The 70,872-nt window shown below is 43.0% G+C and overlaps 5 protein-coding genes across 10 annotated transcripts in view; 3 read left to right on the forward strand and 2 right to left on the reverse strand.

The window, feature by feature from the left end:
• The window catches only part of LOC124000776, a 12,238-nt gene extending 9,205 nt beyond the window's left edge, over positions 1–3,033 (reverse strand). The window contains exon 1 of the mRNA XM_046307379.1: positions 2,735–3,033. Within this exon, the coding sequence (XP_046163335.1) occupies positions 2,735–2,852 (118 nt within the window). The 5' untranslated portion in view covers positions 2,853–3,033. The remainder of the gene's footprint in view (positions 1–2,734) is intronic.
• A 229-nt stretch (positions 3,034–3,262) lies between these two features.
• Positions 3,263–9,724, reverse strand: LOC124000781 (ADP-ribose pyrophosphatase, mitochondrial-like). 2 transcript variants are annotated; one of them, XM_046307385.1, is made up of 8 exons: positions 9,357–9,724; positions 8,874–9,158; positions 8,661–8,750; positions 8,121–8,207; positions 6,068–6,179; positions 5,136–5,282; positions 4,728–4,812; positions 3,263–4,486 (listed from the first exon to the last, which is right to left on the reverse strand). In XM_046307385.1, the coding sequence occupies exons 1-8, from the start codon at positions 9,446–9,448 to the stop codon at positions 4,341–4,343; spliced, it is 1,044 nt and encodes a 347-aa protein (XP_046163341.1). In that variant the 5' UTR covers positions 9,449–9,724; the 3' UTR covers positions 3,263–4,340. The 2 variants fall into 2 exon arrangements, with proteins under 2 accessions (XP_046163341.1, XP_046163342.1); XM_046307386.1 differs by having other exon boundaries at positions 9,298–9,437.
• A 7,925-nt stretch (positions 9,725–17,649) lies between these two features.
• On the forward strand, positions 17,650–32,984 carry LOC124000779 (mitogen-activated protein kinase 1-like). Its single transcript, XM_046307383.1, has 9 exons — positions 17,650–18,048; positions 19,476–19,658; positions 20,977–21,166; positions 21,694–21,810; positions 21,938–22,052; positions 23,400–23,531; positions 24,335–24,444; positions 28,912–29,040; positions 29,177–32,984. Exons 1-8 carry the CDS (start codon positions 17,846–17,848, stop codon positions 29,029–29,031), a joined length of 1,170 nt encoding a protein of 389 aa, XP_046163339.1. The 5' UTR covers positions 17,650–17,845; the 3' UTR covers positions 29,032–29,040; positions 29,177–32,984.
• A 1,031-nt stretch (positions 32,985–34,015) lies between these two features.
• LOC124000786 (lysophospholipase D GDPD3-like) lies at positions 34,016–53,580 on the forward strand. The gene is made up of 10 exons (XM_046307392.1): positions 34,016–34,930; positions 35,247–35,289; positions 43,165–43,300; positions 43,569–43,614; positions 45,202–45,320; positions 47,033–47,122; positions 47,323–47,456; positions 47,880–47,939; positions 48,055–48,106; positions 52,857–53,580. Exons 1-10 carry the CDS (start codon positions 34,792–34,794, stop codon positions 52,983–52,985), a joined length of 948 nt encoding a protein of 315 aa, XP_046163348.1. The 5' UTR covers positions 34,016–34,791; the 3' UTR covers positions 52,986–53,580.
• Positions 53,581–62,372: 8,792 nt separating this feature from the next.
• Positions 62,373–70,872, forward strand: part of LOC124000797 (protein yippee-like 3) — a 9,371-nt gene continuing 871 nt past the window's right edge. The window contains exons 1-5 of one of the 5 annotated variants that reach the window (XM_046307415.1): positions 62,373–63,171; positions 63,834–63,930; positions 68,588–68,716; positions 69,725–69,843; positions 70,519–70,562. In XM_046307415.1, the coding sequence (XP_046163371.1) occupies positions 69,727–69,843; positions 70,519–70,562 (161 nt within the window). In that variant the 5' untranslated portion in view covers positions 62,373–63,171; positions 63,834–63,930; positions 68,588–68,716; positions 69,725–69,726. The remainder of the gene's footprint in view (positions 63,172–63,833; positions 63,931–68,587; positions 68,717–69,724; positions 69,844–70,518; positions 70,563–70,872) is intronic. The other 4 variants (XM_046307416.1, XM_046307417.1, XM_046307414.1 and 1 more) reach the window with 4 other exon arrangements.

Consider the following 70,872-nt stretch of genomic DNA (forward strand, 5'->3'; position numbering starts at 1 on the left):
TTTTACACATGGTCTGCCCCTGCGAGGATGATCAGCTGTCCATCCTGTCTCCCTGTAGCGATGTCTTAGGCGTCTCACAGTACAGAGATTGCAATTTATTGCCCTGGCCACATCTGCTGTCCTCATGCCTCCTTGCAGCATGCCTAAGGCACATTCACACAGATGAGCAGGGACTCTGGGCATCTTTCTTTTGGTGTTTTTCAGTAGTCAGTAGAAAGGCCTCTTTAGTGTCCCAAGTTTTCATAACTGTGACCTTAATTGCCTACCCCTCTGTAAGCTATTAGTGTCTTAATGACCGTTCCACAGGTTCATGTTCATTAATTGTTTATGGTTCATTGAACAAGCATGGGAAACTATGTTTAAACCCTTTACAATGAAGATCTGTGAAGTTATTTGGATTTTTACGAATTACCTTTGAAAGACAGGGTCCTGAAAAAGGGACATTTCATTTTTTGCTGAGTTTATAATATACTGCATATTCAAATATTACTGCCCACTACAAACATTACTGGAGTTTTTATCTCGGTAGGATGGCCAGAATTAGGGTGACAAACAATGGAGGTCAGGGGGGGGGAATGATTTTTTTTTAAAGTGGCAAAATAAAATACATTTAAATTTGTCTCACGAGCGCTCAACATTGTCATGTTGTAGCTGAGAGAATATTTGTTTTTAGTTTCCCCTGTCATTGCAAATCGTCCATTGGTTGTTTAAGGGAAGGGGGGGGGGGATTGCGCTCACTGTGGTTGCCACATTGAGACATTGCTATGGAGTTAAGTTGTTCAGCCCTCAGGGGAACCCTAACGGGCCTGGTGCCCCAAGCAGTTGCCTGCCGGGCCTGTTCACAAGCTGCACGTCTGGTTCTGTGGATCTGAATGTACAACGTGCGTGTAGTCTGCAGCACAATAATAAGCATGTTTTGGAAATGATAGGAAAATGACAGGCATATCCGAATTCCACAGTTCACGTGCGTATTGAACCGTAGGGGGGCGGACCGAACCATTTGACAACATACTGTGTACCGTTGCATCCCTTGTATGCATGGATAATAAAACAGAGTAGCAGCAGAGTAAAAATTTGGGTGGGAAATAGTCCGGATAGCCATTTGATTAGCTGTTCAGGAATCTGAGGACCCATGCCAAATCTTTTCAGTCTCCCGAGGGAAAATAGGCGTTGTTGTGCCCTCTTCACAACTGTCTTGGTGTGTTCCGACCATGATAGTTTGTTGGTGATGTGGACACCAAGGAACTTGAAGCTCAACCTGCTCCATTACAGCCCCGTCGATGAGAATGGGGGCGTGTTCGGCCCTCCTTTTCCTGTAGTCCACAATCATCTCCTTTGTCTTGATCAAGTTGAAGGAGAGGTTATCCTGGCACCACATGGCCAGGTCTCTGACCTCCTCCCTATAGGCTGTCTCATCGTTTTCGGTGACCACTGTTGTGTCGTCAGCAAACTTAATGATTGTGTTGGAGTCATGCTTGGCAATGCAATCATGGGTGAACAGGGAGTACGACATCGTTGATGCACTGATGAAATCAGTGAATGATGTAGTGTACTCCTCAATGCCAACTGAAGAATCCCAGAACATATTCCAGTCTGCGCTTGAAATGCAGTCTTGTAGCTAAGCATCTTCGTCATCTGACCACTTCCTTATTGAGAGAGTCACTGTTACTTCCTGTTTTTGATTGTAAGCAGGAGGATAGAGTTATGGTCAGATGGAGGGAGAACTTTGTACGTGTCTGTGGAGTAAAGGTGGTCTAGAGTTTTTTTCCCTCTGGTTGCACATTTAACATGCTGGTAGAAATGAGGTAAAACAGATTTACGTTTCCCTGCATCAAAGTCCTCGGCCACTATGAGCGCACGTTTTGGTTCATGTCAATGCAGAGCCCTCCACATAGTAAACCAATTTGAGAGGTACACAGCGAGCTCAATTTGGCCTCTGGAGGCTATGCAATTACGTCACACCATCCACACCGCTTTCTTATCAAGCATAAATTGTCTCTTGTCCATAGGATATAGTGTATTTGTCATTTTAGAGAACTATCGATTTAACAAAATGTGTGATTAACACAAATTAATATATTTGATGTGATTTAATTAATCCATTAAACACATGTAATTTTAACATTCTGTGCCAGATAGAACCTTATGGCTGAACCCAGATTAAAAACAATGAACACAATAACATATTTGGGGGCCAGGGCTAAACCAGAGTTTGGCTTTGGGGAAACCTTGCCTATAGCCACCGGTTATGTTGCTTATGCCTGGAGCCAGCTCTGCTCAGAACTATGCTTCGTGAAGATGGGCCCTTATAGTCCCAACGTCTGATTTGTCTTCGTAAGCATGCATTTTATGTATGCTTATGTATGCATTTTATAACAAACATTTGAACACTATATAGCTGACATGGTACAAATCTGTCGTTCTGCCCCTGAGCAAGACAGTTAGCCCACTGTTCCCCGGGCGCCGATGACGTGGATGTCGATTAAGGCAGCCCCCGCACCTTTCTGATTCAGATGGGTTAGGTTAAATGGGTGACACATTTCAGTTGTACAACTATGAATCCCTCTTCCCTTTCAACGTAATGCTAGCTAGCTACTAGCTAACGCGTTAGTCAGAATCAATGAGTCATACCAAATATAGCTAGCTAAACATACAGGCTGAATGACATTCCGACAGCAAATGTTGATATCTTCATTAAATCTTCATTTGATGAGACATTAGCTAGCTAACTCACCACTGTCGGCATCGATGTACAATTGATGACAGTCTCGTAAAATGCGCTCATCGCAAGACACACTTCCAGACAACGAGTCGGCATTTGCCGCGATTCGGCTCTTGATTTTCCCAGACATTGCAAAACGTTAATCTAAACGTATCAATGAAAATAACAAATGTTGCTTTAAACTATAAAGGTATTAACTAGCTACTCATGAAATTTCAGATTGATCTAAAAAAAATACCCCTCTTCTTACTCATTCTAAGTTTAAATCACCCCGGTCGGTAGTAAAGGAACGTAGGAGCCACGTAGTCAACTAGAATACGCAAAGCCTTTCGGGTACTGTAGTTCCTGGTTGTCCTTTTTCTTTGGTATCATGTCGTTTGCACATGCATCTACTGTGCAGTTGTATGTGGTCAGTCATGTTACGTTTTGTAATACAAAATCAAATGAAAGAATTGCACCACCAACTAACCCTACACACATATACCAAAATATATTTGTTTACATAACGCTTGGCTTCATCACAAACCAAATAGACTGATATTGTTTAAAATGCCTTTATTTTTTGATCACGGCATTTTTAATTGAAGCAAAAGCTAAACTCAGACGCGTTTTGGCATCATGGCCTTGGTCAAGGAGTAACAAAGAAACAATGAGAGCATCTTCTTCTTTTGAGCAAACCAGGTTCCCATCAGCCCTGATTACAGAGTGGTTACACATGAGTCATTGGTGGACACCACAAAGTAAACAGCAATAGGTAATACACATTCTAAATATATATATCAAAACACATATTAAGATTAGAAGCATTAGAGATCTAAGTGGTTCTTACCTTGAATATGGAAGGACACGTATTTCTCACCATTTCTGTAAGGGTCAATAGTTTGCTAAAACTACTTTGTGGTGTGTTTTTAGCCCTATTACCATTTTCTATGTTTTGTGGTTCATAGTTGTTGCGATCTAGTGAGCTTTGTAGTATGGCACTTCTCACTATATATGTTTCTGTCCTTCCATATTTAATTGTTCATTTGTTGTGGTTGTTGTTGATGCTGTTTTGCATCTCTACTTACACATCATCATCTGCACATCTATCACTCCAGTGTTAATGCTAAATTTGAATTACTTCGCCTCTATGTCCTATTTATCGCCTTACCTCCCTAACCTTACTACATTTGCACACACTGTACATAGACTTTTCTATTGTGTTATTGACTGTACGTTTGTTCATCCCGCGTGTAACTCTGTTGTTTTTGTCGTACTGCTTTGCTTTATCTTGGCCAGGTCGCCGTTGTAAATGAGAACTTGTTCTCAACTCGCCTACCTGGTTAAATAATGGTGAAATAAAAAGGCCATAACTACTTAAGACCTTTCTACTGCTTTGTGTATATATATATTTATACTGTATATTACCTATTGCTTTTCACTGTTTACTATATGGTATGTGGTTACTCTGTAACTACTCCCTCTAATCAGGGCTGATGGGAACATGATTTGTTCAAAAGAAGACATGCTCTCATTGTTTCGTTACTCCCTGACCAAGGCCACGATGCCAAAACATAGTGATAATGCTGCAGGGCTTTGCTCCGGCCAATCCTCTTGAACGTGAGGACAGTTTCCTTGGTTACCAGTGAGCATGCCTCTCCTTGGCGACCACCTCCAAAAACTGGGAGTGGCTTGCATAGAGGGATAGGACGGAGTCAAGGTCGATCCAGTGGACTTGCCCAGCATCATCGCCCGCTTGCAACGGGAGCTCGCTCACACTGTTACCTAGGTAACCAGAGCAAAAAAATCTACATTTCAGAGAACTGCAACGTGTGTACAAATAAAGAGCAGAATGGGGAAAAATGTACAGGATAAGGAAACATGTTGCATGCTATTCTGCTGTGAGAAGAGCCAAATCTTCATGGTTTTCATTGAATTTAGTCAACATTTTTCCTGCATAGATAAGACTGCCTTAATTTGTTGTTGATCAGGGTCTATAATATCATAAGACTAATCATTGATTTACCTGTATCATCATGGAAGTTGACAGCAACCGTTTCCATCCAAGAGTTGTCATTATTTCTTGGGTCATCTACATAGCCCTTATAAACCTGAGAAGTAGATGAAGTAGATGAGAGAGAGAGAGAGAGAGAGAGAGAGAGAGAGAGAGAGAGAGAGAGAGAGAGAGAGAGAGAGAGAGAGAGAGAGAGAGAGAGAGAGAGAGAGAGAGAGAGAGAGAGAGAGAGAGAGAGAGAGAGAGAGAGAGAGAGAGAGAGAGAGACAGAGAGAGAGAGAGAGAGAGAGAGAGAGAGAGAGAGAGAGAGAGAGAGAGAGAGAGAGAGAGAGAGAGAGAACAAGTGTTTTATGTCATCTACACAAACAAATACAAAATGAAAATAAATATATGAGGATAAATTATTTCAAGCCTGCTGACCTCCAGACCCGGCGAGTTGAACAGCTGAGTGATGCGCTCGTGGATCCGCTCTCTGTCCTGGGGGGAAGCTGCCAGGGAGTTCAGAGCCTCCTCAGAGAACTCACGCTGCAGGGTGAGGGACACCAGCTCCCCCGGGTCTACCATACCCTACACACTCAAACACACGTCATCGTCCATAAGAATACAGTGAGGTGTAGAGCCATGGTTGACGCCCTATGTTCCCATGAAGGCCAAGATGATACAGATGTTCAGAGCAGGTGAGGAAGAGGAGGGAGTAGCAGGTGAGAGAGGAGGAAATAGCTTTTTTTTGGTATTATTATGAATAATTATTTTTTACCTTTATTTCACTAGGCAAGTCGGTTAATAACAAATTATTATTTACAATGACGGCCTACCAAAAGGCCTCCTGCAGGGAAGGGCTGGGATTAAAATTACAATTAAATACTACAGGACAAAACACACATCAGGACAAGAGAGACACCACAACATAAAGATAGACCTAAGACAACAGAATACCATGGCAGCAAACATGACAACACAGCATGGTAGCAACACAACATGACAACAACATGGTAGCAACACAACATGGCAGCAGCACAAAACATAGTACAAACATTATGGCACAGACAACAGCACAAAGGGCAAGAAGGTGGAGACAACAATACATCACGCGAAGCAGCCACAACTGTCAGTAAGAGTGTCCATGATTGAGTCTTTGAATGAAGAGATGGAGATAAAACTGTCCAGTTTCAGTGTTTGTTGCAGCTCGTTCCAGTCGCTAGCTGCAGCGAACTGAAAAGACGAGTGACCCAGGGATGTGTGTGCTTTGGGGACCTATAACAGAATGTGACTGGCAGAACGGGTGTTGTATGTGGAGGATGAGGGTTAGACAGATGAGGGAGGAAGGAAGGAGTTTAAAGAATCCCACTGACCCCTGGGATGGCCCATTCCCCACAGTCTCTCCTCTTGATGGACACAAACTGCAAAACTGGCAGTTTGGACACTGGGTGTGACACTTGCTGTCCAGCTGAGTCTCTCTTCCACCTGTAGGGCGGTGACACATACAGTAACGACAGGTTAAACTACGGAAACTACAGTACCCAAATCTACCCCTAACTCCATAGGCCAGGGGTATTCAACTCTGACCCTACGAGGTCCGTAGTCTTGTTTTTTTTGTTCTACCTGATAATTAATTACACATCCGGTGTCCCTGGTCTAAATCATTAATTGCACACACATGATTAGAGGGGAACAATGAAAAAAATGCAGTGGCACGGGCTTCGAGGTCCAGAGTTGAGGGTCATAGGCGCTTCTGAGAGAGATGTACAGTTGAAGTCGGAAGTTTACATACACTTAGGTTGGAGTCATTAAAACTCATTTTTCAACCACTCCACAAATTTCTTGTTAACAAACTATAGTTTCAGCTAGGACATCTACTTTGTGCATGACACAAGTAACTTTTCCAAAAATGGTTTACAGACAGATTATTTAACTTACAATTCACTGTATCACAATTCAAGTGGGCCAGAAGTTTACATACACTATGTTGACTGTGCCTTTAAACAACTTGGAAAATTCCAGAAGATGATGTCATGGCTTTAGAAGCCTCTGATAGGCTAATTGACATCATTTGAGTCAATTGGAGGTGTACCTGTGGATGAATTTCAAGGCCTACCTTCAAACACAGTGCCTCTTTGCTTGACATCACGGGAAAATCAAAAGAAATCAGCCAAGAACTCAGAAAAAAAATTGTAGACCTCCACAAGTCTGGTTCATCCTTGGGAGCAATTTCCAAATGCCTGAAGGTACCACATTCATCTGTACGAACAATAGTACGCAAGTATAAACACCATGGGACCACGCAGCCGTCACACCGCTCAGGAAAGAGATGCGTTCTGTCTCCTAGAGATGAACGTATTTCGGTGTGAAAAGTGCAAATCAATCCCAGAACAACAGCAAAGGACCTTGTGAAGATGCTGGAGGAAACAGGTACAAAAGTATCTATATCCACAGTAAAACGAGTCCTATATCGACATAACCTGAAAGGCAGCTCAGCAAGGAAGAGGCCGCTCAGCAAGGAAGAAGCCACTGCTCCAAACCTCCATAAAAAAGGCAGACTACGTTTTGCAACTGCACATGGGGATAAAAGTCGTACACTTTGGAGAAATGTCATCTGGTCTGATGAAACAAAAACAGAACTGTTTGGCCATAATGACCATTGTTATGTTTGGAGGAAAAAGGGAGAGGCTTGCAAGCCGAAGAACACCATCCCAACCGTGAAGCATGGCGGTGGCAGCATCATGTTGTGGGGATGCTTTGATGCAGGAGGGACTGGTGCACTTCACAAAATAGATGACATCATGAGGGAGGAAAATTATGTGGATATATTGAAGCAACATCTCATTGTAGTGGCCATCACAAAGCCCTGACCTCAATCCCATAGAAAATTTGAGGGCAGCAGTGACAAAGTGTGTGTGAGCAAGGAGGTCTACAAACCTGACTCAGTTACACCAGCTCTGTCAGGAGGAATGGGCCAAAATTCACACAACTTTGTGGATGGCTACCCAAAACGTTTGACCCAAGTTAAACAATTTAAAGGCATTGCTACCAAATACTAATTGAGTGTATATAAACTTCTGACCCACTGGGAATGTGATGAAAGAAATAAAAGCTGAAATAAATTCTCTCTACTATTATTCTGACATTTCACATTCTTAAAATAAAGTGGTTATCCTAACTGACCTAAAACCGTTAATTATTACTAGGGTTAAATTCCAGGAATTGTGAAAAACTGAGTTTAAATGTATTTGGCTAAGGTGTATGTAAACTTCCGATTTCAAAAGTATATCTTTCCCTAGGGGGTAGGGGTGGCCAACATTGGGCACAGGAGTTGGTTTGACTTTAAAGAGAGTTTGTGGGAAGGTTAGGTTATCTGAAAAGTAGATGCATAGCTTAAGAGATGATGGAATAAAGTGGGAAAGTTACCTGGTAACAATGGGATCTGCTGCATGATTGGGTCCCCATCGTCCCAGTAAACCTCTCCCAGTCAAACCAGTGCGGCCGTGAGGATTTCTACAGGAGGACAAGAGTTAGCTTACGTATGATGAATTGCTACACATTCAATTATTTAAAATTGATATGAGGTCATATACATGTAGAACTCATGTATATGTACATGTACATGTAGCAAAACACTACTTAGTAACATGCTGCAGAATGGTAGCTTATCATTGGCTAGTCAATGCTTGAATAGGGTCACCCATTTGCCACAGTTGCTTCTGACAGCTCATGTCAAGTAGGCATTATGTTGGAGATTGTAAAGATACACTCAGCAAGATGACATCAGCTTCAACAGAATTCAAATCTATGAATGAATTTCTTGGAGATTTCCACAATTTGAGACAACAAATGGCATCCTTGGCATATTTGAATGCAGTTGACGTTGTCTGTAAGTAGGAAGATGTGTATTATGGTGTAATCTTGCTGAGGATCCCCATTGTAGAACTGTGTTGGATGAAGGCTCACAGTGGCATGCCTTGTTCCACTCTGTAGTCTCCCTCGTGACTCCGCCTGTCCACATTGCCATCCAGAGCGTTAAACCGCGGGGAGAAAGACCTGTGAAATAATACAACATTGTAAAAATACTTAATAATCATCAATAATGAACTAATCAGTTATAGCCACATTTCAGTAAAACAGATGAGAAATTTAATTTGAAACCCTCTCTCTCTCACTCACCTGATGTCCTGATCGGCCCATACAGGCTTGATGAGCACAGATGGGGCAGTGTAGCCCACTGGTTTGTACTGGGGCCAATCAGTATTCCAGTCAACTTTGTCATCAGGCACTGGGAACCGGTGTGTCTCTGAGCCGGGGTACTTTGGGCACCTGGCCTTGTTGTGAGGGGCCGAGCAGGGCATGGTGAAGACACTGGGCGGTAGCACACACAGACTACAGCCACTGGTACTGAGGCTTTTACTAACTTTGCCAATAAACTGGTCAGGAGAGAACGAGGTGAGAGGCCTGGGGAGGGAGAGAGAGATTTAACATCTAAAAGTAACATTTTAAGTAATCTTAGCATTCTATGACGATAGTAAACATAAAACAGGGAGTAGCTACAATGCAGAGAAAAAGGCAGAAGGTGAAAATAACAGATAACTACCTAATGATACGAATAGAATGATCATAGGTCTCCAAAATGACTCCAGTAAGATTCCATACCTGATTCCTGAGGTGCAGAGGCAAAATGGAAATCCTAAAAGGCTAAGTGCTATTCGAATCGGCCCAACCCAGTTCCGTCCCACTCGTATCATAACCAGTCAGTCAACACAGTACAGGCCTGTATACACATTTATAATGCTGCAGTAACCAGGAAATACAGAAAGTCCGCTGCTATGCTTTTTTTTTTTAAAGAGCGCACTGAATCGTATATGAATATTTCAGTGTTGTTGCGGACGGCGCAATCATAAATTATTTTGAAGCTGCCTTTGCTCATATGATTCGATGTTTAATTCAGTTTCAACACACTGTACCACAGATACACCACAGCCTTTCGTTTCCAATGTGACAGATGAGTCACAGTGGGCAGAACAAACAAGGGGGCGGGGGGCAGAGCCAAGCACAAGCTAGCGAGTTCCTATTGTCGCGTTCTAGCAGGTATTTGCATATTTCTGCTTAGGGAACTCCTACTCTGTGAAGTGCGCGTGTAAAATCAAACGTTTTATCGATGAGAAAATTAGCACAACGTCTGCCAAAATCCATCTCGTTCCATCTTCTCCCACTGCCGGACACTTGGCTGCCTATCATCACCATATGTGGTAGTGAGTGGATACCCGGATGCTTCACACCTAAAGGTCTGGTGAAATATCTTGCTCATTGTTCTATATGTGACTGTACTGTCTTTAGTTTCAACCCGTGTTTCTGCTTCCGCATGTCGTCATAACGTGATCGGCTAGTCTGCACTTTGATCACAAATAAAACAATTAAGCCAGATGTCTCACCGGATGTATGAATCTGAAGCATCCGGTTAGCATTTCCACTTGGTGGCGTAGACACGAGAGGGATCAGAGAGGAAGAGAGGCCCAACTCGGCGGAAAATCTGTCTCCCTCCAGCAGGTGGCGTTTTTCATTGTTTCGCACACCAAGCAGGTTTAGTATGGAGGTCAATGAGTGTCAAATTTGGTCCCCAAATAGTGTATGTCTTATTTGCTACATGAGGTTTATCTGATCAAATAGAAGTTTCGTAATGCTTAAGTTGTTACAAGTGTACTAATATAAGTAGGACATGTGACATCCCGGCAAATTTGAGGGAAAAAAAACACTTTATATTAGAGTTGTCTCAAGATGGCTATGCATATTCATGGCATGAGGCTAGTAACATAGAATCTCTCTCCATTGAATACAGGCGGTTCATGTCAACAACCCTCATCAAATATTTAAAAAAGGATTGCAATAATGAGACGTATCCACCAATCCAATGAAAGGACAGCTAGACAGCCCACCGCCTTGTTGTTAGGGTGGAGAAACATGTATCTTGTCAGTTTATCCATAATCTTCGGTGGGATACAGATTTGAGGAAAGAGAAGGAACACGAGACGGATTTGAGGGGAAAAAAGGAACACGAGACGGACGGAGGAGGTTCGATGACGTGAAAGCGTAAGAATGGCGCTGTTAAGATCAGAGATTCGTCTCCTGAGTTTACACCTTCGTTCAAGGTGTACATACCTACATCTCCTGTTTTCAAACGAAGTAATATGACTTATAGTGTTTGTGACGCTTGCCGTTTGGTGAGACGTAGACCCGGTGGCAATGGCAAGACTGAGAATACCTTGTTTGTCTTGTAGAGCTTTGATACAGAGTTACCTCCTGATAAGCTCAGGTAATGTTATATTTGCTATTCTGTGAGGGCCTATGTTTCGAACCCGCTTCGGGGCTTTAGGTGCCAAGGATTCGGACATGTTGCAGCAGTGTGTAGAAGGGAGATCCCACAATGTGAGAAATGTGCAGGAGGGTATAGTCAGAGGGAGTATACAGTTGGGATAGAGAAAGCACATTGTGTCAACTGTGGGGGTGCCCGTGCAGCTGGGAATCTGAAGTGAGAGAGAGACAGGTTGAGATTGCCAGAGTCCGATTGGGGAAGAAGGTTTCCTAAGCTGAGGCAGTGAAGAGAGTAGAGGATAGCCCAAGGGTGAGTGGGTCGACTGGGAGGCCCACAGTGAGTAGGCCTGAAGAGAGAGAGAGAGCCAGAGAGGATGAATTATAGTAAGGTTAAATGTCTTGCTTTTATAGCCATTGTGATCAACTGCACTGCACTGATGGAGCGGAAATCACAGAAGATAGATGTGGTAGTTGCAGCAGCAGAGAAATATTATGGTGTGAGACATTTTAGTGCAGAAGATCTACAGGAAGTTTTGAGAGAAGGGGTTCCATCCTCCCAGGCCGACTGCCTGGTGTAGGATCGTTTAGGGCCAAAGTAGTGGGATGGGGTGGTGGGTTTTTGGGGAAAGCGTATAGGTGCAGGGTAAGATGGCGTGGCAATTAAGTTCCTCCCATTCCCCTTAGCCCTGTATTTATTTAGTATTTTTTTGTCACAATGTGGAATGCACATTCTGAACTGAAAAAGGTCGGCAATATGCCAAAAAGCTTCTAGTCTTTCCCAGACATTCACAAGAAGAAGAAGGCATTTCCACTCACCACCGAATATGGTGATGAGAGGATGCCCAGTGACCGGCAGTGGGAGAAGATGGAGTGAGATGGATTTTGTCCGACATTCTGCTAATTTTCTCATCAATAAAACATTTGATCTCGATACAGTTTTTTGTTCCCAAAACTATAATCTGTTACAAACAGAGTGGACTACGTTTTGTAGATTTTACCCTTTGCAAAAGTAAAAAATAAAAAAAATAAAATGGTGTTCTGTAGGAGTTGCAAGGGTGAATTGAGTTATTGCACATGCATACTTCAAAGAGTAGGAGTTCCTTAACGGAAATATGCAAACACATGCTAGAACGCGCCAATAGGATTTTGCTAGTTCGTGCTTGGCTCTGCTCACCTCTTTTCTTGTTCTGCCCACTATGATTAATTTGCTCCCATTTGAAACAACCCAGTGGAAGCGACGGTTAATATTATACCTCAGTTTTCTATCTTTGCCTAGTTATAAAAATCTTTATTTTGATCCCAAATCATTGTCTGCTTAGTCCCCTACCCTCCCTCCCAGTCATGACTAGAAGGGATCCGGCTTTTGTCAAATGAATGTCAAAAGTTTTTTGTTGTTGTTGCATTTTAGCTAACCATAACCCTTTTCCTAACCTGAACATAACCCTCCTAACCTGCTATGTTAATTCTCCTAACCTGCTGCATAAATTCTCCTAACCTGCTACAAAATGTCAAATCTGATGTTAATTTGACAAAAGCTTCTAGCCATGACCCATCCTCCCAAGCACTTGTGACAGACATTCCTACCTAAGCAATAGGTTGCTTACAAAATTCCCTCTCGTTTTTTTCAGCACTGAGCAAATTTCAGGTCTGCTGCTGAAATTTTGTAAATTATATTACAAATTTTGAGGTAGGCTATATGATCACACCGATAGTAGATCTGTTGTTGTATTACTCGTGATTTTTTTTAATATCTTTTTTTATTGAACCTTTATTTAACTAGGCAAGTCAGTTAAGAACAAATTATTATTTACAATGACGGCCTACCAAAGGGCAAAAGGCCTCCTGCGGGTACGGGGCCCTGGGATTAAAAATAAATATAATATAAACATAGGACAAAACACACATCACAAGAAGAAAGACAACACAACTCTACAGAAAGAGAAACCTAAGACAACAGCACAGCATGGTAGCAACACAACGTAACAACAACATGGTAGCAACACAACATTGGAGCAGCACAAAAATGGCGCTGACAGAGATGTTCGCCTCGCTTCAGGTACTTAGAAAACTATGCAGTTATTTGTTTTTTTAATGTATTATTTCTTACATTGTTAGCCCAGAAAATCTCAAGTGTTATTTCATGCAGCCGGAAAGAACCTTAGGATATAAAAGCGATGTGAACTTACCATAATTACGACCAGGAATACGTCTTTCCCGAAGCGGATCCTTTGATCGGACCTCCACCCTGGACATGCGATCTTATCCCAGAGGCCGACCCATAAACAATGCGGTCGTCGCAGGAGAGGCAGACGGAGCGGCCTACTGGTCAGACTCAGAAGGCGAGCACACCATCCACCGCTTCCGAGCATATTACTAGCCAATGTCCAATCTCTAGATAACAAGGTAGATGAAATTAGGGCACAAGTTCCTGAGACAAGGCTGAGTATAACCCACAAAGATCTCCGCCACAGCACAACCCAAGGTGGGGGCGCCAACCCAGACAGATTGACAACATCAGTGAATCAACCCACTCAGGTGACGCACCGCCTCCAGGGATGGTATGAGAGAGCCCCAGTAGGCCAGTGGAATCCCCAGTGGAAAGAGGGGAACCGGCCAGGCAGAGACAGCAAGGGCGGTTCGTTGCTCCAGAGCCTTTCCGTTCACCTTCCCACTCCTGGGCCAGACTACACTCAATCATATGACCCACTGAAGAGATGAGTCTTCAGTAAGGACTTAAAGGTTGAGACCGAGTTTGCGTCTCTGACATGGGTAGGCAGACCGTTCCATAACAATTGAGCTCTATAGGAGAAAGCCCTACCTCCAACTGTTTGCTTAGAAATTCTAGGGACAATTAGGAGGCCTGCGTCTTGTGACCGTAGCGTACGTGTAGGTATGTACGGCAGGACCAAATCAGAGAGATAGGTAGGAGTAAGCCCATGTAATGCTTTGTAGGTAAGCAGTAAAACCTTGAAATCAGCCCTTGCGTTGACAGGAAGCCAGTGTAGGGAGGCTAGCACTGGAGTAATATGATCACATTTTTTGGTTCTAGTCAGGATTCTAGCAGCCGTATTTATCACTAACTGAAGTTTATTTAGTGCTTTATCCAGGTAGCCGGAAAGTAGAGCATTGTAGTAGTCTAACTTAGAAGTGACAAAAGCATGGATAAATTTTTCTGCATCATTTTTGGACAGAAAGTTTCTGATCTTTGCAATGTTACGTAGATGGAAAAAAGCGGTCCTTGAAATGGTCTCGATATGTTCTTCAAAAGAGAGATCAGGGTCCAGAGTAACTCCGAGGTCCTTCACAGTTTTATTTGAGACGACTGTACAACCATTAAGATTAATTGTCAGATTCAACAGAAGATCTCTTTGTTTCTTGGGACCTAGAACAAGCATCTCTGTTTTGTCCGAGTTTAAAAGTAGAAGGTTTGCAGCCATCCACTTCCTTATGTCTGAAACACATGCTTCTAGCGAGGGCAATTTTGGGGCTTCACCATGTTTCATTGAAATGTACAGCTGTGTGTCATCTGCATAGCAGTGAAAGTTAACATTATGTTTTCGAATGACATCCCCAAGAGGTAAAATATATAGTGAAAACAATAGTGGTCCTAAAACGTAACCTTGAGGAACACCAACATGTACAGTTGATTTGTCAGAGGACAAACCATTCACAGAGACAAACTGATATCTTTCCGACAGATAATATCTAAACCAGGCCAGAACTTGTCCGTGTAGACCAATTTGGGTTTCCAATCTCTCCAAAAGAATGTGGTGATCGATGGTATCAAAAGCAGCACTAAGGTCTAGGAGCACGAGGACAGATGCAGAGCCTCGGTCTGATGCCATTAAAAGGTCATGTACCACCTTCACAAGTGCAGTCTCAGTGTTATGATGGGGTCTAAAACCAGACTGAAGCATTTCGTATACATTGTTTGTCTTCAGGAAGGCAGTGAGTTGCTGCGCAACAGCCTTATCTAAAATTTTTGAGAGGAATGGAAGATTCGATATAGGCTGATAGTTTTTTAAATATTTTCTGGGTCAAGGTTTGGCTTTTTCAAGAGTGGCTTTATTACTGCCACTTTTAGTGAGTTTGGTACACACACATGCTCTAGACAGTTGAGTGAAATTAAATCTCTTGCTTCTCTCGGTGGGCTAATATTTCTGCGTGGCAGTCCCGTGCGAGCTGCGTCGCATTCTCTGAACAACTGCGTGCACGGGCACTCAGCAGTTTAGACTTTGAAGGAACATCGGTTTGTTATCCTACCCACCAGTGGCAAATGTAGGAATGGGCGACACGGGCAGCCGCCCAGGGGCAGCATCTTGCTGGGGGCGGCGGCACAAAAAAAAGCATTTTATTTAACTAGGAAAGCCAGTTAAGAACAAATTCTTATTTACAATGACAGCCAAGGAACAGTTGGTTAACTGCCTTGTTCAGGGTCAGAATGACAGAGTTTTACTTTGACAGCTCAGGAATTTGATCTAGCAACCTTTTGGTTACTGGCCCAATGCTCTAACCACTAGGCTACATGCTGCCCCAAAATGGTGGTGACAAATGCCCCCCCCCCCCCAAATGGTGCTCGATCGGTTTTCTATCGCTCATTTGCTTGTCACGACAATGATATCATGTCACTGTGTAGGACTGTGGGTCAATTAACCTTGTCGGAGTGGGCGTCCTGATTCTAGTTTGTGAGCTAGGCAAGCTACTGCCTGGGAAGGTCTCCCACTCAGAGGTTTGAGATAGGGAGAGGGGTGGGGGTTGGTTGATCTCAGGTCTCCCTACTGGAAGCCCGAGGTAGGGGGAGCGCAGGAATCTATCAAATAGCGCACCTCTAACTTTCTTACAGTACTAAGGCAATTGGTAAAATCAATCACACTATGAAATGCTACCAAATAAACCACAATTAATTCATAATACTGTGAATATATAGTTTCACAGACATATTGTTGCATTTCTGTTCTGGTTTGTGCAAGATCGTTAAGAATAATATAAAAACCAGTCTGCACTGGTAAGAAGAAGAGGAAAGAAGAAGAGGAGAAACACGCAAAAGATAAAAGATATGCAGCTATGTCATCTCTTTATGAGTATAATATTATGCATGTAATGAAATAGGCTAGTATAACACTTATGTCTTTTAGCCTATGTTGCTATGTTGCTTGCTATGCTATTACACATAGGGCGGCAATATAGTTTTCTGTCCAACGAGTTTACATAACATTGGAGATAATTACACACAGTTGCATCATGATAATGTGTGTAGCCTGCAGCAAAAACAATTACAACCTAACTAGCACATTATTGATTTGGTTAATTTTCATTGAGGTGACATCATAAAGGTTTTCTGTGATTGTATTGACTAGGTCCTGAGCTCATTAAGAGGAATTTCCAATGCTGTAGGCTAACTTAAAATACGTCTATATTATGCTGACATTTTGTATTTTTTGTGATATATTGAGTCTTTTGGGGTGTCTTATGTCTAGAATTAGCCAAGGAGGTTAAATGGTTCATTTGGGTCCTATTCTGTAAGTTTGATAAATTGTGCATAATGACATGTATATTTAATTGTGCAACAAATGTATTTAGGTAGTCAGACTCATATACTGTATTTCAATGGAAATTTAGGGGCACCTCTGAAATATTTTGGAGCACCCTCTGGCACTGGCCAGGATGAGGAGCCATTACCTCAGCCACACAGGCCTCTTCAGAAATGATCTCAGAGCCTCGGGATGAGGAGCCATCCACTTCCTCAGCCACACAGGCCTCTTCAGAAATGATCTCAGAGCCTCGGCATGAGGAGCCATCCACTTCCTCAGCCACACAGGCCTCTTCAGAAATGATCTCAGAGCCTCGGGATGAGGAGCCATCCACTTCCTCAGCCACACAGGCCTCTTCAGAAATGATCTCAGAGCCTCGGGATGAGGAGCCATCCACTTCCTCAGCCATACAGGCCTCTTCAGAAATGATCTCAGAGCCTCGGGATGAGGAGCCATCCACTTCCTCAGCCACACAGTCCTCTTCAGAAATGATCTCAGAGCCTCAGGATGAGGAGCCATCCACTTCCTCAGTCACACAGGCCTCTTCAGAAATGATCTCAGACCCTCGGGATGAGGATCCATCCACTTCCTCAATCACACAGGCCTCTTCAGAAATGATCTCAGAGCCTCGGGGTGAGGAGCCATCCACTTCCTCAGTCACACAGGTGTCTTCACAAATGTTGCCTGAGCATGAGGATGAAGACCCATTTGCTTCCACTTCTCCCCAGCAGGATTATTCAGGTGTGTTTGTGTGCATCCCTGCATAACATAAACAAAATAAACAATTTCACTTTTGCAAAGTTTTATTACTGGGTATGTATGTATAATGTACTTTTTACTCCAAACATTTGCTGTGCCATGCAATAATGCAATAATTGGAAGTGGCTCCGGATAAGAGTGTCTGCTAAATTACTCAAATGTAAATGTAAATTGTGTGGTAAAAATAAATTAAACATGTCCTGGGTGTGGGGAAAATAAAGTTTATTATCACAATCAACTTTTATTTGGGTTCAGTTTTAATTTTTCTATTCAGCCTGCCATCCAGATGGTGGCAGTATCGCGTCACAGTTGGGATGTCAAACGCTGCTGAAAGTCCAAAGCAAAGAAGACTACGAAGAAGAACTAGAAACGAATCCATTTACACACTCTGGAGGGGGGCCCTGAACGACTCGTCTTCATCCGTCAACGAAACGAACCAAGGAAATATTTTTTAACCTTTCTATCAACCTGAAGTCAATTTTTGAGTTGCGCTAGGCCCCCTCCCAAATATTGACTGAAAATAGTAGATTTATAGATTGAGTCATGGCGGATTCGAGCAACAGTGCTGCGGCGGCTGGAGCCACAGGCTCGAATACTGGTGCCGCCGGGGCTGTTGCGCCCGAGGGAGCGACTGGAGCTGCGGGGATCAAGCCCGTGTTGGAGGTGGTAAAGGGGCAGAACTTTGACGTTGGCCCCCGCTATGTCAACCTCTCGTACATCGGGGAAGGGGCCTATGGAATGGTTTGGTAAGAGAAAATACACGATGTTCGCCGTAAAAACGTTGACTTCAGTATAAAAAACAAGCCAACTAAGCTTCGTCTGAAGGCGTTGGCGAGCTCACTGCCTCCTCATATCGCCTATTAATTGACATAATTAACAACCATCTGGCTGTAAACGCACAATTCTGCGCATACCCTTGTGTATTCAATTGCACTTAACGTTACCACTGGTAGTGATACACTATTTCTACGTAGTTAACTGGCTAGTTAGCAACAGATTGCCAGCGTTTGGCTCACTTCGCTAGCTACATTAGTTAGGTTCGTAGGTAATTCGCTACTAGCTAGCTACGCATTGTGGTTTTAGTATGTCTTGATGCCCACCTAGTGTGTCCCAGTAATGTTCACAATAGCATGAAATGAAAAATCTAGTTCATACGTCATTTTGTAGCAATCAACGCTAGCTATCTAGCTAGTTCGCAAACTAACTAGTTATATTATAACCGCAGCTCAGGCTAACTTGCTAGCTAACAACGTTATCTTACAATTAGCCACCTAACTAGCTAAGTCGCTAATAGGCGTGGTTATTATGAGGCTGCCAAAATCTTTTTCAATACAGGAAGTGGGAGGAAGTGATTGCGCAGGTCTTTGTAATCTGATACAGTATAAACAGTTCATCGTTCACACCGCGTGAGTCGTTTTTTGATGGGCCAACTGTTACTAGCTAGTTAGTTACCGGTAGCTAACTAAATAGTTCGTTGGTTAGTTAATCAGTGACAATACCACTTGTTTTCTTGTAAAAAATGTCTCGCGAGGTTTTCTGTGCAATGTTGCACCGTGCACAAGGTGCGGGTGAGAATTGTTTACGCAAAATCAAAGATTGCGTTTAGCTCGATTGCAGATGTTGTCATTGATCCTTTTATGGTAAAGGAAGTCACACTTCACAGCTCCAGCTATATGCAGTATCAACAGTTTATCTACCACCTACCAGAGGTAGATTAACTGATACTGCATGTCATGTCAGTGAAGCAAGTTTTGCCTTGCGTGTCATGGCAAACACTTCTTGCCTTATCCAAGTTATCTAAACAATGGCAACGTAAAGTGTTACACCATTATTTCATACTTGACATTTGTCACCAAATGTGCAACTACCTAGGGCACACCATAGCATACACACCACACTCTGAATGTAATCAAAATGGTCTATAGACGGAATATTTATTTTAACTTGTACATTTCCTTGACAGTTATATTTTCTAAGTTGTTAAATATAGCCAAACTTCAATAATTCTATATGAGCCCCTCTTCTGCAATGGTTCCTCTTAGTTAGTTGTCTCATTGTGCTCATGCTCAGGTGTCACTATTATCAAGAACTGCCATGTCATGCAATGTGCTGGGCTTATTGTGCTGGTTGTAACTGGAGCCCTCTCTTGCCCATCACTCTATACCCCACCCAGCTCGGCCCATGACGGCATGACGGATTCTCGCGTGGCCATTAAGAAGATCAGTCCGTTTGAGCACCAGACGTACTGTCAGCGCACCCTGAGGGAGATCAAGATCCTGCTGCGGTTCCGCCATGAGAACATCATCGGCATCAACGACATCCTGAGGGCCCGCCGCATCGAGTGCATGAGGGACGTGTATTCTTTCACCCAGAAAGGGAAGGGAAAGGGGGATACCTAGTCAGTTGTACATCTGAATGCATTCAACTGAAATGTGTCTTCTGCATTTAACCCACACCATCTGAATCAGAGACAGAGGCAAATTGTGAAACTGGCTGGCTCACTGTGCGTGATCTCTGCGCATTATTAGTGGTCGGCTAAATAAATACAACAGAATAGACCTAATTAAAATAATAGTGATCTAGGAACCCAAATATGCTGGGTAGAGCATGCCCAGATCTCAACAGTACCCTGATCGAAATTGGACTGGGAGAGAAGGCCAACGCTCATTTATTGATTTTTTTTTTAAATATATATTTTTTTTTACATCCTTTCCACTCACTGCAAAATTATGCAAGCATGGCTCCACTCAGCTCATGCTCTGGTGTGGTATTACAAATATATTCTGCTTGTCTCCAGTCATGTAAAATGACTTGCATGAAATGAGTTTATCAAAGGCTATTTTTTTCTCAGACCCGCAAATACCATGATAGATTTATGCAATGCATTTATTATAAAGTGGGTATTTTCACCCCTGCCCTTGTCCTGCAGTGGTCTGCGAACCCACAACCTTCTGGTCAGCAGCCCTGCACAATATCAAATTTGCTATGTTCCTATGTAATGCTTACAAAACAAAAAACTCTTTCAAAAACAGCATATCTAAGGCTCTGGTCGGTCTTAGGAGTGAGGGTAAACGTTATGCATATCCTCTGCTATCCACTTTGTTTAATTATTATTTTGTGTATAGGGGAGGGACACTTTTTGAAAGTGTTCAGGGAGGGTCGGGTGCAAATATATTTTACTGAAGGGAGGGCCATCCATTTTAATTTCAGAGGTCTGATTTTTCTCCAAGTATCCCTCATTATAAATAACGTACAGCCCCTAAATGTTTTGCGTGAGTGCAGTATTTCCTTGTTCCTAGGTTGATGAAAACAAAGGTTGATACAACGTTATAATTCCATGCTATGGAAAATAAACAAATTCGTTGGACCTGCGCCGAAGTAAATGTTAGCAATACCGGGGTGGGATACGCGATATTACAATGGGTGTGAAGGCCATTATGCTTTCTAAAACTAAAAAGAAATTCACACTTAATACATGGAATTGGTTACGGTCATGTTCAAATGGATCGTTCTTTTTTGTCCCTTTGAATGGCACCCCCTGCTGGTTCCCAGCTGTATAGTGCTGAACCTCATGGAGACAGACCTTTACAAGCTTAGATCTAACAGAATTACATGGGTTAGGATTAAGATTTGGTCCCTCTGTTTGTTAGGCTCCTTAGCCTCTTGTTTCCCAGCTACATAGTGCAGGATCTGATGGAGACAGACTTGTACAAGCTCCTGAAGACCCAGATGTTGAGCAACGACCATACCTGCTACTTCCTGTACCAGATCCTGAGAGGCCTGAAGTACATCCACTCTGCCAATGTGCTGCACCGTGACCTCAAGCCCTCTAACCTGCTCATCAACACCACCTGTGACCTCAAGGTAATAATAACCAGGATACTACTACTACTAACGCTATATCTATAATACTTCTAACCCCAACACAATAACTCCAGTACTACTACTACTTACTCCAACTGTGACCTCAAGGCACAGTTAGATACCCCCTATCCATCAATCTAAGATCAGGGCCAATATTTATAAAGGGTTTCAGAGTAAAAGTGCTGTTCTATGGTCAGTTTAGCCTTGTCAATGAATGGACAGGAGGCACCTGATCCTAGATCAGCACTTTTTCTCTGAGACACTTATGAATACGCCCATGGTTACACTAGCTATCACCCAATCATAACCATTAGGGAGTTGGGAAATCTAACCATGGACCAATGGGTAGGATCCATTGTGTGAAGATAATGATCTACTCAATAACCAGAAGAGGGCTTAGTGGGGATTTGCTGGTGTGAACAGGGCCGTATTTATTCAGCTGATTCTATTGCAGAACGTTTCTTAAGTGGAAGCATTTTGTATGTTTCTGCACGCTTCTCTGTATTTTAACGACCCTCCTCTGTCAGATCTGTGACTTTGGGCTGGCACGGATAGCTGACCCAGAGCATGACCACACAGGCTTCCTGACAGAGTACGTGGCTACGCGCTGGTACAGGGCCCCCGAGATCATGCTCAACTCCAAGGTGTGTGTGGACTGTGCATTGATTCCATGTCTGTGGACCATGTTTTCTCTGTCAGGCCTACTCCTAGTTCTTTGATAGTACAAACTCATGAATTCACATTCACACTATCTCTGTGTGTGTTGTTCAGGGCTACTCCAAGTCCATTGATATCTGGTCAGTGGGCTGCATCCTGGCTGAGATGCTGTCCAACAGGCCCATCTTCCCTGGGAAGCATTACCTGGACCAGCTCAACCACATACTGGGTGAGAGAGACATGTTGTGACCCAAATGGCAGCCGAATCCCTAGCTAGTGCACTTCTTTTGACCAGAGCCTTATGGGCCCTAGTCAAAAGTAGTGCACTATAAAGGGAGTAGGGTGTGACCCTCGCTCAAACTTTTTGCATGAGTTGCTGAATGTTCTTTTCTGAAATACCTTTTGGAAATATCTTTGACTTTGGCTTCTGTCTGTGAGAAGGGTGGACTTACCTGAACTGGCTATAAACACTGAACAAAAATATAAACTCCACATGCAACAATTTCAAAGATTCTGAGTTAACTTTCATATATTGAAATCAGTCATTTGAAATGCATTCATTAGGCGCTAATCTATGGATTTCACATGACTGGGAATACAGATATGCATCTGTTGATACCTTACATAAAAGTTAGGGGCATGGATCAGAAAACCAGTCAGTACCTGGTGTGATCACTGTTTGACTCATGCAGTGTGACATCTCCTTTGCATAAAGTTGATGAGGCTGTTGATTGTGGCCTGTGGAATATTGTCCCACTGCTCTTCAATGGCTGTGCGAAGTTGCTGGATATTGGCAGGAACTGGAACACGCTGTGAGTATCCCTAACATGCTCAGTGGGTGACATGTCTGGTGAGTGTGCAGGCCATGGAAGAGCTGGGATATTTTCAGCTTGTGTTCGTTGTGTGTAGCTTATGCCTGCCCATACCATAACCCCACCGCCACCATGGAGCACTCTGTTGACATCCGCAAACCGCTGGCCCACACGACGCCATAGACTCTGTCTGCCGTCAGCCCGGTACAGTTGAAACCGGGATTTATCGGTGAAGAGCACACTTCTCCACTGTGCCAGTGGCCATCAAAGGTGAGCATTTGCCCACTGAACTCGGTTACGACGCTGAACTGCAGTCAGGTCAAGACCCTAGTGAGGACGCTTGATGACCTTCCCTGAGAAGGTTTCTGACAGTTTGTGCAGAAATTCTTTGGTTGTGCAAACCCATAGTTTCATCGGGTGGTTGGTTTCAGACGATCCTGCAGGTGAGGAAGTCGAATTTGAATATCCTGGGCTGGCATGGTTCCACATGGTCTGTGGTTGTGAGGCCGGTTGGACGTACTGTCAAATTCTCTAAAACGACACGGTAGAGAAATTAACATTAAATTCTCCAGCAACAGCTCTGGTGGACATTCCTGCAGTCAGCAGGCCAATTGCACGTTCCCTCAACATGAGACATCTGTGGCATTGTGTTGTGTGACCAAACGTCACATTTTTAGTTTCCATTTTCAAAGCATTTCAACTGTTTGCTACATTGTGTCCTACTGAACAGGACCCAGGGGTAAAGTGTGTGATTGGTTGTGCAGGCATCCTTGGCTCTCCCACTCCGGATGACCTGAACTGCATCATCAACATGAAGGCCAGGAACTACCTGCAGTCTCTGCCTGAGAAACCCAAGATCCCTTGGAACAAGCTGTTCCCCAAGGCGGACAGCAAGGGTAGAACACACACACACATATTACATTACATTATAGTCATTTATCTTACCCAGAGTGACTTAGTGCATTCATCTTAGGGTCACTAGGTAAGACTGTCATAGTAAGTAAAACTGTTCCTCAATAATGCAACAATCAGCAATGTTTCGTGCAAGAAAGGCAAGTAAAACAGCATTGCTAATGTTTTTTCACACATGCATGTACACACACATTCATATGTTAACACACACAAATTGCAGACATTCGGATTTCAAATACATTTGCAAGCATTACCATTGCATACACACCTTTCCCTTTTCCCAGCTTCACTAGTGGTCCCTGTTCTCCAACTCAGGTGTGAGCTTTGGTTCACCAAGTAGACTTCAACCTAGTTAAAATGGTCACATTAGGTGTCTCCTTCCCTTTCATGTGGGATTGTGGTATTTATGGGTAATCCATTGAACTATCCGTTTAAAGGTCATGAACAGTAAAAATCATGCTTTTCATGAGTTGCTTTGTGTATCACAAAGTGAGCTTGAGATTATTTTACTGCGACACTGCATCCAAGTTGATTGACGTGTTTCAAAGAGCTGTCAGTCAAGGTGAATTCCTGAATGTAAGCTCCCCACTCACTCAGCCTGTCTTTTCAAACTTCCTGGTAGTTAGCCATGAGAGGGAAGTTTCATTTTTCTCAAATGTTGAGTATTTTTATCCAAAACAAATATAGGTGTTATTTTAGTAACTCAAAAGGCTTTTACATGGGAATCAGAATGACTGTTTGAGACATTTTAACAACACCCCGTCTCTCCCTCCTCTCCTCCCTCCAGCTCTGGATCTGCTGGGCCGTATGTTGACCTTTAACCCTATCAAGCGCATCACGGTAGAGGAGGCCCTGGCTCATCCCTATCTGGAGCAATACTACGACCCCACTGACGAGGTATGACTGCAGCAGCCCGCCCTCACATACTCAGGTGCCCTGTCCAGAAACCATCTAAGTCCCTTTTCACATGAAATTCTTTACCCTGGTTCGGTTTCCTGAAGCATTTGAGAATACAACAAAATATGTTTTTTTGCTTTCACAACACCTAAAGAAAATAGACCACATTTGACATGACTGGGCACAGTGTGCAGTTTGACTAGGCTACTGATAGGCGTGTGACAGTTCACAAAACCCACACTAGCACGGTACTTCTCATATCACACTCTGGGCTAATGTGATGGACTGTCACTGCTTAGGGAGCTCTCTAGCCCTGGCAGTCCGTCCATATAGTATGTAGGAAGTGCAACACAAGGTGCATTGGATAATTCATTGACAACTTCGACTTCAGCTTGCTTATATAGAGTGGGTTATATAGAGTGGGTTATATAGAGTGGGTTATATAGAGTGGGTTATATAGAGTGGGTTATATAGAGTGGGTTATATAGAGTGGGTTATATAGAGTGGATTATATAGAGTGGGTTATATAGAGTGGGTATTACTTGTTTACTGAAATGGGTGCAAGAGGGTGAAGTTCATAATGTGGTGCTGAAAACACCCTATTCTTCTCAACCACTGAGAATGGACTCATATCCGTGGCTGTTAACATACCTGTCGCTCTTGTCATGTCTTTGGCCCGGTCAGAATCAGCTGCTAAGGGCTGTTTTAATGCAGAGGGGAGACCACGGTGTTTATTTAATTCATTTTCTTCTTTTTTCCGTTTCCGTCTTGCTCCGGTGGTAGGAATACTGGGGTGATATCGGCCTGTCAAAATCAAATCCAATTTTATTGTTGTCATACACATTTAGCAGATGTTATTGCAGGTGTAGTGAAATGCTTGTGTTTTTAGCTCCAACAGTGCAGTAATATCTAACGATTCACAACGATACACACGTCTAAAAGTAAAATTATGGAATTTAGAAATATTAGGACGAGCAATGTCTGAGTCCAGAGTGTGTATGTATGTGATGGTATGTATAGACTTTATGGGCAGTGTGGGTAGAATATTTAGTATATTTGTAGAATATATATATATATATATATATGTGTGTGTGTGTGTGTGTGTGTGTGTGTGTGACAGCAATAGTTAAGTAGGATGGCATTACCTAGAATACAGTATATACATATGAAATGAGTAAAACAGTATCCAAACATTATTAAAGTGACCAGTGATTCCATGTCTGTACATAGGGCAGCAGCCTCCAAGGTGCAGGGTTGCGTAACCGTGGTAACCAGCTAGTTACAGTGGCTTAGTACCAGGCGTGGATCCAGGATGCTCTCAATGCTGCATCTGTAAAAGTTTTGTTAAGGTCTTTAGGGGCCAAGCCAAATTTCTTCAGCCTCCTGATGTTGAGGAGGCGCTGTTGCGCCTTCTTCACCACACTGTTTGAGGTGTTGGCAGCTGCATAGGCTATTGTATTTGAGCAGTGGCAACATAATCAGTCCATTGCCGTTATAATCTACTGGGAAGCCAACATTTTCCCCAACTGGAGATTTTAAACGATGTAGAATCCTCCTGGTTTATCGACCCCCACCACACGCCATTGTACAAAATTAGGTCCCAGCTGCGCATCACAAAAAGGACCGTTTGAAATGCACCAGTTGAGATTTTATTTTTGATTACGATGTTCACATAGGATCCTATGTTGTTTCAACGGAATAGCTTGAAATGTATTTTTTTTTTTCAGCTCAGATTTACTGGAGGCATACAACGTAACGTAGGCATAGCCTATAGGCCTAGTGTTTAATTTCTTTATTCGTGTTCACAGTGCGGACCGAACAGAGGTCCCTGTACTGTACGGGTCGGTACGAATATGTGTACCTTTACACCGGTAGCTACTGATATTCCCTAGGGTTGTTAGTTTGACACAGAAGAAGAGGACGCATCAGTTGTCACACAATTTAGATTTTCAGAAGGTAAAGTAATATGAGCACCAAACAAATGTGAATCGGGCAAGTCTTCACGTTTGAAACGATTTTCTGACCGGTGCATGCTGCATTTTTGGATCCGTTTGGGGTCCGTGGACCGATGCAGTTGTATCTTAAACATTTGAATCGGGGACTGATGCGTATCGGTGAAACGCGGGGACTGATGCGTATCGGCCAAACGCGCCCTAAGGTGTTAGGAGTTGTTGTATACTGTTTTTACACTTAACAAAATATACTGAACAAAAAATATAAATACAACATGCAACAATTTCAATGACTTCAACAAGTTACAATTCGTATAAGGAAATCAGCCAAATGATTAATGTATTAGGCCCTAATCTATGGATTTCACATGACTGGGCAGGACATTGGATGGGTCTGGTTCCCCAGTGGGTGGGCCTATCAATTATTTTATTTTTTTTCCCCGCAATAGTGCGTTATTACAGACAGAAATACTCCTCAGTTTCATCAGCTGTCCGGGTGGCTGCTCTGACGAGCCTGCAGGTGACGAAGCCGGATGTAGAGGTCCTGGGCTGGTGTGGTCTGCAGCTGAGGCCGGTTGGACGTACTGCCAAATTCTCTAAAACGACAGAGGTGTCTTATGGTAGAGAAATGAACATTTAAATTCTCTGTCAACGGCTCTGGCGGATATTCGTGCAGTCAGCATGCCAGTCAGCATGCCAATTGCATTCTCCCTCAACTTGAGACATCTGTGGCATTGTGTGACACAACTGCATATTTTAGTGGCCTTTTATTGTCCCCAGCACAAGGTGCACCTGTGTAATGATCATGCTTCCTGATATGCCACACCGGGTGGCTGGATTATCTTGGCAAATGAGAAATGTTAACTAACGGGAATGCAAACAAATTTGAACAAAATTATAGAGAAATACGTTTTTTGTACCTATGGAACATTTCTGTGATCAACATGCAACATGTGGTCCTTCTGTAGCTCAGTTGGTAGAGCATGGCGCTTGTAACGCCAGGGTAGTGGGTTCGATCCCCGGGACCACCCATACGTAGAATGTATGTACACATGACTGTAAGTCGCTTTGGATAAAAGCGTCTGCTAAATGGCATTTATTATTATTATTATTATTCAAAGATTTTACTGAGTTACAGTTCATTTAAGGAAATCAGTCAATAGAAATAAGATAATTAGGCGCATCTGACACACTAAAGAAAAAGAAAAGTAGGGGCATGGATCAGAAAACCAGTCAGTATCTGATGTGATCACTGTTTGACTCATGCAGTGTGACATCTCCTTTGCATAAAGTTGATGAGGCTGTTGATTTGTGGCCTGTGGAATATTGTCCCACTGCTCTTCAATGGCTGTGAGAAGTTGCTGGACTTTGGCAGGAACTGGAACACGCTGTGAGCATCCCAAACATGCTCAGTGGGTGACATGTCTGGTGAGTGTGCAGGCTGTGGAAGAACTGGGACATTTTCAGCTTCCAGGAATTGTGTACCGATCCTTGCGACTTGGGGCTGTGCATTATCATGCTGAAACATGAGGTGATGGCGGCGGACGAATGGCACGACAATGGGCCTCAGGATCTTGACACAGTATCTCTTTGCATTCAAATTGCCATCGATAAAATGCATTTGTGTTCGTAGCTTTTGCTTGCCCATACCAAAGCCCCACTGCCAACATGGGGCTCTCAGTTCACAATGTTAAAATCAGCAAACCGCTTGCCCATACAACACCATACTGTCTGCCATCTGCCCGGTACAGTTGAAACCAGGATTCATCAGTGAAGAGCACACTTCTCCACTGTGCCAGTGGCCATCGAAGGTGAGCAGTTGCCCACTGAACTCGGTTACTACGCCGAACTGCAGTCAGGTCAAGACGCAGTTGAGGACAATGAGCACACAGAGGAGCTTCCTTGAGACTGTTTCTGACCATTTGTGCAGAAATTCTTCCCTTGTGCAAACCCACAGTTTCATCAGCTGCCCGATTGGCTGGTTTCAGATGATTCCGCTGTTGAAGAAACCGGCTGGGAAGGCACTGGGCTGGCATGGTTACACGTGGTCTGCAGTTGAGGGCGGTTGGACATTCTGCCAAATTCTCTAAAATGACGGAGGTGGCTTGTGGTAGAGAAATTAACATTAAATTCTCTGGCAACAGCTCTGATGGACATTCCTGCAGTCAGCACGCCAATTGCACGCTCCCTCAACTTGAGACATCTGTGGCATTGTGTTGTGACAACTGCACATTTTATAGGGGCCTTTTATTGTCCCCATCACAAGGTGCTCCTGTGTAATGATCATGCTGTGTAATCAGCTTCTTAATATGCCACACTTGTCAGGTGGGTGGTTTATCTCGGCAAAGGAGAAATGCTCACTAATAGGGATGTCAACATTTGAAAGAAAAGTTTTTTGTGAGTATGAAAAAATCTGGGATCTTTCATTTCAGGTCATGAAACACGGGACCAACTTTAGATGTGTTTTTTTATATTTTTGTTCAGCGTAGTATTTTCATTGTTTGTGTGTGTGTAGCCTGTAGCAGAGGAGCCGTTCACCTTCACCATGGAGCTGGATGACCTGCCTAAGGAGAAGCTGAAGGAGCTCATCTTCGAGGAGACGTTCCGCTTCCAGGCCACCTACCAGGGCTCCTGAGACATAGAGGTACATACGCATACATACTCTTACATCACTCCATAACGATTACTAGAGCTTTGAAAAAGATAGGTGGGCATTCTGCAACGCTTTTAGATGTGATTTTTGTCTTGTCATTTTCATCTCCTGTTCATATCTGTTTCAGCTTTGAAGACGAGTGACAAAGCCACACGGAGACTCCAAACGACAAGATACAAAAAAAAAAAAAACATATATATACAGCATACAAAAAAAAGGACCAGAAACATGTACATTTTAAAGTTTTTTTAAAACATTTATTTCGCGGGGAAGCTGTTTTTTTTGGTGGGGGGGGACTGTTGTCTACTTAAAGGAAAGATTCACCCATTCTGAATGTTATTGTTTTTGTGCATCTCAGCAGTTCTATTGATTCCGGAAGTTAATAGGAATTTGACTTTTTGATCGCAAAAACGTCTTATCATACATGTCATATTTCTCTCGAATGAGCCATTGATCATATTTTTTTGCGATATTCCTACCTTGAGAAATGTGTAATTAAACAGAGGGTCCACCACATTTCTCCTATTTGTCTGCCTCTTTAGTCCATGGTGCATTTCATGGTGCTATTGCTTATGTCATACTAGGTTAAACATGGTGAGAGTGCAATTTTTACAACTAACTATTTCACATGCTGATATTGACTCTGGCATTATTGTATAGCTAGCTTGCCAGCCGGTCCATAGAGAGAGCATTGCATTGTGGGTTTAGTTGTCGATTTGAGCTGCAACAGATTTCCCACAAGATTTTCACATGTTGCTACCAGCCTTATTATAACAGAATTTAAAATGTGTTCACAAAAAAATATTGTTCTCACATTTGAGTGTTATTTAACACTGTAAATTGTAGGAATGAATGGTTTTGGGTGGATATTTCCTTTAAGTAGTACTTCTGCGCTCATTTTAACCACCATCAAGGAGACTCTTCCCTCTTTCTCTTTTACTGCTTTCTGCGCGGATTGTGTACTGTTTAAAAAGCAAGAACTTAATCTGACCAACTCAATTTTACCACTCTCGTCCCTGTGAGCCCTTTCTCTTTTTCCCCCTCTCTGTAAATCGGTGTTCTTTCCATCTCTTTCTCACAAGTCACAGTATGTGTTACTGAATTAACCTACACCCCTTAACTGTCTGTCTTGCTCCATGGAATTATTGTTTGATGGAAAGGAAAAAAAAGAAAGAAAAGATAGACAGGTGACAGTTAGATGTGTACATATAAATGGTTTTGTTTGAGTGATCTCGTGGAGGTTTGGTTTGTACGCCGTTATTTAAATGTTTTCTGAACAGTCAGGAGTCGTATTTGTATGTTTTGAAGTTTATATTTGAGAGAATTGTTTTGTTTTTTGGAACATTGATTTCTAGACATTCTTTACTTGATAAACAAACATTCTATGTTTTAACGGCATGTTGGTGGTTTTATATTTTTTTCTTTTGTTTAGAAATGTGTGTTGTTAATCTAAATGAACAAGCATTCATTCTTGAAATGTACCAAAGTGGCGAAGGTAGAGTGGGATGGAGGCATGGAGAGATGAGGAATGGCTTGAATCGTCTTTGTACTGTAACCCACAGCTGGTTTATCTCCACCCTCACTTATTCAAAGAGGACGTCAGCGTTTTCAGATAGAAATACATGGCCTAGAACAGGCATGATTACCCCACATCTTAGAAATTCTGACGTGATTCCCTATTCTCTGTGCTAGTCTCTGACTCACTAGCAAGGATCAGCGACATGCCACAGACCCTCACCGGTCCTTAAATGGGAGGTTAAGGAAAAACGGCCATCTTTTTTTGAAGTGGGGTGCCTATAGTATGTTTCTCTTCTCCCAAAACAAATCTGCCACCATATTAGAAAATTAAAATTTCTCCTGTCTGCCAATTTGCCATTCCCTTCTCCTCCCTTCATGTGTCTGGTATTGTTTCAGGGAGGACAGTGATTTGTAAATACTCTATTTAGTTGTGGAGGGTGGCAGGCAGAATCAGCAGATATATGACTGATATTTACTTTACGCTTGTTAAACTGATAGTGGTTGCCACGGTTACGGTGTCTAGGTAATTAGTGGGTTTTTTTTCTTTTTTTTTCTCTCTCTTTGTTTCCTTCTAATGTGCCGTGTTTCATGGTGGGCTTTGCTCAGAGCTTAACGCATTGCTGTCACATTTTCCACTCACATCTAACAGTGGACCGCTTCATTTTACCGTAGCACATCCTTAGCCCCTCAGAAGCTATAAGCCTCTATTCATGGTAGAAGTGGCCCTACATAAAGATCTGGGATCATTTTTAGCCTCTCCTAATCCTTATGTTTGGCCATTAAAGGAGGCGGAGAGTAAGTATGAGTCCACTGCTGTGTTCAGGAAGTCTTTACATCCTGGGACGTTCAGTTGAACTGACAATGCTGTTGGGGAACGTGATCAGCATGGCTACTGCCCTTTAAAAACGCTGTCAGTTATGAGCAAACGTGCCTGTCTGTTCAATAATATTTTTTGGGAAACGTGTCAGTCAGTACAAACCGTTGCGCAACGTAGCAAATGTTAAAGCGAACTGAACGCACCTCTGATCGATCAGTGGATATGGGCAGTAATCATCCATTCCACACATCCCAATTACCAGCCATGCTTTACTCAAAGGGCTTTCTCCCTCAGGTCCCACCCACCACCCTTTTATCTCGCTTCTGATTGGCCTGAGACCTACCAAACCACATCCCAGGTCGGCTGCCATTTGCTTACTCATTTCTTTGACTCTTATTTCCTGCTGTAATTTTGTTTTGTTTCCTCCTCATCCCCCCCTCAATGATTACTGTTCCATCCCCAATCATGGCTAGAAATTAAAGCAGATCTGATTTTAAAGTGGAGGAGCATTGCTTGAGTGACATCTGTCAGTTATGTTGGGGGAAGAGGGGTTACTTGAGTCAATCATGTTTCTCAATCAGCGCACCTGCACTTTGCCACGCTAACCCTTCTGTTTTTTTTATTTATTTATTTCAGCTGTTTTAGTCTTAAGTCAAGACATCAGCCTACTCTTTTGCTCTTACTTAAATTTGTTCTCTTTCCTCCCTCTTTAATCTGCTTGCTTTTCTGGGCATATTTTTCATGAAAGCTCACTGGAGCCCGTCACACTTTTTATTGAGTGTGTGCGTGTCAAGTGTCTTAACACACATTTGCAGTGGACCACCCTGGTCCGCGCTGTTTCATTGTGTGTGTCTGTATAGTCTGTGGTTGACAGCAGACACTACTCCAATCGGCAGTATGTATGTGTTCCTCTGTCTGTGTGTTTTATCTTTTTGAAACGCACTCCAGAGGCTTTCCCGTTATTTCTATCTGCATGATTGGATACTTGTGACTGTCTGTGGTTCTCTGACCAAAAGCTGCGTTACTATTCCCCCCCCCACACACACACACACACACACCAGCGACAGACCCAACTGACCGCCAGTCTCAACGGAGAACAATGCGAATGAACCAACGGGACCATGTTTTGCCATACGCAATCACTCACTTTTTCACAGACGCACGCATACACACATCCTTGCACACAAAACACACCACATATGCACACAATACATGCAGAAAAAAATGCATAGTCAGGCCAGTTTCTAAATAATGTCCTTTTTAAATGGCTGTTCTTATTATTGCTATCGTTGTTAGTGGTGGTCTTTTTTTCACATAAGGGAGTTGTATTTTCTTTTTTTGTTGGTGTAAATGTTTTTATTTCTCTTTTTGTTTCTCTTATGGGTGTGCTATAACTGGCAGTGTTTTCACTCTTAATGGAACCTATTTTTTTCCCCCATTATTATTTTTGAATGAAGATGATATGCCATATGAGTAGGTTGTCAGAGAGATGAGCTATTGAGGGTTATCGTCTATGTATATTCTATGGGTATTATGAATTAAACAATTAACAAAGAAACAAAATTATATACATATAATAAATAAAATTCCTGATACTGGTTAACTGTGTTTGTTGATTTTCTTGATGTCTTGTGGTCTGTCCTTCTTCGTGGTACTGAATGGCAGTGTGGACAGCGTTCTAGAAACATCTTAGGATGATAGTGAATTTTCCAGTAATATTAGCTGTTTAATGTGTCACAACATGCTTATAAGCGTCATCTCCCTCCAGTTCTCCTGTTCCAAGCCAAGTTGTATGTCCTGTTGGACAACAATTCCTACTCGTTTTCCTCCTTGGCATGTCTCTGCACGGGTTCAATGTTCTCCCACAGGGCTCAGCCTCTTTACTTCAAGGGTTTGGGAATAGGTAAAGCAAGACTAGACTTGAGTTTAATAGCTAATGCAGGATTGAGTGACAGACCTGTATTTTGATCTACTGGTTGGTTGCAAAGGGTACCAGACTGACTTTTATATCTTTTTTTTTTATAGCACCTGCTTCAACTGGACCTTGGATTGTGTGTGGCCATGTCAGTTGAGGGAGGAATGCTATACCTGGGAGTGAAAAGATTCTTTCTCTGGCATACAGGCTTGCTGTTGCTTCTCTCTGATGTATCTAGTTCAGTCACTTGTTTGCTACCTTTCAGCATTTTCTATTGATGTAAACAACGCTGTGGTATACAGTGTTCTGCTGAAGTTGCATGCCTGCTTGTGAAAGTGCATTTTACATAGCATTTGACACCTCTCCTTTGTTAAGTACACCGTCTGTGTGTTGTGTGTCTGATAATGAGTTTACATACACATCCTTTGTTAAATAAAAGGTGCCTGACGGCTTCGAAACCTGCCATGTAGCAACGCTTGCTCTCGCACCCTTTACCAGCCTATACTGTTAGCTCTCTCATCGGTTGCTTGAGGTAGCACCCATTCTGTTATCATTACGTTCATATTCCCACCCATAAATGCATGTTATTTGAGGTTTGCTTTTAGTGCATTTTATAGCCGCACTTCATGCCGGATAGTTCCATCATTTACATGATCACACACATGGTGAAAGAGGGAGTTTGTGTAACAAAAGGCAGTAAAGCCTGAGAGAAGAACAATATAGGCCACAGGGAAGGGAAAGCGAGAGAGGTGAGAGGCCAGCTCCTACTGACACTAGTATTTCATTAACTGATTTTACAGTTTTGTGTGGACCCCAGTTACACGGTGAGAGGGAGAAGGAGCGAGCGGTAAAAGAGGGAGAGTGCGAAGGAGGTTAGGTTGACTACAAACGGAACCCATGGAGGGAAGGAGAGTAGCGTCAGGTGAGGTTATGAGTAATAGTTTTTCTAGGCATTCGAGTGAATCCAATGGGAGCGGGACCTTGAGACTTCCTTCAACTGCCTCCGTTGGCTGTACCAGTTTTTCAAGTCCTGTTTTTTCCACGTCACAACATTCTGTTCTAGGCTGACAGGTGACCAATGGACTGACGGAGAGAGAAACCGAATGATCCGAATAAGAGGCACAATAAAAGCGGAGGACAGAAAGAGCGAAGAGATTTGTGTGAAAGACAGTCGAGTGAAGTTTAGAATATGAGCGGGTCATTTTGAGTGTCTTTGGATGCACTCGAGGTTTTTTGAGTGGTTCCTTCATCGGTTGTTAGATACCAGTGTTATGTGGCAGCTCGGTGGGGGATAGCTGAAAACTATTCAAAGTATTTTATTACAACTTGCAGAACAAGGGGACTCAACTCTGGCAGGTTTTTTTTCCCATCAGCACTCCTGACACAATTTATTGTTAGAGTGTCTAGGAGGATCCAAGGACCTCTGCCTTTTGATACTGTGCCTAATTGCCTTCGGACACTTTTGAGGACTGTTTTTGGAGGATAATTGATTATGGCCAGTTCCCTGTACTTTATCCTTCCGGCCCTAGGGGGCTACACCCTGACGTCGCTCTACCTGTTGAAGAACCCTCAGATCCTCCACAAGAAGAAACGGGCTGCCTTCCACTGCACCCACATCTCACACAGAGGAGGTAAGGAAGGAACAGTGGACGGATGTAGTAGTCACCTTGCTTATTCACCTTTCCTCTGTAACCGTTGATGTGAATGGGCTGGACTAGTGAAAGTTGAATGTTTGGAGCATGTGGTGTAGCTGCAAGCAGGAGGGCTGAGTGACTTTATTGATATGACCCAGAGTCACACTGTATCTTGATGAATACGTTTTTCTGATTTGAGCTATCCACATTTCAAGTCTGTGGGGATCATAGAAAAGCAGGCTTATAGAGCGAGAGTCTTGGAGCTGGATAGGACACTGATATTCTCTGCTTGTCTTCTGATCTGTGATGACAGGAAGTGGCGAGAGGATAGAGAGCACCATGGAGGCCTTCACACAGTAAGTGACCAACCCTAACCAAACTTGACTTCAGATCAGTTACAGTGCTTATCATAAGTATTCACCCCCCCCTCCCATTTGATTTCTTCACATGGATTGTTTTACAAAGTGGTATTAAAATGGATTTAATGTTGTTTAACGATATACACAAAATGCATTTATTTGTATTTTTTATTAAACGAGTCAATGCATGTTAAACACCTTTGACAGCTATTAAAGATGTGATTCTTTTGGGGTAAATCTCTAAGAGCTCTGCACACCTGGATTGTGAAATATTTGACCATTATTCTTTTTTTTAAATACTTCAAGCTCTGTCAATTTGGTTGTTGATCATTGCTAGACAGACAGCCATTTTCATGTCTCGCCATAGATTTTCAAGCAGATTTAAGTCAAAACCGTAAGTAGACCACTCAGGAACATTCACTCATTGGAAGCTGCTGAGGGGAGGATGGCTCATAATAATGGCTTGAATGGAGTGGTATCAACCACATGGAAACCACGTTTTTAATGTGTTTGATACCATTCCATTCGACATTCTATGGATTGATTGGCCTGGCTGTAGCAATGAGCAAGATGGCTAACACGATGAAGGCTAACAAACAGTCGGAATCATGCCCAAATTAATAAAAATACATTAACGTTTGTTGTCTTGTATGTCTCAGCTCTGTACATTCTCTGGGTGCCATCACTCAAATCAGTTTGTGTGTGGGCCTAGGGGCCGGTTTCACTAACTGTGTCTTGCCCCCAGTTGGCACTGTTCAACTAGTCCAAACCGCGGGTTCTCTTGACAATCGTGTAGCGTTCTTGAGGGGCCTTGGTGTTTCCGATAGTGACTTCCTCTCCCGGTTGCCTGTACCTCCGCTGAGTCTGAGTTGCGGGACGCGGAGATGGTCTTTGGTTGGAGCAAATGTCTTGTCTGACTGGGTGTGGTGTATGTGGTAGCTGCCTGCACCCAACCCGGCTCCTATGAGCTCTTGTCGCCGGTTACTGAAGGCTACTCAAAGAGAGGGCGGCCAAGTTCGGTGGGTACCCCCCCCCCTGCCCCGCCCCCCTGCCCCGCCCCCCCCCCCCCGCCCGCCGCCGCCGCCGCCTGTGTCTGCCTTGGTCAAACACTGCTTGCCCCTCTTCCCAGAATCTTTTTTGATGAAGGGTCTGGTCCCACCCTGGTGATCCGGTCCTAAGTAGACTTTCGAGACCGGGCTAGCTAAACATGCGCTGCATAGCGTGCTAGCCACATTGGCTAACTCGCCGCCGCGAGCTAGCTATTACTAGTTATTCCTGACGTCCCATGGTGGAGTTGCTTGGGTTGTTCTCTTGATTGGTATATGTAGAGTTAAGTCACTTGGCTATTCTAAACGAATCATGCTGCAGTCAAAGAGGCTAGCTAGCTTAGACTAAAAAACGTATTGCCTTAAGTCAGCTAGGATGCATAACTTCTGGCGTGTGAAATGTAGTAGATTTCCCCAAGCACCTCCGGTGAGGAAACAGCCCCTGAGCACTTGGCTCAGGTAACACCCAGATCGATGGTCCTTGGCACGGGTGTGAGCGACCAGTGCGCCCCTCCACAAAAACATTACTTTGACAACAGTGCCCCAACGTTTGGTTTACAGTCCAGACGAGGTACTACCTCAGCCCTTGCAGGAGCCCCCTTTGCCATTTAAGTGGTTGTTAGTAACAGAGTCAGGGGAATTAGCAGGGTTGGACACAACCATGCTATTATACCACACAGTCTCGTTGGCTGTCAAAAGTGGTGGAAATTGAAAAATAGATGGCATTCAGATTGCATTTCACGGGAGGCTCGCTGTCTGCACCGACCAATGGCGTGCATACGTAGTGTCACCCTGGATCATACCAATGGGGATGTCGGGGTACAAGCTACAATTTGTTGTGGCTTCCCCACACTTCTGCAGCATCTTCACTTCGACTGTTCCCGAGTCCTCAGCGCCGGTTTTGAGCGAGGAAATATCCTCCTGTCTCCAGAAGCAGGTAATGAGTGGTTCCTATCTTGAAGATATAGTATTACCTTGTTCCGAAAAGGGACGGGACTGTACATCCCATTCGAGACCTACGTGCCCTCAGCAAGCACCTCAGTCTATACAGTATATTCTGAATGTTCACGAGCCACCGGCTATTACAGCAGATTGGCTGGTATTACACACATTCATGCTACTGTCCCATATTCAGTCTCTAGGATTCATAAGAAACCAGAAAAGAGCCATCTGACTCCATCTCAGCGCATTCCGTTTCTGGGTCACGAGCTAGACTCACTTCCGGATCACACTTTTATATCCCCATGGTGGGTGTCTGGGTTCCAGATCTGCTTAGCCAAATGTTGGCTTCTGTAATGGAAGTCGTTCCCCTTCGGCTACTCTTGATGCGGCCCTTCCAGTGCTAAGTGCTAGCCACTCACCTTGATGCATCTCACAGCCTAAACGGTTGCTTCGGGTGTCCCTGTTAGGCCAATGGGTTCAGGCCCGGTGGTGGGACCTTCCGCTATTGTCAGGGGGCTCCCATAGGGCTGAGTTGTATCCCGCAAGGTGTTCAAGACAGACGCATCCCCCGAAGGGTGGGGTGCTCTATACGAAGGCAACTCGATTCGAAGGGTATGGACAGTGGTGCAGAGTGCACATATTTCCCCACTATCCTCATTTTGGGTGCAGATCTTTTATTCAGGTGGGACCCTATTTCTCAGCAGTGGAGGCTACAAATCTGGGTAGTCTCCCAGATAAGGGAAATGTTTGGCAGGGCCGACGTAGATCTCTATGCATCTCAAGAAAATGTGCATTGTCGACTGTTTTTCTCAACGAGGGACCCGAGCTCTCCATTGGAAACAGACACAATGGCACACCAGTGGCCTTGGACGCTCCTTTACACATTTTCCCCAGTGGAGCTGATTCAGCCCACATTGGCGATTTTGCGCCTGGGGAGGCTTGTCGTTGATTCTTGTGGCTCCCCGTTGACCCAAGCAACATTGGTTTGTGGAGATTAATCGCCTGTTGGGTGTGGTCCTGTGGCAACTCCCGCTGCGCAGGGGAGTTATTTAAAGAAGGTTTGGGATATTTGTGCTGCGGTGAGTTGGGCATCACCACACACTTTTATGAAGTTTTATCTCTTGGATGTCACAGCTCGGAGAGGAGAGGATCATTAGGCAGCACGCAGTGTGTGCAATACCCAGATCACTCGGCGGTCTGCCATGGGACATTTGATTTGGTATCCATTGGGCCCGGTTTGGGTTTGGATTCTAGTTCCCCATACTTGTGTAGTACGGAGAGTACTGACTGAAAGGGAATTTAACGTTATAACTGATATCTACTGTCCTCTGAAAGAGGGAAGTGAGGTACAACACCTGTTTGGCCCTGTGCTATTGGTTCTGGGCTCAGTGAAGAGCAAAACTGAATTGAAACCAAAAATGTGAAAAAATGTCCTTTGGAATTTGGTTGTACTTTTAGATTATTGAAAGGGGCAAGTAAAACGCAAACGTCTTTCAACTCAAAGGTTGCGTGCTCGAATCTCATCACGGACAACTTGATCATTTTAGCTAATTAGCAACTTTGTAACTACTTAATTTTTGTTTCAGCTACTTTGCAACAACTTAGCATGTTAGCTAACCCTTCCCATAACCCTAACCTTAACCCCTTTAGCTCGCTCTTCTCCTAACCATAATCCTTTAATTTAACCCCTAACCCTAATCTTAACCCCTAGGTAAAGTTTGCATTAGCCACCAAGCTAATGCTAGCCACAACAAATTGAAATTCACAACATATCATACGTTTAGAAAATTCGTAACATATTATACCAATTGCAATTCTTAACATATCATACGAAATGGATGATGGACAACCACAAATGAATACATACCATATGAAATGTAACGTGTCATACGTACAGAATAATATGAAATGCTCTGAGACCAGGGTGCAAATACACAATTTGAAGCAACCACATGTTTAGCCATGGAGCGCGATATGATTGGCCATTGAAGGGCCAAGCCTCGAAACACAAACAACTTGTTTATTCATCAAAACCCAGCCCTTTCGTGCCAACGGCAGCAACTGCACCGATAATTATGGTTGTGAAAATATCAAAAATATTTCTGACACAGCCCCGAACCTACAACGCTACGGCCAACGCTTAGATGGACCATTGCGTTAGATTTTTTAAAATAGAGCCCCGTGTATCAATACACCCAGTCACTACAAAGATGCAGGTGCCCTTCCTAACCCAGTTCCCAGAGAGGAAGGAAACCGCTCAGGGATTTCACCATGAGTGACTTTAAAATAGTTACAGAGTTTAATGTCTGTAATAGGAGAAAACTGAGGATGGATCAACAACATTGTAGTTACTCCACAATACTAACCTAATTGACAGAGTGAAAAGAAGGAAGCCTTTACATAATAAAAAATATTCCAAAACATGCATTCTGTTTGCAACAAAGGCAATAAAGTAATACTGCAAAAAATGTGGCAAAGCAATTAACTTTTTGTCCTGAATACTAACTGTTATGTTTGTGGCAAATCCAACACAACACATAATTGAGAACCACTCTCCATATTTTCAAGTATAGCAGTGGCTGCATTATGTCATGGATATGCTTGTAATCGTTAAGGACAGGGGAGATTTTCAGGGTAAAAATATATACAGAACGGAACTAAGCAAAGGCAAAACCTGTTTCAGTCTACTTTCCACCAGACACTGGGAGATGAATTCACCTTTCAGCAGGACAATAACCTAAAACACATTGCCAAATCTACACTTGAGTTGCTTACCAAGAGACAGTGAATGTTCCTGAGTGGCTGAGTTACAGTTTTGACTTAACTCTACTTGAAAATCTAAAACAAATTTGACCGTTTGAAGAATTTTGAAAAGAATAATGGGCAAATGTTGCACAATCCAGATGTGGAAAGCTCTTAGAGACTTACCCAGAAAGACTCACAGCTGTAATCGATGCCAAAGGTTCTTCTACAGTGTATTATACAACAGGTGGGTCTAATATCGTATGTTTCACTGAGTCATGGCTGAACGACGACACTGATAATATAGAGATGGCTGGGTTTTCCGTGCATCGGCAGGACAAAACTTTGAGAGGTGTGTCTATTTGGCAATAATAGCTGGTACGCTATGTCTAATATTGAAGATGTCTCGAGGTATTGCTTGCCTGAGGTAGAGTACCTCATGATAAGCTGTAGACCACACTTTCTACAAAGAGCGTTTGCATCTCTATTATTCATAGCTGTCTATTTACCACCACAAACTTATGCTGGCATTAAGACCACTCTCAATGAGCTGTATAAGGCCATAAGCAAACAAGAAAATGCTCATCTATAAACTGCGCTAATTTCTACCAGCATGTTACATGTGCAACCAGAGGGAAAATAAATCTAGAGCACCTTTACTCCACACACAGAGATTCATACAAAGCTCTCCCTCGCCCTCCATTTGGCAAATCTGACCATACAACTATCCTTCTGATTCCTGCTTACAAGCAAAAACTAAAGCAGGAAATACCATTGACTCACTTAATACGGAAGTGGTCAGATGACACAGATGATACGCCACAGGACTGTTTTGTTAGCACAGACTGGAATATGTTCTGGGATTCATCCAATGGCATTAAGGAGCATACCACCTCAGTCACCGGCTTCATCAATAAGTGCATCTATGACATCGTCCCCCACTCTGATCGTTCGTACATATCCCCACCAGAAGCCATGGATTACAGGCAACATCTGCACTGAGCTAAAGGCTAGAGCTTCCGCTTTCAAGGAGCAGGACACTAATCTGGACTCTTATAAGAAATCCCACTATGCACTCAGACGAACCATCAAACAGCCAAAGCATCAATACAGGACTGAGATTGAGTCCTACTACACCGGCTCTGAAGCTCCTTGGATTTGGCAGGGCTTAAAAACTTGCACAGTCTACAAATGTAAACCCAGCCGCTAGCTGCCCATTGACGTGAGCCTACCAGACAAGCTAAATGCCTTTTATGCTCGCAATGAGGCAAGCAACCCCGGAGCATGCATGAGAGCACTAGCTGTTCCGGACAACTATGTGATCACGCTCTCCGTAGTCGATGTGAGCAAGACCTTTTAAACAGGTCAACATTCACAAAGTTGCAGGGCCTGACTGATTACCTGGACATGTACTCAGAGCATGCGCGGAACAACTGGAAAGTGTCTTCACTGACATTTTCATACTCACCCTGATCAAGTCTGTAATACCTACATGTTTCAAGCAGACCACCATAGTCCCTGTGCCCAAGAAAGCGAAGATAACCTGCCTAAAATACTACTGCCCCGTAGCACTCACGTTGATGGCCATTAAGTGCTTTAAAAGGCTGATCATGGCTCACAACACCATCATCCCGGAAAACCTAGACCCACTTCAATTCGCATACCACCCCCAACAGATCCACTGATGACGCAATCTCAATCGCACTCCACACTGCTCTTTACCACCTGGACAAAAGGAACACCTATGTGAGAATGCTGTTCATCGACTACAGCTCAGCGTTCAACACCATAGTGCCCACAAAGCTGGGACTAAACACCTGCCTCTGCAACTGGATCCTGGACTACGGGTAAGCAACAACACATCTGTCATGATGAGTCCCCTCCTGTACTCCATGTTCACCCACGATTGTGTGGCCAAGCACAACTCCAACACCACTGTTAAGTTGCTGACGACACAACAGTGGTAGGCCAGATCACCAACAACGATGAGACAGCCTATAGGGAGGAGGTCAGATACCTGGCAGTGTGGAGCCAGGACAACAACCTCTCCCTCAATGTGTGCTGATCGTGGACTACAGGGAAAGGAGGGCCGAACAGGCCCCCATTAACATCAACGGGCTGTAGTGGAGCGGGTCGAGAGTTTAAAGTTCCTTGGTGTCCACATCATTAACACACTATCATCGTCCAAACACACCAAGACAATCATGAAAAGGGCACGACAACACCTTTTCCCCCTCAGGAGACTGAAAAGATGCTACAGAGGGTAGTGCGTACGGCCCAGTAAATCCCTGGCGCCAAGCTTCCTGCCATCCAGGACCTATTTACTAGTGGTGTCAGAGAAAGGCCCAAAAAATTGTCAGACTCCAGTCACCCAACTTTTGTTTCTACACTGATGCTACTCGCTGTTTATTATCTATGCATAGTCACTTTACCCCTACCTACAGTGGGGCCAAAAAGTATTTAGTCTGCCACCAATTGTGCAAGTTCTCCCACTTAAAAAGATGAGAGGCCTGTAATTTTCATCACAGGTACACTTAAACTAAGACAGACAAAATGAGGGAAAAAAATCCCGAAAATCACATTGTAGGATTTTTTAATGAATTTATTTGCAAATTATGGTGGAAAATAAGTATTTGGTCACCTACAAACAAGCAAGATTTCTGGCTCTCACAGACCTGTAACTTCTTCTTTAAGAGGCTCCTCTGTCCTCCATTTGTTACCTGTATTAATGGCACCTGTTTGAACTTGTTATCAGTATAAAAGATACCTGTCCACAACCTCAAACTCTAACCCTAACCCTACAGTACTTATGTAAATGTTTTGGCGGTGTTTCAAATCGCTGAGCAGCTGCTCGTGTGGACATTGTCACAAAGCCACACCCGTCCCACTCATGTTAGAAGTTCAGAAATAGAAAGTGTAGGCTGTACAGAAATAATGTAACTCATATTGAAAATCATTAAACAAAATATTTCAACCTAATCGATATGTAGATTGTCTCACACATTCTAGTATTGGAACTGTACTAATGTGCCAGTGTCCACAATATAATGATGTCGGGAGCCAGCTCTAACGCAGTTCCACCTAAGACACCATCTAATCAACAGCTATGCGGGTGTCAGCACTTAACCCCCCCCACCCTCAGTGCAGTGGAACAGGGTACAGGAATGCTGGAACTGGACTGTCACCTGACCCGGGATGGTCATGTGGTCGTGTCACATGATGAAAACCTCCTGAGGCAGACCGGCCATGATGTCACCATCTCCTCCCTAAACCTAGAGGTCAGAGGTCAAATGTATATTAAAACCATATAAATACAATGTTAAACTCCCCTTGATTGTTGCTTGAACGCTCTTTGTGTTACCTTAGCTACTCTGACCTGAATGTGTATATATTATAATATGTGTACATGTAGGCCCCCCTTTATAATCTGTTCCATACAATTTAAGTGTTTATGAGCTTTTATAAGCGGTTCCATACAACTTAGGTCAGTAATGAGACAGTTCATTCATTTTGTATTATACAATACTAATTGTGTTTTCTTTTCAGGAGTTACCCCTGCAAAAGGACAGACTGGAGGTCACGTTTTATGCAGGTATCCAGGTATCCACTGTAACACATACACACTCACACACACTACATGGCCAAAATTATGTGGACACCTGGTCATCAAACATCTCATTCCAAAATCATAGGCATTAATATGGGGTTAGTCACCCTTTTGCTGCTATAACAGCCTCCACTCCTCTGGGAAGGCTTTCCACTAGATGTTGGAACATTGCAGCTGGGACTTGCTTCCAATCAGCCACAAAAGCGTTAGTGAGATTGGGCACTGAAGTTGGGCGATTCCAATAAATCCCAAAGGTGTTCAATAGGGTTGAGGTCAGGGCTTAATGCAGGCCAGTCAGGTTCTTCCACACCGATCTCTAAAAAACATTTCTCTATGGACCTCGCTTTGTGCACGGGGGCATTGTTATGCTGAAACATGAAAGGGCCTTCCCCAAACTGTTGCCACGATGTTGGAAGCACAGAATCATCTAGAATGTCATTGTTTGCGGAAGCGTTAAAATTTCCCTTCACTGGAACTAAAGGGCTTAGGTTGAACCATGAAACAGCCACAGGCCATTATTACTCCTCCATCAAACTTTACAGTTGGCACTATGCATTGGGGCAGGTAGCATTCTCCTGGCATCCGCCAAACCCAGATTTGTCTGTCTGAATGCCATATGGTGAATTGTGATTCGACGAACAGTTATTGTACCGATGTTGCTTCCAGAAGCAGTTTGAAACTTGGTAGCGAGTGTTGCAACCGAGGACAAATTATTATTACGCGCTACGGGCTTCAGCCCTCGGCGATCCCGTTCTGTGAGCTTGTGTGGCCTACCACTTGGTGGCTGTGCCATTGTTGCTCTTAGACGTTTCCACTTCCCAATATAGACACTTACAGTTGACCAAAGCAGCTCTAAAAGGGCAGAAGTGTGACGAAATGACTTGTTGGAAAGGTGGCATCCTATGGCGGTGCCACATTGAAAGTCACTTCAGTACGGATCATTTTACTGCCACTGTTTGTCAAAGGAGATTGCATGGCTGTGTGCTTGATTTTATACACCTGTCAGCAACGGGTGTGGCAGAAATAGCCCAATCCACTTATTTGAAGAGTGTCCACATACTTGTGGTGATGCAGTGTATGTCTCGATCAGACCAACCTCGTCATTGCATCAATGCCGCGTAATAATTTCAATAGTCTTTTTTTCCCCATTATGTAATCCAATGTTTTTTTTGTGGCTATATGTGCAACTGATAGTTCAACATTCATCTTTTGCTACTATTTCTTTCAAGCCTAAGCATACCATTGTATGCATACCTTGCACCATACAGAACACACTGCAACTGCCTCTGCAAGACAATTCCATTGGAAATTAATGTACTTCTGGTGTACCAAAACGCAATAACGCTGTCGATCTAATTGAGGTAATACACACACACACAGATACACACATTCATCCACCCTACTTCTCTGACAGAAGTGGGTCGATGGCATAGACAAAAGCTCCTTGTGAGGTTTTCGCACCAATGTGTGTGTATATGCGTCCATGTGTGTATGTGTGGATTATGATGACACTCACCAGCTCACCCTTCTCCCTCCCATCCTCTCCCTTTCTTCCTTCCATTCCCACACCAGGCCACTACAGCACCGGTACAGACAGGAAGTTCACCCTGTTGGAGGAAGTGTTCAGGAAGTTTCCGAAGATGCCAGTCAACATCGAGATCAAAGAGGACAACAGCTTGCTGATGGAGAAAGTACAGGACTAAGATGAATTTAATCAAATCCAACTTTTTAAGTCAAATTTCAGCTTTACACTTTACATTGTTTTAAAGTGACCCTGCTTTATTTACAGAATATACTTTATAAATATGTCTGCGAGCAACAATGTAAAGGGGTTCACAGGATGACAGAAAGGAGACAAGATAGTTGAATAACAAAGCAAGCACTATATCATGTAGGAACTATATTTATGTGCAAGTTCCTGAGTGGCGCAGCGGACTAAGGCACTGCATCTCAGTACAAGAGGCGTCACTGCAGTCCCTGGTTCGAAACCAGGCTGCATCACATCCGACCACGACTGGGAGTCCCATAGGGTAGCGCACAATTGGCCCAGCGTCCGGGTTTGGCCGGGGTAGGCCATCATTGTAAATAAAACATTTGTTCCTAACTGACTTGCCTAGTTAAATAATTGCTCAAAGTAAAATGTGCAATCAGTGAAAGCATTACCATGGTTCATGAGAATAATATTTTTAAAGTATTTTTATAATTAGCATATGTGCGAACATGCATTTATAGGTACAGTGCAGCGATATGAGAGTGTGAGTACAGCAACTAAAACCATTAAAGACAGATGTAATGAGTCTAAATACAAAATCTGGACTGAATCTGACTTAAGGTTCATTCTTTTAACGCTTATTTTACCAGGTAAGTTGACTGAGAACATTCTCATCAACAACCTGGGGAATAGTTACAGGGGAGAGGAGATGAATTAGCCAATTGTGAGCTGGGGGGGGGGGGGTGATTAGGTGGCCATATTTTGAATTTAGCCAGGACACTGGGGTTAACACCCCTAAGTGCCATGGGATCTTTAGTGACCACCGAGTCAGGACACCCGTTTAATGTCCCATCCGAAAGACAGCACCCTACACGGGAATGTCCCCAATCACTGCCCTAGATCAGAGGAAAGGGTGCCTCCTACTGGCCCTTCAACACCACTTCCAGCAGCATCTGGTCTCCCATCCAGGGACCAACCAGGAACAAGCATCAGAATAGTTATCTGTTATACGAATAGCAAGCCAGCAGGGGGATGCAGGGTGGGATGCTACTGGTTTTCATGAGGAGAAGATGATTGCAGATGATTTTGAGCAAAGAATGCGTTGTTAATAGTTACCTTGTTTTTTGAGTAATCAATGCCAATTTCATTGTGGTTCATCTTAGAGACATCCATGATAGCAGTTTCAAGTTGATAGGCCATTGTGAAGTGGGTTTACAAAGGATTTAAATGGACACGTAAAATCAGATTTTTGATTGGTCATTAACCAATCCTCTAGCTCGGCGTTATTTGGACTTGTTGTTCATGACAATGCATTTTTTTGAAGGTTTTCCAAAATTCCCAAGATGGAAGAACAAAAATATCCTGACAGGCCTTGTGGGTCCTTGTTCAGCATGAGGAAAGACACTTAGGTCAAACAGGGCAGGGGATATGATGGTTTAAGTGACACCGCTTATAACAGTGCCACCTATAGGCCAATCAGTTTCCGTGTGCCAAATTAGAAGAAAACTCAAGCATAGATTGGTAACTTATTTGACCATGTCAGGGAAACAATTATGTACGAATAACAATAGGTTTCACAGATTCGCTGAATGGCTAAGTCACAGGCAACAAATAACTCGAATAACTCTCCTCACCGGTCTCCGAACATCTCTCTTCCGTCTCTCTCTCCATACCTTCTTCTGTCTCTCTCAGGTGTCCAACATTGTGAAACAGTATGATAGAGAGGACCTCACAGTGTGGGCGACTGTAGACTCTACCATTATGAAAAAGTGCCGCAGAACTGTAAGTGTCATCTAGGGGGAGATGCAATAAACTGAACCAGGGGTCTCTAACTCCTGTCCTAGGGAGAGAGATGTATTCTTGCACTCACTCAACCCACCCTCTCTCTCTTCCCTGTCCATCCTGCTCTCTTCTATCCCCATTCCTCCATCTCTCACTCACCTCTCTCCTCCTCTCGCTCTGCTCTCCCTCTCTCCCTGTAGAACTCCACCATGCCCTATAGTTTCAGCATGAGACGAGGGCTACAGCTGCTCCTTCTTTACTACAGCGGCCTGCTGCCCTTTGTACCGCTGGGAGAGAGCTTCTTGCAGTTCTACCTCCCCCGCATTATCAACAGGTGTGTGTGTGTGTGTGTGTGTGTGTGTGTGTGTGTGTGTGTGTGTGTGTGTGTGTGTGTGTGTGTGTGTGTGTGTGTGTGTGTGTGTGTGTGTGTGTGTGTGTGTGTGTGTGTGTGTGTGTGTGTGTGTGTGTGTGTGTGTGCGCCATGTGTGTTTTTTTTGCGTATTGGTTCCAAAGTTCATGTGCTGATACAGTATCTATCTGCCTTCACCATCATCTAACTTCAGCATCATCTGACTTCAGCATCATCTGTTATGTCTGTGCATGGATGTGTGTGGTCATATGTTTATCTTTGAGTATAGGTGCACACGGATGTGTGGTGACAGAGAGCTTTCTATTGTTCTTTCTGTCTGGCAACCTTGTGTGTGTGCGCGCGTGTCGTAAATTGTAACTGTATCTAATCTCCTTCTGTTTGGTGCAGGACATATATTCCTGAGGAGCGTCTTCTGAAGAACAGAATGGTTATCTATCTGATAGAGAAGTGGGTACATTTACTACAGTAACAATGCAGTTCCGTTTCCCTACTAAAAGCAACGGACCATATACAAGCTTTGATAAAAGATTAAACCACCTGAAAATGTTTCATGTTGTTCCAGATTAACGATGAAGAAGAGTCTATTCAAACATCTGGCCAACAGAGGAATTCAGGTACAGAGCAAGCATCATAATCATCATTACTGTTAGCATCTTTATCATCATATTTGTTACTTCCGTCACTTAATAGCCCCTTCTGCTAACTTCTACCTCATCAGTATGTCATGGCCTTCAGTAGTCTCAGCAGAGCTCCTTTCCCTTATCCAGCCCTTTAAGAACTGTAGACACTGTGAGTGTGTAGGGAAAGAGGCAAACATAGGAGGGGTTTCAATCCAACCCGATTTTAGTGGAATTTCTCTGTTCTACTGATATATGATGGGCTTTTGGATGATCAGTGGGCAATGGCCGGCCCCCCCCCTACCAAGATGGGCCGGCCCGGTTTTCTGATAGACTGAGGCAAACTCACATTCAAAGTCAAACGCGACATCAGCAAAGAGACCTGCTACAACCAACTCTGTCATCAGTTAGACAGCCAAGATCATGGGATGTAAAAAATTGAAATTTGTCACCTCACTCAGCACTTCATATTTTTTGGGTGGCTGACACGGAACCCAAACCGGCTGCGCACGTGCGCCATCGTGCGCTATCATGCATAAATTTATTTTTCCACCCTACACCAAACGCAATCAAGACACGCAGGTTAAAATGTCAAAACAAACTCTGAACCAATGACATTAATTTGGGGACAGGTCGAAAAGCATTAAACATCTATGGGAATTTTTAGCTAGTTAGCTTGCACTTGCTAGCTAATTTGTCCTATTTAGCTAGCTTGCTAATTTGTCCTGGGATATAAACATTGAGTTTTTATGTTACCTGAAATGCACAATGTCCTCTACTCTCCACAATTAATCCACACATAAAACGGCCAACCGAATCGTTTCTAATCATTCTCCTCCTTCCAGGCTTTTTCATCTTTGAATTTATATGGTGATTGGCATCTAAACTTCCATAGTATTACCACGACGACCGGCAAAACAGTTCATCTTTCAATCACCCACGTGGGTATAACCAATGAGGAGATGGCACGTGGGTACCTGCTTCTATAAACCAATGAGGAGATGAGAGAGGGAGGATTCTCAGCGCGATCTGAATCAGAAATATAAAGGGGTTCTATTTTAGCCCTTGGCATCACAGATGTTCGTTGGTGCGCGCTAGCAGTGTGGGTGCAATAATTGAATAGCATGGATTTCTACATTTATTTTGCAAAGCTCGCGCACGCGACGTGTCCGGTCTGGTCAGCATGTGAAACCAGTATTTGGTCAAACAGTAAAGTGCATTATCCTCATAATTCCTGTAATGAAAGTGTCTGTCCTCCCAATGTGCCTGTTACCTCCCTGGGGCCTGCTGCTGCAATGAGCAGAGCCACTCACCTCACTCCCCATGCGCTCGAGAGAAATTATTTCTAAACGTACTAGCTTCATCCCCTCGTCCCTGTCGAAGAGAGGGGGGGGTCTCAGCTTAATGTAGGTATAATTATTTATTTCTCAACTCTCAATATTCAGCTCAAACGCAACTATTTTACATCCAAGATATTTGATATGGCTTTGAGATATGGAGATATACATTTTTTTTTAGCACATAACATTTAATGTTGGATGAATACTTAGCTACTAGCATTGCGTAATAAATTTAGAGTTAGAAATTTAGTTAATGTGCTTTTTCATTAGTTTCCACTTCTACAAGTGTTGCACCCCACATTAATTAGCCTAGGATATTAGTTACTGTACATAAATATGTATGTAATTCCTCTCTATTGAACAAAAATAAATCCGTAAATTCTGGAGTCTCAAAAATATAGCAACTATAGTGTCATTTTTAACCCAAAATTCATGATATTCACTGGATTAGCACATAAAAATATATTGAAACATGCATTAAATTAAATGTATTTTTATTAAATGTATTTTTATTTCACCTTTATTAAACCAGGTATGCTAGTTGAGAACAAGTTCTCATTTACAACTGCGACCTGGCCAAGATAAAGCAAAGCAGTTCGACACATACAACAACACAGAGTTACACATGGAATAAAAAAACATACAATCAATAATACAGTAGAAAAATAAGTCTATATACAATGTGAGCAAATGAGGTGAGATAAGGGAGGTAAAGGCAATAAATAGGCCATGGTGGCAAAGTAAATACCATATAGCAATTAAAACACTAGAATGGTAGATTTGACAGTAGATGAGTGTGCAAAGTAGAAATAATGGGGGGCAAATTAGCTAAATAAATAAATAAATACAGTAGGGGAAGAGGTAGTTGTTTGGGCTATTTATAGATGGGCAATGTACAGGTGCAGTGATCTGTGAGCTGCTCTGACAGCTGGTGATTTAAGCTAGTGAGGGAGATAAGTGTTTCCAGTTTCAGGCAGCGATCGGTTGAAGAGCATGTATTTAGTTTTACTTGTATTTAAGAGCAGTTGGAGGCCACGGAAGGAGAGTTGTATGGCATTGAAGCTCGTCTGGAGGGTTGTTAACACCAGAAGTATACAGAATGGTGTCGTCTGCGTAGAGATGGATCAGAGACTAACCAGCAGCAAGAGCGACATCATTGATATATAACAGAGAAGAGAGTCGGCCCAAGAATTTAACCCTGTGGCACCCCCATAGAGACTGCCAGAGGCCCGGACAACAGGCCCTCAGATTTGACACACTGAACTCTGTCGGAGAAGTAGTTGGTGAACCAGGCGAGGCAATCATTTGAGAAACCAAGGCTGTTGAGTCTACCCATGAGGATGTGGTGATTGGCAGAGTCGAAAACCTTGGCCAAGTCAATGAATACGGCTGCACAGTATTGTTTCTTATTGATGGCGGTTAAGATATCGTTTAGAACCTTGAGTGTGGCTGAGTGCACCCATGACCAGCTCTGAAACCAGATTGCATAGCGGAGAAGGTACGGTGGGATTCGAAATGTTCAGTGATCTGTTTGTTAACTTGGCTTTCGAAGACCTTAGAAAGGCAGGGTAGGATAGATATAGGGCTGTAGCAGTTTGGGTCAAGAGTGTCCCCCCCTTTGAAGAGGGGGAGGACCGCAGCTGCTTTCCAATCTTTGGGAATCTCAGATGACATGAAAGAGAGGTTGAACAGGCTAGTAATAGGGGTTGCAACAATTTCGGCAGATAATTTTTAGAAAGGAAGGGTCCAGATTGTCTAGCCCGGCTGATTTGAGGGTGTCCAGATTTCGCTTTGATGTGAATACATCAGTAGTCTGTTTATTCTTCTTCTTAAGAAAGCACTACGAATGACTTTTATAAGATGAATACTCGGGATTTGAGTCCGACCAAATCATGGGCTGGTGCCACCAACTGTAAAAATAAGTGGCACCAGTGAAAAATGATAGTCTGGAGGCCTGTAATAGAAATGAATAGGGTTGGTGTCGATTCAGGGGAACACGTATGATAGGTACTCATTTGAAATATAGCTTAAGGCCTAGATTCAATCAGATCAAGCGTTAACTGGCGATAGCTGCATTGCTGATGTTTTGGCGGTGTCGGAGGTGTATCTATGTTGGAGCTGTCAAATAGGTGAGCAGCTGCTCTTGATTATTGTCACAATGCCACACCCCTCCCACTCGCTTTAGGAGTGCAGAACAAGGAAGTGTGGGCTATATAGATATAATGACGCTCATAGGTCTGCTTTAGGTGTAAGGCCAGGAGCTGCTTGTGGATTTGACAGTTCTAACACAGTTCTACCTCCGACAAAACAACTGCTATGCGGGTGGGTGTTGGCTAAAGCAGAAGAAGCACAGAGTGACAGCAGAGAATATGATGAGACAGATCGACAGAAGGGGCCTGAATACTTTCTAAATGCACTGTATGGGTGGCACAAAATGGGATATGGGTGAGGGGAATGGGGGCGGGTATATGCAAATGTCAATACTGTAGTTCCTCATCACCTCTTTGAAATCACATAGATCACATCATTACGATCTTTTTGTTTACAAAGCCCTGCTCCAGAAACTTTCGACTTACCTAACATCACTGTTAAGATTTAAAATGACAAGTTATCAAACCCAGGAGACTCCTTTGCTATCCAGAGAGTTCGGTAAATCAACCTTTAATTACCTTGCACCTTACTTGTGGAATGATCTACAATACATTTAAAATGTTGAGGAATTGGTGCCGCTATGGTATTTCAAGCGGTTGTTTGTTAGGGAACATTTTTACTGAAGAATGCGTCTGTTTTTTTTGTTTAGCTTTTTGTGTATTGTTGTGTATAATAACCTGTATATGAACGTGTAGTTTAATGTGTTTAGTTGTGTATTGTGGTGCTTATACAGGGCTCATCTGGAAAAGGGACTTTGGTCTCAGCATTGACTCCTTTTCAAAATAATAAGGTGGTCCTTCTGTAGCTCAGTTGGTAGAGCATGGCGCTTGTAACGCCAGGGTAGTGGGTTCGATCCCCGGGACCACCCATACGTAGAATGTATGCACACATGACTGTAAGTCGCTTTGGATAAAAGCGTCTGCTAAATGGCATATTTATTTATTTTTTTTTTTTTTTACAAACATTGTATTTACTATAGTTTTAAAAAAGTGTCGTGTTTTTGCGGACATTACTGTGGTATTTACTACAGTGCTTATTTTTACGGATAATACTGTAGTATTCGCTATAGTATTCTATACTATACTACAACATTATAAAGTAAAGGTACTACACATGATCGAGGGATACTACAGTGCGTAGTACAGTATTCTACAGTAAACACAAGTTTACTATACAATTCTATAGTAAGTACTGTAGTATTTTATAGTAATCTGTAGTATGTGGGATAACTGACGCCTGGCCCTCTCTGTCCTCAGGTGCACCTGTTCGTCTGCAATGAGGATCCGGACATCGAGGCGGCGTTTGAAGCAGGAGCCACAGGCGTCATGACAGACTACCCCACCCTCCTGACTGACTACCTACACAGACACAGGAGTCATGACTGACAGCCCAAACCTCCAATCACACTACTGATTCACAAACAGGGTTCTTAACTGATAACTCGAGCTACCTATCAAGAGACCACCAATCGTGCGTTGTTTATCACTGAAATAAAATCACACTTAAATCGCAATTTTCCTTCACAACTCTGGTCTCCACCAATGAGCAAAAGGAAAGCTCTGTAAGGAAGTTGCCTGAAAAGCAAGACCAGCGTACCTTTCCCAAATCCCAACCTTGACCAATAGAGGGAAAAACACTAAACCAATCTCTGATCAATGTCTTTAGGCAACTTCATTCCATCTACACAAAAAGATGTCACTTACACTTACTGCCTTTTGGTTAATGGATTGTGGTCATATATTGACACTGTTCACCTCTCTCTGCAACCTTCCCAAACCCTAATGGATCTATCAGTGGCTGTTTGGATGTTGTTGGGGGAAAAGGGATTTCTTTAAGTCTATATCCTTGACGGTTTCCCATGGTATTATGACGTTTACATAATGGAACTGATTTTTGGGGTCTTTATGACAGGCTATACAAATGATATGTTTATCAATACAAAAGATGATTTAAATAAATACTTGTATAGTTTTAAGTGTTCTCAAGACCAGCCTCCATTTGTTTATACCACTGGAAAATAACGGCTTCCTAAACACATACACACACACAGAATTTATGTATTTACTTGTTTCACTTCCTCATTCTCTCTGACCAGGAAATGATCAAAGTCCGCTCACATTTCTTAACAATAATCGACCAGCCAGTCAGGTCTCAGTGGGAAACAAAGGCTGCACTTTCCTGACCTGGTTGCATGCAGTATAACAAATAGGTTAATGGAATAAGTGGATTAATGGAATAAGTGGATCAATTCAAACACAACTCTTTAGAGACATGGTAAAAGATTATGAAGACCTTGTCCTTTAGAATTCGGGGGGAAATAGGGCTTCTGTGACGCACACAGTGGCCACAATGAATAAGAGTTGGAAACACAGGGCACTGGACTGGTTCATCTAAATCTAGATAAGAATATTAGACTTGAGCGTTAAGTACAAGTCAGACGTTTAGCTAATGTAATTTTCTAATAATGTAATAAAGTTTAAGATGTACAGTACTGGTCCAACGTTTTAGAACACCTAATCATTCAAGGGTTTTTCTTTATTTTTTACCATTTTCCACATTGTAGAATAGTAGTGAAGACATCAAACTATGAGATAACACATGGAATCATGTAGTAACCAAAAAAGTGTTAAACAAATCAAAATATTTTTTTATCAATGAGATTCTTCAAAAAGCCACCCTTTGCCTTGATGACAGCTTTGCACACTCTTGGCATTCTCTCAACCAGCTTCATGAGGTAGTCACCTGGAATGCATTTCAATTAACAGGTGTGCCTTCTTAAAAGTTCATTTGTGGAATTTATTTCCTTCCTTATGCGTTTGAGCCAATCAGTTGTGTTGTGATAAGGTAAGGGGGTATACAAAAGATAGTCCTATTTAGTCAAATACTAAGTCCATATTATGGCAAGAACAGCTCAAATAAGCAAAGAGAAATGACAATCCATAATCTTTTTTTTCTTTTTAGGGGGTAGATCAGCTTTAATATTGCAGATAGATTGTAGCTTCCATCAATGTAATTGTCTGCATCACTTCCAATCCCCCACATATTGTTTTTGCAAATATATATATACATATAAATACACACACACACACACACATACATACATACATACATACATACATACATACATACATACATATATATATATATATATATATGTGTGTATGTGTGTGTGTGTATTTATATGTATATATATATATGTGTATATATATACACACATCTTTAAAAATATATATATATTTTGTTTATTCCCCTCCACCCCTACCACCCCTTCCCCAATTGGAGCAAACAAGTGAACAACAACGGCCTGTATTTCCTGCTTATTCATACTATATACATTTTAAGGACACTATTTTACAATAGTTTAATTTGGTTTGTTTTTAACTCGTCATTCCTCTACCCTTAACCTCTCATATATTTGAAGTTTGAATGTTTGAAGGTCAGTCAATATGGAAAAATTCAAGAACTTTGAATGTTTCTTCAAGTGCAGTCTCAAAAACCATCAAGCGCTATTATGGAACTGGCTCTCATGAGAACCGCCACAGGAATGGAAGACCCAGAGTTACTTCTGCTGCAGAGGATAAGTTCATTACAGTTACCAGCCTCAGAAATTGCAGCTCAAATAAATGCCTCACAGAGTTAAAGTAACAGACACATCTCAACATCAACTGTTCAGAGGAGACTGAGTGAATCAGGCATTCACTGTCACTCCCTGGTCGAAGTATTTTGTGTTTATCTTCATGTATTGGGTCAGGCCAGCTTGTGGCATGGGTTTTTGTATATATTGGGATTGTAGCTAGTGGGGTGATCTAGCAAAGTCTATGGCTGTCTGGAGTGGTTCTCAATCAGAGGCAGGTGTTTATCGTTGTCTCTGATTGGGAACGATATTTAGGCAGCCATATTCTTTGAGTTTGTTGTGGGTGATTGTCCTTAGTGTCCTTGTTCCTGTCTATGTGTTAGTGTACACAAGTATAGGCTGTTTCGGTTTTCGTTATGTTTATTGTTTTTTTGTAGTGTTTGTATTTAGATTCGTGTTACGTTTGTTTATTAAAACATGGATCGCAATCTACACGCTGCATATTGGTCCGACTCTCCTTCACACCAAGAGAACCGTTACAGAATCACCCACCACAAACGGACCAAGTAGCGTGTCAACAGGCAGGAGCCACAGGAGAGGCAACAGAGGCAGCAGCAGCAGGAGCAGCAGCAGCTGCAGTGGGTCAGGCTGCACTACCTGGAGAAATGGACATGGGAGGACGAACTGGACGGTAAAGAACCCTGGGCTCAGCCTGGAGAATATCGCCGCCCCAAGGAAGAACTGGAGGCGAAGAAAGCTGAGAGGCGCAGGTATGAGGAGGCAGCACAGCGTAGCAGATGGAAGCCCGAGAGTCAGCCCCGGGGTCTTGGGGGGGGGGGGGGGGGGTCTCACAGGGAGTAGGGCTACGCTAGGTAGGAGACCTACGCTAACTTCCTGTGGTTACCGGGGGGCTAGAGAGACCGGGCAGGCACCGTGTTATGCAGTGGTGCGCACGGTGTTCGCGTATCGGCTGGGCTAGATTGAGCGTCGAGCCAAATGCCATGAAGCCGGCTCTACGCATCTGGTCCCCAGTGCGTCTCCTTGGGCCGGCTTACATGGCACCAGCCTTGCGCTCGGTGTCTCCGGTTCGCCTGCATAGCCCAGTGCGGGCTATTCCACCTCGCCGCACTGGCAGGGCGACCGAGAGTATTCAACCAGGTAAGGTTGGGCAGGCTCTGTGCTCAAGAGCTCCAGTGCGCCTGCACGGTCTGGTCCATCCAGTACCACCTCCACACCCCAGCCCTCCGGTAGCAGCTCCCCGCACCAGGCTTCCTGTGCGTGTCCTCAGTTCAGTACCACCAGTGCAAGCACCACGCATCAGGCCTACAGTGCGCCTCGCCTCTCCTACGCTGTCGGAGTCTCCCGCCTCTCCAGCGCTGTCGGAGCCTTTCACCTCTCCTGCACTGCCGGAGTCTCCCGTCTGTTCAGCGCAGCCAGAGCTGCCAGCCTGCATGGAGCAGTCAGAGCTGCCAGCCTGCATGGAGCAGTCAGAGCTGCCAGCCTGCATGGAGCAGTCAGAGCTGCCAGCCTGCATGAAGCAGCCAGAGCTGTCAGTCTGCATGAAGCAGCCAGAGCTGCCAGTCTGCAAGGAGCTGCCAGTCTGCAAGGAGCTGCCAGTCTGCACGCAGCCGCCAGAGCTGCTAGTCTGTAAGAAGCCGCCAGAGCTGTCAGCCTACATGGAGCAGCCAGAGCCGCCAGTCAGTGTGGAGCAGCCAGAGCTGCCAGTCAGCATGGAGCAGCCAGATCTTTCAGTCTGCCAGGATCCGCCAGTCAACCAGACTCTTCCAGATCCGCCAGTCAACCGGACTCTTCCAGATCCGCCAGTCAACCGGACTCTTCCAGATCCGCCAGTCAACCGGACTCTTCCAGATCCGCCAGTCAACCGGACTCTTCCAGATCCGCCAGTCAACCGGACTCTTCCAGATCCGCCAGTCAACCGGACTCTTCCAGATCCGCCAGTCAACCGGACTCTTCCAGATCCGCCAGTCAACCGGACTCTTCCAGATCCGCCAGTCAACCGGACACTTCCAGATCCGCCAGTCAGCCGGACTCTTCCAGATCCGCCAGTCAGCCGGACTCTTCCAGATCCGCCAGTCAACCAGACTCTTCCAGATCCGCCAGTCGGCCAGACTCTTCCAGATCCGCCAGTCGGCCAGACTCTTCCAGATCCGCCAGTCGGCCGGGATCTGCCAGATCTGCCAGGATCCGCCAGTCGGCCAGGATCCGCCAGATCCGCCAGTCAGCCAGGATCCGCCAGTCAACCGGACTCTTCCAGATCCGCCAGTCGGCCGGGATCTGCCAGATCCGCCAGTCGACCGGACTCTTCCAGATCCGCCAGTCGACCGGACTCTTCCAGATCCGCCAGTCGACCGGACTCTTCCAGATCCGCCAGTCGGACGGGATCTGCCAGATCCGCCAGTCGGACGGGATCTGCCAGATCCGCCAGTCGGACGGGATCTGCCAGATCCGCCAGTCGGACGGGATCTGCCAGATCCGCCAGTCGGACGGGATCTGCCAGATCCGCCAGTCGGCCGGGATCTGCCAGATCTGCCAGTCGGCCGGGATCTGCCAGTCGGCCAGGATCCGCCAGTCGGCCAGGATCCGTCAGATCCGCCAGTCAGCCAGGATCTGGTAGATCTATCTACCTGCCTGAGATTCCTCTCACTCCCGAGCTTCCTCTCACTCCCGAGCTTCCTCTCACTCCCGAGCTTCCTCTCACTCCCGAGCTTTCCCTCAGTCCCGAGCTGCCCTTCAGTCCCGATCTGCTCCTCAGTCCAGTGGGGTTCTGGGTGAGGACTACTAGGCCATGGTCGGCGGCGAGGGTGGACTATCCAGGGACGTGAGGAGAGGGGACTAAGACATTGACTGAGTGGGGTCCACGTCCCGCGCCGGAGCCGCCACCATGGACAGACGCCCACCCGGACCCTCCCTATTGTTTTGAGGTGCGTTCGGGAGTCCGCACCTTAGGGGGGGGTTCTGTCACGCCCTGGTCGAAGTATTTTGTGTTTATCTCCATGTATTGGGTCAGGCCAGGGTGTGGCATGGGTTTTTGTATGTGGTGTGTATATATTGGGATTGTAGCTAGTGGGGTGATCTAGCAAAGTCTATGGCTGTCTGGAGTGGTTCTCAATCAGAGGCAGGTGTTTATCATTGTCTCTGATTGGGAACCATATTTAGGTAGCCATATTCTTTGAGTTTGTCGTGGGTGATTGTCCTTAGTGTCCTTGTTCCTGTCTATGTGTTAGTGTACACAAGTATAGGCTGTTTTGGTTTTCGTTACGTTTATTGATTTTGTAGTGTTTGCGATCCATGTTTTAATAAACAAACGTAACACGAATCTAAATACAATCTACACGCTGCATTTTGGTCCGACTCTCCTTCACACCAAGAGAACCGTTACATTCACGGTCGACTTGATACTTGAATATATTTCAAACCAAATACTTTTAGACTCTGACTCAAGTAGTATTTTACTTTAAGGTATCTTGTTTTATTATTTTAATTAGATTATTTTAAGGTATCTTTACTTTTACTCAAGTATGACTATTGGGTACTTTTTCTACCACTGACTCTCATTGAGCAGGGGCAACATATTGTTAACGTTTTATCCACAGCTCTCTGTCCATCACTATTGTCATCTCCAGTGAAGCCAAAATGCTCCCAAACTGGAGATTTAAATGACGATGGAGGATCCTCCAATTCTTGTTTATCGACTCCACCACTCGCCATCTTACAGAACTAGTTCCAGATTGTGCCTCACAAAATGATAGTTTGAAATGCGCCAGTTAAGATTAGAATTTCGATTACAACGTGTGCATACGCTATAGTTGTTTTAACGGAATAGCCTACAACGTTTTTTCACCTCAGATTTACTCAAGGCAATGGTATATGCATCGTAGGCATAGCCTATAGGCCTAGTGATTTTATATTTAAAAACATTTTTGTTATGTATTCATTCAGGTTCACAGTGCGGACCAAACCGAGGTCGCCGTACCATTCATGTACCGTAACACCCCCCCCCCCCTAATACTTTGTGATATTGAATAGTGTTTCAAGTATAAACATTTGAGGGAGATTTATATTCTGTTTGGGATAATTCCATCTGTGCCACTGATTTAGTCTGGCTTAAATTCCAGTTTGTCTACAAATTAGTTATTGATATGTTGGATTCACGTCTCCATCTCAACAAAAAATAAAGTTAAAGTAAAGGACTAAATCAAATACAACTATTTAAAGTGCATTTGTTGACAAGTTAACAAATGATATGTTGAAATCACGTCTCCATTGTAGAATAATAGTGAAGACATCAAAACTATAAAATAACACATTGTGTAGTAACCAAAAAAGTGTGAAACAAATCAAAAATTATTTTATATTTGTGATTCTTCAAAGTAGCCACCATTTGCTCTGAAAGTTTCTTCAAGTGCAATCACAAAAACCATCAAGCGCTATGATGAAACTGGCTCTCATGAGGTCCGCCATAGGAAAGGAAGACCCAGAATTATCTCTGCTGCAGAGGATAGGTAACAGACACATTTCAACATCAACTGTTCAGAGGAGACTGTGCGAATCATGCCTTCGTGGTCGAATTGCTGCAAAGAAACCACTACTGAAGGACACCAATAATAAGAAGAGACTTGCTTGGGCCAAGAAACCCAAGCAATGGACATTAGATTGGAAATTTGTCCTTTGGTCTGGAGTCCAAATTGGAGATTTTTGGTTCCAACAGCCATGTCTTTGTGAGACGCAGAGTAGGTGAACGGATGATCTCCGCATGTGTATTTCCCACTGTAAAGCATGGAGGAGGAGGTTTTATGGTGTGGGGGTGCTTTGCTGGTGACACTGTCTGTGATTTATTTAGAATTCAAGGCATACTTTACCAGCATGGCTACCACAGCATTCTGCAGCTATACACCATCCCATCTGGTTTGGTCTTAGTGGGACTATCGTTTGTTTTTCAACAGGACAATGACCCAACACACCTCCAGGCTGTGTAAGGGCTATTTTACCAAGAAGGAGAGTGATGGAATGCTGCATCAGAAGACCTGGCCTCCACAATCTCCTGAGCTCAACCCAATTGAGATGGTTTGTGATGAGTCGGAAGGAAAAACAGCCTACAAGTGCTCAGCATATGTGTGAACTTCTTCAAGACTGTTGGAAAAGCATTCCAGGTGAAGCCAAGAATGTGCAAAGCTGTCAAGGCAAAGGGTGGCTATTTGAAGAATCTCAAATTTAAAATATATTTGGATTTATTTAACACTTTTTTTGATTACTACATGATTCCATATGTGTTATTTCATAGTATTGTCTTCACTATTATTCTACAGCGTAGAAAATAGTAAAAATAAAGAAAAACCCTTGAATGAGTAGGTGTTCTATAACTTTTGACCGGTAGTGTAAATGGTGGGATAAATATGTATTTTTATTATGGAGAGTAAATAATGGCAGTGGCAACATGAGTTATATAAATAAATATTGATACCAACAAGGTTTCATTTAGTTGTTCATGTATAATGATTTGATTCTGTTTTTAGAACAATAATTTCCCCCTGAGTTGCATTTGCTCTATTGTTTTCATTTATGTTGGTGGCTTTAAGATGGTATGACCATCTAACAGTGGCTTTATTAGTAGGCCCACAGTTAATAGTCCTACAATTATTAGTTATTATGTAATGTAGCAAGTAAACTTTAGCTAGTATACTGTCTTGAGCTTCAGTATCATAGAATTAGGAATTAGAATAATTTAATAGGATCTCTATGATCTTTCTCTTGCGTGACCAAGAACAACATGAAACGGATTCAGATGACTTCTACATTGTTAATATCCAAAAGAGGAAGTTGAGTCACAGGCTCTCTTTCCATTTCCACTGAAAATCGGAACATCCGGCAGAGAGACTTAGAAAGTAGGAGACAGGAATCCCGGTGGCCTTTGAATGGTGAAACGTCTAATGCCCCACTTGCAGACTGTTGACCAATCACATTCACATTGTCATGCGGTTGCTAAACTAATCGCCACGCAATCCCTTATTAAAAAAAAGGGTATGACGCCACGTTCATGTGCTAGTTGGACCTATGAAACTCGGACAACTACAACTGCTTGTTGTAATTATACACGTGCCACATTCAACGATTCAGTAAATGGAACATTTCAGAGTTTCCTAGTTCCAAATAGCTTATGAACACAGCACATACAGTACCACCATATGAGGTATAATACCCATAAAACCTTGCAGTGAAACAAGGGAATGGTTCCAATCGGTTTCCACTATACATTTTTCACATAGGAAATTTAAAAAATACTCTGTGACGTTTTGATAACCGTGTCAATCTCTCTAGGACAAGATTATTTTTTATCAATACATTGCACATAGCCTGTCTTCTCTTGAGAGTCAGGTCTGCCTTCGACGGCCTTTCTCAATAGCAAGGCTATGCTCTCTGAGTCTGTACATAGTTAAAGATTTTCTTATTCTGGGTTTACAGGAGGCGTTTCTGGGTTTACAGGAGGCGTTTCTGGGTTTACAGGAGGTGTTTAATATGTTTACAGTAAACCCGCCATGTCAGGCTCAGCTAGCAACATGGATGGAAATACAAGCGCAATAGAAAATAGCTCACTCACCTAACGTAGTTATCGGATGTTCAATGGAAGACCTAATTTTGGGTCTTTCACAGTGGTCAGTTATTCTGCCACTGTGTTCACTCATTAGGGCCAAATAGCACTCTAGTTTGTGCCGTTTTTTGGTAAATTCTTTCCCATGTGTCGAGAAATTTACTTTTTATGTTCTCATTATTTGGTTGGGTTTAATTACGGTGCCATCCTGAGGCTCTGTGGGGTCTGTTTGTGTTTGTAAACAGAGCCCCAGGACCAGCTTGCTTAGGGGACTTTTCTCCAGGTTTCAAAAAAAATATTTTGAAAGGTCATCCAACTCGGAATTCCAATTCGAAAATTCGGGCATCTTTCTAGAGCCCCGACTTTCCGACATTCAGATCACTGACGTCATGATTTGAACAGTTCTTTTTTTCGTGTTCCCAGTTGTCTTGAAAGAACCATAACTGTGGCAGAGTTCTAATAAACTGGCCCAGGTTAAACCGGTCCATTGTGGCTCGTCACGTGACTGGGTGAAGTCGGTGAGGGAGGAGCGCCTAGTTCAAATCAAACACATCTGCGCCGCTTGGTTATTTTGTCAACAAGGCAACATTATCCAGGCTTCAGAAACATGCCCGGGAATCGAATGCAGTAAACGTTCAGCCAGTGCAGAACACGCTACATTGGCGCCCGGGCGATATTAGTCGAATCTCCTCGTAGATACGAGTCTATTTGGACTCCCGAGTGGCTCAGCGGTCTAAGGCACTGCATCTCAGACGCTCGAGGCGGCACTACAGACCCTGGTTCAATCCCGGGCTGCCATGATCGGGTGTCCAGTACAATTGACCCCGCGTTAGATTGGGGGTTTTGCCTGTAGAGACCGTCATTGTAAATCAGAATTTGCTAAAGGCTAAAATAATTTACAATTCAACCTAATTGGCTGACCTACATTCCCCCAGTCAATCTGACGATTCTCATTGGTCGCCGGAGATTTGTTTTGTAGCTGGTGACGTGTTGGTACCGCCTCCTTAACCAGCGTTGTAAACAAACCCTGGATAATATTAGAAGTTTAACCTCGCACCACGAAAATATCCTATCCTTAAAAAATTACTCGGAGTAGCTACAGTTCTTTTAAAATTTTAACTACAAAATACACGAAACGGTTTCATCTCAGAGAAAAACTTGCTCCTGTTGTCAAGTGTGAGAGACCGAGAGAACAGCTGCAAGACGATTTTTGTTTGTTTGGTTTGGATCCGTCCGATGGTTTCTTGCTGAAGAAGTGACAAAACAAGCTATCCCCTAGACGATTGAGCAATTTACCGATGCATCTCAGTTGACCTATCCAACGGTAGTTTTCTGGTCACATATTCGTTTAAAATTAGGTCTTCCATTGAACATCCGATAACTACGTTAGGTGAGTGAGCTATTTTCTATTGCGCTTGTATTTCCTTCCATGTTGCTAGCTGAGCCTGACATGGCGGGTTTACAGTAAACATATTAAACGCCTCCTGTAAAACCCAGAATATGGTTCAGTTGATAGCTACTAAACTAATGTCAGCATGTTAGCTAATCTCTCACGATAGCTGGCTAAAATTGATAGCTTGGTAGAGAGGAAGACTGTCGGTGAATAATTCACTGTGTGAATCGTTTTAGGGGAATTCTTGGCTAGCTGGTTGCTTTGTCAGAATGTGGAGCGAGTCAGCAAGGTTAACGTTAGCAGGCCAGCAAGGATCATAGTGATATTTTGCTTGTTGTTGTGTATGCCGTGACATTCATACTGCCCGTTATTTTGAAATTGCTCTAGCTACAATGATGAATTTTCACATGGTCATTTAACCGTTTTAAAATGACCCAAGACTTGAGTTTTTTAAAAAGTCAAATTTTCCCCATCCATCTATAGAGCGCTACTGACTCAGACCATACATAGTCGGTTTTAGCTGGTACAGTAAAGTAGGTCAATGCATGTTGTTCTGTCTGGTGCAATGGTCAGCGTTATCCTTGCGACGTCCTTACCCAAAACGTAACCCCTAACCCTTACTTAAAACTTTTTTTTAAATGTGAACTTCAATGGTGTAGGGACGTTCCAAGGATCGTGGATAGCACGGAGGATCGCTTGATAGCACGGACCCTGCTGTATTGTACCAAGAAGTGAGCTGCGAATTAGACAACCGAGGTAAAGTTGGTTTTAAATTCACACGTTCGGACATTCGCCTAAAGTTATTTAAAACTGTATGAATCAATAACTAATTCACTGTTTGTCACAAAAACATCAAATTTAGGTATGACTTATTCTGTAAATGTCTAGCATACTTTTTACAACCTTTGTTTTGAGAAAAAAAATCCAGTTTTGATTTGATAGAGGGCATGTAATCCATCTAGGAGGGCATCTGTTCAAAGTTCTAAAGAGTCTGTTATACCCTATTAGAAGGGGCTTGGCAGAAAATTCTGCATCTTCAGTCATATTAAATTAGATTACAGGAAAGTACTTGAAGGGGTCAGGCCTGACTAACAAAGATGACCGGTGGATGGCTCAAGAGGACCAAGACAACCAAGAGGATCAACATGGACATTCCACAGTGAAGAGTGAACCGTAACATACACTCCCGTTCAAAAGTTTGGGGTCACTTAGAAATGTCCTTGTTTATTTTATAGGACAGAAAATGTGCATCACATTTATCAGAAATACAGTGCAAACATTGTTAATGTTATAAATGACTATTGTAGCTGGAAATGGCTGATTTTAATGGAATATCTACATAGGCCCATTATCAGCAACCATCACTCCTGTGTTCCAATGGCACGTTGTGTTAGCTAATCCAGGTTTATCTTTTTTTTTTAAGACTAATTGATAATTAGAAAACCATTTTGTAATTATGTTTGCACAGCTGACACCTGTTATTCTGATTTAAAGAAGCAATACAACTGGCCTTTAGACTAGTTGGTGCATAAGCAATTGTGGGTTCGATTACAGGCTCAAAATGGCCAGAAATAGACCTTTCTTCTGAAACTCGTCAGTCTATTCTTGTTCTGAGAAATGAAGGCTATTCCATGTGAGAAATTGCCAAGAAACTGAAGATCTCGTACAATGCTGTGTACTACTCCCTTCACAAAACAGTGCAAACTGGTATAACCAGGATAGAAAGAGGAGTGGGAGGCCCTGGTGCACAACTGAGCAAGAGGACAAGTGCATTAGAGTGTCTAGTTTGAGAAACAGATGCCTCACAAGTCCTCAACTGGCAGCTTCATTAAATAGTACCCACAAAACACCAGTCTCAATGTCAACAGTGAAAAGGCGACTCCGGGATGCTGGCCAAGGCAGAGTTGCAAAGAAAAAGCCATATCTCAGACTGGCCAATAAAAATAAAAAATTAAGATGGGCAAAAGAACACAGACACTGGACAGAGGAAGATTGGGGGGGGGGGTATTATTGACAGACGAATTGAAGTTTGGGGTGTTCTGATTACAAAGAAGAACATTTGTGAGATGCAGAAAAAATGAATGGAGGAGTGCTTGATGCTATCTGTCAAGCATGGTGGAGGCAATGTGATGGTCTGGGGGTGCTTTGGTGGTAGTAAAGATGGAGATTTGTACAGGGTAAATGGGATCTTCAAGAAGGAAGGCTATCACTCCAATTTGCAACGCCATGCCATACCCTGTGAACAGCACTTAATTGGAGCCAATTTCCTCCTACAACAGGACAACGACCCAAAGCACAGCTCCAAACTATGTAAGAACTATTTAGGGAAGAAGCAGTCAGCTGGTATTCTGTCTAAAATTGAGTGGCCAGCACAGTCACCGGATCTCAACCCTATTGAGCTGTTGTGGGAGCAGCTTGATCGTATGGTACGTAAGAAGTGCCCATCAAGCCAATCCAACCTGTGGGAGGTGCTTCAGGAAGCTTGGGGTGAGATTTCTTCAGATTACCTCAACATATTGGCAACTAGAATGCCAAAGGTCTGCCAGGCTGCAAATGGAGGATTCTTTGACAAAAGCAAAGTTTGAAGGACACAATAATTATTTTGATTAAAAATAATTATTTATAACCGTTTCAACGTCTTGACTATATTTCCTATTCATTTTGCAACTAGTTTCATGTATGTTTTCCTGGAAAACAAGGACATTTCTAAGTGACCCCAAACTTTTGAACGGTAGTGTACATATATACTGTGTATATATACAGCTCTGGAAAAAGTGAAGAGACCACTGCAAAATTATCAGTTTATCAGATTTTATTATTTAGAGGAATGTGTTTGGGTAAAATTAACATTTTTGTTTTATTCTATAAACTACTGACAACGTTTCTCCCATATTCCAAATAAAAATATTCTAATTTAGAGTGTTTATTTGCAGAAAATGGTCAAAATAACAAAAAACATGCAGTGTTGTCAGACCTTAAATAATACTAAGAAAATAACTTAATATTAATTTTTGAACAACACAATACAATTTAAAAAAAACTTTTTAACAGAAATCAATATTTGGTGGAATAACCCTGACTTTCAATCACAGCTTTCATGCGTCTTGGCATGCTCTCCACCGGTCTTTCACAATGATTTTGGGTGACTTTGTGCCACTCCCCAGATTTTCACTGATCCTCCACCAAATTTCACAGTGGGTGCGAGACACTGTGGCTTGTAGGCCTCTCCAGGTCTCACACTCACTGTGAAATTTGGTACATGTTTGGTTTTTGGGCTAAATGTATACATTATGATTTGCCTCTGAACTGTAAATGAACCCCTCTGCAATCTTTTTTTTCCAGTCTTCAATGCGATGCAAGACTGTTCAATGTGTTCTTTGCATCATCCAGAGAAAAATGATCTGACCAATTGGGTTTGTCTTGGTGTAATACAACAGTAGGCTATGAAAACTCATGTAGTTTCATCTTTCAAGACATTTAGAAGTATGAAACTTTCTTATCGGGGGTTATCCTTGTATTATTGCTCTGTTCTATTATCACGACTCTTATGTTATTATTCTACGATGAGAGATACTAGATACATACTATGATAGCAATTCACTGTAATAGGTACACACGTTGTATCTGGCACAAGTGACGTTTAAACTGTTTTCAAATATTGCATTTATTGTAATGTTTGACATTATAACATTGTGGGATGCCTTTTTTTTATCGACACATACTTTTTTTCAAATATATGCCTTTATTACTATATGATTTACAGTTGAAGTCGGAAGTTTACAAACACTTAGGTTTGAGTCATTAAAACGTGTTTTTAACCACTCCACAAATTTCTTGTCAACAAACTATAGATTTGGAAAGTTGGTATTCACATCTACTTTGTGCATGACAGTAATTTTTCCAAATTGTTTACAGACCGATTATTTCACTTATAATTCACTGTATCACAATTCCAGTGGGTCAGAACTTTACATACACTAAGTTGCCTGTGCCTTTTAAACAGCTTGGAAAATTCCAGAAAATTATGCCATGGCTTTAGAAGCTTCTGATAGGCTAATTGATGTCATTTGAGTCAATTGGAGGTCTACCTGTGGATGTATTTCAAGGCCTACCTTCAAACTCAGTGCTTCTTTGCTTGACATCATGTGAAAATCAAAAGAAATCAGCCAAGACTTCAGAAAAAAAATTGTACGTCTGGTTCTTCATTGGGAGCCATTTCCAAACACCTGAAGGTACCACAAAACTGTACAAACAATAGTGTGCAAGTATGCTTTCTGTCTCCTAGAGATGAACGTACTTTGGAGCCGAAAAGTGCAAATCAATCCCAGAACAACCGCAAAGGACCTCGTGAAGATGCTGGAGGAAACGGGTACAAAAGTATCTATATCCACAGTAAAACAAGTCCTATATCGACATAACCTGAAAGGCTGCTCAGAAAGGAAGCAGCCACAGCTCCAAAACAACCATACAAATGCCAGACTACAGTTTGCAACTGCACATGGGGACAAAGATTGTACTTTTTGGAGAAATGTCCTCTGGCCTGATGAAACCAAAATAGAACTGTTTGGCCATAATGACCATTGTTATGTTTGGAGGAAAAAGGGAGAGGCTTGCAAGCCGGATAACACCATCCCAACCGTGAAGCACGGGGATGGCTGCATCATGATGTGGGGATGCTTTGCTGCAAGAGGGACTGGTGCATTTCACAAAATAGATGGCGTCATGAGGTAGAAAATGATGTGGCTATATTGAACCAACATCTCCAGACATCAGTCAGGAAGTTAAGGCTTGGTCGCAAATGGGTCTTCCAAATGGACAATGACCCCAAGCATACTTCCAAAGTTGTGGCAAAATGGCTTAAGGACAACAAAGTCAAGGTATTGGAGTGGCCATCACAAAGCCCTGACCTCAATCCCATAGGAAATTAGTGGGCAGAAGTGAAAAAGCGTGTGTGAGCAAGGAGGCCTACAAACCTGACTCAGTTACACCAGCTCTGTCAGGAGGAATGGGCCAGAATTCACCCAATTTATTGTGGGAAGCTTGTGGAAGGCTACCCAAAACATTTGACGCAAGTTAAACCATTTAAAGGCAATGCTACCAAATACTAATTGAGTGTATGTAAACTTCTCACCCACTGGGAATGTGATGAAAGAAATAAAAGCTGAAATAAATCATTCTCTACTATTTTTCTGACATTTCACATTCTTAATATAAAGTGGTGCTTCTAACTGACAGGGAATTTTTCTATGATTAAATGTCAGGAATTGTGAAAAACTGAGTTTAAATGTATTTGGCTAAGGTGTATGTAAACTTCCGATTTCAACTGTATATCCAGAACTATTATTATAGTATTCCAGAACTGTAATTTACATGTAAATAAACACAACCCTGTTTTATGTTTTGAATATTGCAGCTTTGTGTGCCAGAGATGGTACCATTCCGCTTGTCTGGGGATGACAAAGAAGGACTTCAACAAAGCCAAAATAGAAAATGATTGGAAAAGGGGCCTCTTTGCTGTTAAATTAGAGAAGTATAAAAAAAGGAATGTTGTGCCTTGTAACTACTTTAACATGTGGATCTGTTGCACTAAAATGAAAACATTGATTTGGCTTACAATTTAAGATTGTACAACTTTATGGTGACATTGTCTAATTTCACATAGAACAAATTGCGCTTGACATTAACATTTCTTTAAAGTTATTGCAAATAAATGCACATTTTCACTTTTTTCTGCAACAATCACTGAATTAGTTATAGATTTCTTCATCTTTAAATGAAATATTTGAGATTTTATGTATTTCTATCAAATAAAAACTGCAATTTCTACTCAAAGCAAAGGTTGTAAAAGTATACTAGAAATGTATAGAATAAATCATACCTAGTTTGATGATTCTGTCATAATCCGTGAAAACGCTATTGATTTTTACCATTTTAAATTACTTTTGGTTAATGTCTGATGAATGTCCAAATGTGTGAATATAAAACAAACTTTACATTGGTAATTAGACATGCATATGGCTAATATGTGCCCAGTCCTGTTTCCCACTCCTAATAAGACAGTTAGTTCATTATTGTGTGATTCATATTCCTTTTGAAAAATGTTTGTGACACTCTTGTACCATCACAAGGTGTGACCTGTCATGTGTAAATGGAGAGGAAATTAACATTTGAGTGCATACGTTTCTGCAATGCTGGCATTTACTTTTTTTGCAATGTTGGACAGGACAGACAGCCAAAAGTTATTGAACTTGTTTCTTACACTTTCATTTTCTTTTTCCAGTTTTCATTTGAAAGCCATGGGAATCATATGTTAGTCTTTGTTTGTGTTGTTTACCCAACTTTTCCTAACCCTATTTGGCAAATACGCCTACAAAAAATGCATTTTCTCATGGTTACTGCACGACACATAGTGAAGTTTAGGGTTTACTACAATCACATTTAGGGATAGACTAGCATTATGAGCACTTGTAATGCCCAATATCCCCTCTGTCTCCTCTCCTGTTTTCCTGTTAAGCGCTAAGTCACTCAGTTTCCCTCTCTATCTCCTCAGACATGGTGAAGCTGACGAAGGCTAAGACGTTCCAAGCATACCTAGACTCGTGCCACCGCAGGTACAGCTGTGTTCACTGCCGAGCACACCTGGCCAACCATGATGACCTCATCTCCAAGGTGAGACTACAGGGACCATTTATGGCTAGTGGGTTAAATTCCATATAGTTTAATATAGTTGGTTGCAGGGGTTGGAACCGGTTCAGGGAACAAAACCCGAAAACCGGAAAATAATGGTATTTTTCAAGGAACAGAAACTGAACCGGGAGCGAAAGTGATCCATACAGTTCCAGAACAGAACCGTTATTTTAAAAGCATGGAAACCGGTTAACATTATTTTAAAAAACAATTCTAGTCCCACAAAAAAACGCAACAAAGCAAGAGCGGGTCACTCAAACTTATTCCAGCGTCTGGCTGCAAGCTGAGAATCTTTGCCCCTCCCCCAGGAAAGGATGGATTTACTTTTTCATTGTCAGTTAAGGATACTATATGCCTAGTTATCACATTTCACTTTGGATTTAATTTTATTCTGGTGTCGCCCTGCACACACACAAGCGTTAGCTTGCTAGCTCAATGGGCATTCAAAGTTCCTTCATATAAACTGCTCCTCCTAGGTATAATTAATTATGTGGACTTAATTCAGATAATGCATGTCATAACAAGATGCCTTGTGCTTCAAGTCTGCTCCTCAACCCTCTCTTTCCTTAAAACTACAGATTTTGCATTGTCTCTCTCGCTCGCTCTCCCTGTCTTTTTGGCACATTTGAGTTCATTCTCTTTTTTTCTGTCATCCAGTCTTTTCAGGGTAGCCAGGGTCGTGCCTACCTCTTCAACTCTGTGTGAGTATCTTTACTTGTCATCCAGTGTATGACCATATAGCCTACACAGTGTACCCATAATTAATGAACAAAATAGTATCCCTTTTAGGTCCCTAAAACACAGTCCTAACTTAGTTACCGCTCAAGCCTCAGTACACTGTCATTATCTTGCATCTGCCAGGTTCTCCTTATGCCACTTCAGTGTGTTTACGCTAGTCCTGTAAGACATACAATGCACCCTGAAGCTTGTTCACTATCCTAACAGTGGAGGTCAAGTTCTGTTTTTGCTGTAGTTTGCATTTAGTAGTTAGCATGTCGTTTCTCAGCTGGT

This window comes from Oncorhynchus gorbuscha, linkage group LG16 (genome assembly GCF_021184085.1).
Source record: "Oncorhynchus gorbuscha isolate QuinsamMale2020 ecotype Even-year linkage group LG16, OgorEven_v1.0, whole genome shotgun sequence".
NCBI lineage: Eukaryota > Metazoa > Chordata > Actinopteri > Salmoniformes > Salmonidae > Oncorhynchus > Oncorhynchus gorbuscha.

Excerpts from the sequence above, each read along its gene's own strand:
- LOC124000781 (XM_046307385.1), bottom strand. The coding sequence starts at position 9,448 with ATGATACGAGTGGGACGGAACTGGGTTGGGCCGATTCGAATAGCACTT. Across the intron at positions 4,813-5,135 it reads TCAACTCGCCGGGTCTGGAG|GTTTATAAGGGCTATGTAGA; the intron begins GTCAGCAGGCTT and ends TCTACTTCTCAG. Across the intron at positions 4,487-4,727 it reads CAACTTCCATGATGATACAG|GTAACAGTGTGAGCGAGCTC; the intron begins GTAAATCAATGA and ends CTGGTTACCTAG.
- LOC124000786 (XM_046307392.1), top strand. The coding sequence starts at position 34,792 with ATGGCCAGTTCCCTGTACTTTATCCTTCCGGCCCTAGGGGGCTACACC. Across the intron at positions 43,301-43,568 it reads TCTCCTCCCTAAACCTAGAG|GAGTTACCCCTGCAAAAGGA; the intron begins GTCAGAGGTCAA and ends TTTTCTTTTCAG. Across the intron at positions 43,615-45,201 it reads GGAGGTCACGTTTTATGCAG|GCCACTACAGCACCGGTACA; the intron begins GTATCCAGGTAT and ends TTCCCACACCAG.
- LOC124000779 (XM_046307383.1), top strand. The coding sequence starts at position 17,846 with ATGGCGGATTCGAGCAACAGTGCTGCGGCGGCTGGAGCCACAGGCTCG. Across the intron at positions 23,532-24,334 it reads CCCCAAGGCGGACAGCAAGG|CTCTGGATCTGCTGGGCCGT; the intron begins GTAGAACACACA and ends TCCTCCCTCCAG. Across the intron at positions 24,445-28,911 it reads ACTACGACCCCACTGACGAG|CCTGTAGCAGAGGAGCCGTT; the intron begins GTATGACTGCAG and ends GTGTGTGTGTAG.